This window comes from Populus nigra, chromosome 10 (assembly GCF_951802175.1).
Source record: "Populus nigra chromosome 10, ddPopNigr1.1, whole genome shotgun sequence".
Classification (NCBI taxonomy): domain Eukaryota; kingdom Viridiplantae; phylum Streptophyta; class Magnoliopsida; order Malpighiales; family Salicaceae; genus Populus; species Populus nigra.
Window position 1 is genome coordinate 2,916,415 of NC_084861.1, and position 64,671 is coordinate 2,981,085.

The 64,671-nt window shown below is 33.7% G+C and overlaps 6 protein-coding genes across 9 annotated transcripts; 3 read left to right on the plus strand and 3 right to left on the minus strand.

The window, feature by feature from the left end:
- Positions 1-3,520: 3,520 nt before the first annotated feature.
- On the minus strand, positions 3,521-4,940 carry LOC133704066 (zinc finger protein 5-like). The gene has a single exon (XM_062128803.1). It carries the CDS (start codon positions 4,646-4,648, stop codon positions 3,893-3,895), a length of 756 nt encoding a protein of 251 aa, XP_061984787.1. The 5' UTR covers positions 4,649-4,940; the 3' UTR covers positions 3,521-3,892.
- A 6,267-nt stretch (positions 4,941-11,207) lies between these two features.
- On the minus strand, positions 11,208-16,495 carry LOC133705629 (uncharacterized). Of its 4 annotated transcripts, none has more exons than XM_062130935.1 (8): positions 16,395-16,495; positions 16,114-16,160; positions 15,688-15,827; positions 15,527-15,576; positions 14,855-15,435; positions 13,677-13,757; positions 13,009-13,071; positions 11,208-11,496 (listed from the first exon to the last, which is right to left on the minus strand). In XM_062130935.1, exons 3-8 carry the CDS (start codon positions 15,750-15,752, stop codon positions 11,440-11,442), a joined length of 897 nt encoding a protein of 298 aa, XP_061986919.1. In that variant the 5' UTR covers positions 15,753-15,827; positions 16,114-16,160; positions 16,395-16,495; the 3' UTR covers positions 11,208-11,439. The 4 variants fall into 4 exon arrangements, with proteins under 4 accessions (XP_061986919.1, XP_061986921.1, XP_061986917.1 ...); XM_062130937.1 differs by having other exon boundaries at positions 16,356-16,470; XM_062130933.1 differs by having other exon boundaries at positions 16,114-16,191; positions 16,395-16,452.
- Positions 16,496-19,006: 2,511 nt separating this feature from the next.
- LOC133705721 (mitochondrial-processing peptidase subunit alpha-like) lies at positions 19,007-25,636 on the minus strand. Its single transcript, XM_062131085.1, has 13 exons — positions 25,463-25,636; positions 24,961-25,200; positions 24,564-24,860; positions 24,299-24,466; positions 24,019-24,186; positions 23,840-23,926; positions 23,610-23,676; positions 23,252-23,349; positions 22,247-22,319; positions 22,079-22,149; positions 21,902-21,951; positions 19,480-19,592; positions 19,007-19,393 (listed from the first exon to the last, which is right to left on the minus strand). Exons 1-13 carry the CDS (start codon positions 25,499-25,501, stop codon positions 19,341-19,343), a joined length of 1,524 nt encoding a protein of 507 aa, XP_061987069.1. The 5' UTR covers positions 25,502-25,636; the 3' UTR covers positions 19,007-19,340.
- Positions 25,637-34,950: 9,314 nt separating this feature from the next.
- On the plus strand, positions 34,951-36,335 carry LOC133704800 (non-functional NADPH-dependent codeinone reductase 2-like). The gene is made up of 4 exons (XM_062129793.1): positions 34,951-35,219; positions 35,359-35,602; positions 35,717-35,896; positions 36,041-36,335. Exons 1-4 carry the CDS (start codon positions 34,951-34,953, stop codon positions 36,263-36,265), a joined length of 918 nt encoding a protein of 305 aa, XP_061985777.1. The 3' UTR covers positions 36,266-36,335.
- A 6,023-nt stretch (positions 36,336-42,358) lies between these two features.
- Positions 42,359-43,827, plus strand: LOC133704640 (two-component response regulator ARR5-like). Its single transcript, XM_062129528.1, has 5 exons — positions 42,359-42,651; positions 42,741-42,850; positions 42,929-43,006; positions 43,080-43,150; positions 43,236-43,827. Exons 1-5 carry the CDS (start codon positions 42,474-42,476, stop codon positions 43,537-43,539), a joined length of 741 nt encoding a protein of 246 aa, XP_061985512.1. The 5' UTR covers positions 42,359-42,473; the 3' UTR covers positions 43,540-43,827.
- A 6,036-nt stretch (positions 43,828-49,863) lies between these two features.
- On the plus strand, positions 49,864-52,671 carry LOC133704760 (formin-like protein 4). Its single transcript, XM_062129722.1, has 2 exons — positions 49,864-51,078; positions 51,195-52,671. The coding sequence occupies exons 1-2, from the start codon at positions 50,096-50,098 to the stop codon at positions 52,561-52,563; spliced, it is 2,352 nt and encodes a 783-aa protein (XP_061985706.1). The 5' UTR covers positions 49,864-50,095; the 3' UTR covers positions 52,564-52,671.
- The last annotated feature ends 12,000 nt before the right edge of the window (positions 52,672-64,671 follow it).

Consider the following 64,671-nt stretch of genomic DNA (forward strand, 5'->3'; position numbering starts at 1 on the left):
TTCCTGATTTGATTTAGAAACTGACAATGCCGAGAATCCCGATATGACTGAGAGTATGACGTAAGAACAAATCATCACAATTTGTGATGGAAATAGAGTCTTTAGTGCAAAAATTGGGTCGGGATCCTTCTCGTAGCAGGAATCCCTACTTTCACCCTAGATATTCAAACGGGAATATCTTGAGCTTCTGATATCAAAATCAAGTGATTCAAAAGCCTAAATTTATCTACGCGTCTAGGACTACAACTTTGATGAAGGAGTCAAATTGAGATAAAATTGTTTTAAAGAACAGAATCTAGCAGTAATCTCTTTGGTCAAAAAGGTTCTTAATTTGACAATGCCGAGCATCCAAATCTGACTAAGAGTCTGCCTTAAGATCAGTGATCCCTAGGATCCAATAAAGGTATAGGTCAATTTTTCAACATGTCATGAGTGACAAAATATAGATAAGATGGTCAGATATCATATGAAACCAAGTCAGAATCAAAGCCTAATTTGGAATAAAAAATTGCGATAGCAGCAAAATCAGTTTTTTTAGTGCAAAATTTAAGGGATTTATCCAACCTTAAAAAACAAGATAACGAAGGAATGAATTTAGCATTATGAAGACCCCTAGTCAGTCTAAGAAAACCTGATGATTTTAGCAGCAAAGGGGAAGGATAAAGAGAGCATAAAACAGCTCACACAGGGTTTTGAAAAAAAATATTTCTTTCTCTACTTTTGTCAATCCTCCAGCAAACATGAGTTAAACTCCTACACTCAGTTCAAAAGAGGTATGCACGATCTCCAGCACGTGGAGTCCAAAAATGAGTAACAACAAAGAGCAAGAAATGCTGGAAACAATCATACAACCGATGGTTGAACCTAAGAAAGGAAACACTGCTCAACATAGGCTTGATATGGAAGCATATTAAACCTTAAGTGCAAGGATTGTGTGGCTCGCATTCTAATGTTGAGCAGCATGAGAAATGATATAATGTTATGTTTTGAAAGGCATGGTTCAACCCAATTAGTTTGGGACGTAATAAAAATTTAGTATGAGAGAACCTCCACTACTAAACTTTGTTAGTTAACCCTCAAATTTGACGATTACAATAAGTGCCAAAATCAGACAATGAGGCAACATCTTACAGTTATGTCTAACATGATTAGTGAATTAAAGGGTGCTAGACATGAGATGACTGATGAACAATAAGTCCAAGTTGTTATCCCCTCTTAGGCAAGCAATCGGAAACACATCTGTGTTAACCTTACCCACAACAACAACATCAAGACATTTGATGATGTTGCTCATCATGTCTAGCTTAAAGAAGATCAACTTCACGCTGAGAAGCTTGTAAATGAGGCTTTCGTATCTGAAACTAAGATGTGTGGAGCATATGACTCTAAATATAGAAAGGGTAAGGGTAAGGGTCTCATATATAGCAAGAGAAGAATTGAAGGAAATAGTAATAGATATAAGTGCAAGCGTGGGAAAAGCAGTGGTAAGAAAGGCAAGAATATGAATTGTTTCAATTGTGGTAAACCTGATCACTTTACTCGTGATTGCACTGAGCCAAAGACTCAAAAGCAACCGATCACATAGCAAGGGATTAAACAACCTTTATGGAATTTCATCGAATTTTAAAGGGAAGTAAATACATATACATGGGAATAATACTTCTGTTGATGTGCTTGAGATCGGTACCTGCAAACTAGATTTGCAGGGTGGTTGCACACTTTATCTTCATGACATACTCTATGCTCATGAAGTTCGATGAAATCTTGTGTCTATTCTTGCTTTACTACAATTGGGCTTTAATATTGTGTTTGTTGATTGTTGCGTAAAAATATATCTGAATAATATTTTTTTATGGTTCTATTTTGTATTAAATGGTTTTATGGTGTTAGACACTGTTAATATATCTATTAATGATGATGCTTCTATTTATGTTGTTCAAAATTCCAACGCTATTATTAATAGTGATATTATAACTTAGTATGCTAAATTAGGACATATTAGGCAAATTTGATTACATTTACTGGCAAGATTTGGTCTTTTAGGATCACTTGCCAAAGAGGAATTGTTCATTTATAAGTATTTCCTTGCTGAAAAAGCAACTAGATTACCATTTGACAAAGCTAAAAGAGCTAGTAGTCCATTACAACTTATTCATTCAAACATTTTTGGCCTAATGAATGTAAGGGCAAGACATGGAAAAAATTATTTCATCATATTTATAGATGATTTCACATGATTTGGTTATGTTTATTTGATCTCACATAAGTTTAAAGCATTGTATTGCTTCATTCGATACACCAATCTAGTGGAGAATAAACTGAGCACCAAAATCAAAGCTTTAAGAACTAATCGAGGACATGACTATCTATCTGAATAATTTAATTTTTTTTATGATGAAAAAAGTATAGCTAGACAACTAACTATTCTTTATACTCCACGACAAAATGATGTAGCAGAAAAAAGGAATAGGACCCTATTTGACATGGTCAATGTAGCACAAAATCTTACCATTTATGACTTTTGACTGTATCAAGAGGTGATGTATAAATAATCATTACTTTAGAAGTATATTCTATGGTCATGGAATGATTCGACTTAAAGGAATTCTTTTAAGAAAGCGAGTTAATTCAGATCTGATTGATATGAGTGCGAAAGAAAAGACAATTTTAGTTTTATACTTGTTACTTGTATTCACCGGTCAAGATCATATCACTTGAATAAATTTGATATGATTTAGAATACTTGTAATTGTAAGGATAGATTGATTATGAAATTCTTGAGGAATTAAATTATATTCAGTCATGTGTAATTAAAAATGCTTGGGGTATATTAGTATACTTTAAGAAATAATTAATTATGAGGTTTATGTCTTCTATATGGCTTGTATTAGGTTTATATATTGGAGCTCCTGTCACTGTGTGCTTCAAGTTACATAGTCCATTTGTCAAGTATGAAATTCTTGTTTTGAAATATAATGTATTAGATAGATTTAGTCTTTCATAGGCGAGTGACAGATGTTGGTCATTGGGTTAGGTCTGGTCCGCCCATGAGGAATGGACTTGGTCCAAGTATTTAGAGGAGTTATTAAAGAAAGTAACTGCTTCCTCTACTTATATAAATAGGAACATAACCCATATGAAAAGAGAAGTTTTCATTGTTGAAAGAATATAGTTTTCTCTTTCTGTTCTTTCATCTTAGATTCTCTACATTAACTTCACAAAATTTATAAAAATATTCGTGCTTGAAATATCATTTTGATTCTAGTAATTAAAGTAACACTAAAGTAATTGATCTAAAAATAGAAAAACAAATTCTTACATCACAATTTAGTTTCCTTTCTATTATACATTTATAATTAGATTGAATAAGTGGTTATAAGTGTTTTGGCTAAAATGAATGAAAATAAAAATAAAAATTAGATATAGTTTCCCTCTCATAGAAAAAAAAATGAAAATGAGTATTTTAATGCTATATCAATCATATTTTAAAAACTATAAATTAATTTTAATTAAAAAAAACTATAAAATTTAAACTCACGAGGGACTTGTATTGTGTAAAGATGTCACATTTACATCACCGTGGATATGTATACATGCAAGTGCAGATACTGTTGAACTGAGAATTTCTGATCAGTCAAAACACATGAGTGAAATATTGGCGCCTGGCCGGACCAAATTCTGAGAAGCTTTTACTATCCTCAAAAACCCTTCCAACCTGAAAATGTTTCACTATACAGTTAATCTAGGAGCTATTCTTCACCATTTTCCAGAATACAAATACATCGTGTGATCGAAGGCTATTTCATCGTCTGGTGAAACTGAGTTGTAGATGCATGAGCTATCTTCTAAGTCACACGCCTATGATGGTTTTTTTCTCTCATTGATCGAGAGTTCAAGAAGGCAAAGGGCTATTGCCAGTACTGAGGCCTAACTGAAGATCCAAAGATTTACGACAGGCTTTCTTGGAAGCAAGCAAAGGAGAAGGCTTATCTCTGGATCTCTGATCAGCATGACTGAAAGTGAAGTTGTTACGAGTGTGTTGCTGGAAAGGAACCTGGTCAGCTGGAACGGCATCCCACTTTGAAATCTGAGAATCATTCAGATGGGAATCTTGGTATGGATCGAAACTAATCTGAGACTTCTGATCATGGAGCGTGAACTCGGGAGTAGTAGAGCAGGAGGGATCGAAGAACCATGGAGTACAAGTTGAGCCGTATTGATAATTGTAGCTGAGGTTATCTTGGTAAGGTTGAAGGTAACCGCCGAGGCTCGCCTTCCTAGCTTGAAACTGCAATAATCTCTTCTTCATTCTTTCTTTCTTATGGGCATTTTGGTGGCCCCCCAATGCCTGTGAATTTGCAAACTCCTTGAAACAATACTGGCACCCGAACTTCTTATCACCAGGCCCAGCACTTGAGCTTTTCTCCTTGACAGGTTTTGCCCTTTCAGATGACGCAGTATTTGACGAATTCACACTCTCGTGATCTCCTTCGGTAGACCCTTTCATGCTACTCTCGTTATGCTTATATGGATTCAGCTCGAAACCAAATAATCTGAGCTTCCTCTCGACTGTACAGGACTCGGCAGAATAACCATTTTGATCCCCATCCAGTATGGAAGAAAGGATGTTAGATGCTTCCTTTTCCATCTCCCTTGGATTGTAAAAGAGAAAAGAAAAGGAAACAAAGAGGAATGGATTCTGGGAACCGATGCACCGACCGGTATAGAGTTCTCAGGCTTCTCTTCCTTGCATAGCAGCAAACTCTACCCTACGGTTTCCAACGACGGGTTGCATCTCATGAGTCAGGATTAGTTTTATAATAATAACCACGACTGCCATAAACATGCAATTAAAAAACAGATGCAGAAAGAAAAGTCAGATTAGAGAAGCCTTCTAGCTCTTGCAATATATATTGATTTTGAATAAAGTATATTTTTGCATTTTATAACAGATACACTTCATACTTTCTTTATCAAAGAGGATTCAGTGTGCTTCAACGAGGAATTTCACGGTCTGGAAACAGTTTTAAATAGAGAATAACATATAATTGTAAATACACCACTTGGACATTTAAAACTTATATTCCTTCATTGATTATAAGTTATTATTTATTATATTTACAAAAGTCAAAGATACGAGAATGCAATCACCTGGTAGGAAGCGTCACTAACTTGATTTATTATTATTATTATATCTGTAAAATTTAATTCGAGTATTGACTTAAAAAAAAGTTTGAGTTATTGAATCACTAGATTAATAATATATTAAAAATAATTTATCATGTTAAATTTAAACATATCACAAATTCAACACAACTTCCAACTTTAAATTCAATACATTTTTTAATTAATTAAAAAAATAAATAACATTTTAAATACTTAAGAGTTTGATTTAACAAAACAATTCAAATATTTCAAACAAAAATCAAATTTAAAGTCTCAAATTTTAAATATTAAAATAACAACCAGATGTATAATTTCAAAAACTACACATAAATTTCTTCACTTTTAAATAGTAGAATTCAGTTGAATGAACATGTTAAGCTTTCAGATATTGAAAGAAGAGTTTTGTTTTAGCATATAGTTAACTCCGATGAGTTTGAGCAGACCATTCAATCATTAAAAAACTTGACTAGATCAAACAAATTTTATCGAGTTAAAATCTTGATTGATTCTCAACTATCAATTTAACTTAAATCACGATTTAGATCATAGGTTTTTATGGCCAACCCACCCGATTGAGTTGGGTTTTACATCAATAACTATTACACTTAACATCTAATGAGTCAGTGGATTCATGCATCGTTCTCTACCGAAGCTTAGCTTATATTAATCAACATATATAGCTCGAAGTATTATTAATAGCTGTGGGTGTCGAATCCCATCCACATGGTGTTTAAAAAATGTTTGAGGTCTGTAGAAATGGGATTTCATAGCACCAAACGAAGCTTCTTTCTAACTATTTTTCCACCCACACAAGTTGTTTTTTAGAAAAAACAACGCTTTAATTAATATGTTAATCTTGAGCATGTCTTGCAGATGCTTTTAGAATAGTGACGAGGGAGAGTAGTTGGTTGCAGAACAAATTAAGGAATGTAAGAAGTGGGTAATGATGTAAGCAATATATGCTAATAATATTGGTCTTCCATGAGATCTTAGCAAATCTTCCTAAGAGCAAGCAAACCTTATATTATATGCCCCCAAATTAAGCATATGTTTTCAGGTGAATCAAGTCATTAATTAATGTTGTTTTCTACTTAGTCAAAACATTTGTGTTGGACAGTTGTTCGAACCCACTTTTGTAGCTTTTGGGACATGTTTGAAACTGCTAGATTGTGTTGTTGTGTCCATTGTCTCTGCCCAGATCTTCCAGTGGTGGACTTCTTCCACCACTCGATCTCCCATGCTCACAATCTCCACGCCCTTTTCCAGTCTGTTCAGATTACTTTCCTGCCTCGGGAGAAGAATTCCAAGTCGGCCTGCTGTCATCAAGCATCTCAACATCCTCCATGAAGATAAAATGAGGCCACGAGAAGGAAGATTGGCTAATGGTGGCTAGGTGGGTGGGTGGGTTGGTTGGTTGATTTTAGCTCAGTTTTTTTTCAATATCAGATCCATGGATTGATGCATGATTAGGGGTTTTTTTAAAAAAAATATCGGTAAAAGTTATTTTTTAAAATATTTTTTTGTTTGACAATGTATTATAATAATATTTTTTTAATTTTTAAAAATTTATTTTTAACATTAGTAAGTTAAAATGATCTAAAAGTATTAAAATATTAATTTGAAGCAATTTTTTAAAAGTTTTTGATAAAAAACGAGTTGCACGTAACTCATAAATAAGGTCTAAAACTTCGTTTGTTTTTACGTTTTAAAAGTATTTTAAAAAAAATTAAATTTTTTTTAATTTTTTTTTTACCTCTAATTAATTTTTTTTTATATTTTCAGATCGTTTTAATATACTAATGTTAAAAAAAATTAAATATAAAAATTATATTATTTTAATATAATTTTGAGCATAAAACTTTTTAAAAAATAACTAGAAAGATTTTCCCTGCCACAACTCACCGATATCCAATCTAATTTTACTTCTTCTGGGAATCAAAAGATTTCATCCAAAGTGCGTAATGAAACCACGTAGGATGCCAAGATTGACCAGACACAAAAATGGAGAATAATTCAAGATCTGATCAATCTAAAAGGAAACGCATTACACTTATAATTCCTTTTCGCAGATTTTTTTTTTCTCTCCAAATCTTTACAAGATTCTGTAAAACATTCACGATTAAACGTAGTTGATCATATATTATAATAATTTATTATATATTTATATTTGATTATGTAATTTTAAAAAACATAATGTAATGGATGATTACAATTATACCATTTACATCATAAGCATTAATGGAATTAATCCCACTGAATTGTTATTTCATATATATCTATTCATTGAAGATTGAAGAGACTGTTGCATGTTTTTATTTTTAATACTAACATATTAAAATTATTAAAAAAACTAAAAAAATATTAATTTAATATTTTTTTAAAGACAAATATAATTTCAAAAAAATATAAAAAACAGAAATTACCGTACTATCTGAAACAAATAAGAGCATCTTCGGCCCTCTACTTTTCTAGTTCTTATTGCTTTGCTTTCAAGTAAAGGATAACAAAAATGTGGAAAGAATTAGTTGTTTAATTTTTTAGAGTGCAAGATGATTTTTACAAATGCATGTTAAAAGCATAGTTTTGAAACTTTCGGCCCTACGAGTCGAGCCGGGGGCCGGGTTATAGAAAAAATAGAGAAAAGAAAAACTTGGTGTGTTCTTGCGGGTTGACCCGGTCAAAAACCTGGTTGAAACCATTGACTTTTATTTTTTTTACTAAAACGATGTGATTTTGATTTTAAAAAAATTGATTTGAGCGACCTAGTAACTTAATCAAAACCTGAAACCCGGATCTTAAACCAGACCGGGTCTGAAAACTATGATTAAAAGTATATTAGCTTGCAATTAGAAAAACGATCGGTGTTTTTTTAAATGAAAGATTGCTTATTTTATTTAAAATACAAAAATAACCTTAAACATTTCAAAATTAACCAGCCTCAATCTTTTTGTTATATACATAACTAATATCTACCGAGTTAATAATTATAAATATTTTAAAATTAACTAAACTCAGTTATTTTATCTTAAGTATATTAGCTCTCGGCTTGAATGTATCCTAATTAAATTATTTAGTAGTTCTATTTACCAAAAAAACTATATGATGTTTTGATTATTGTTTTCTTTTTACTTATGTTTTTTTAATGATATTTACGTGTTATTTAGAAAAAGAATTCATTTATTAAGCAATTCATCTAGTTTCTTAAAAAAATATTAAATTTCTTAAAGAAAATATATGATTTAAGTTATATTCTTAATAATAATTTTAATTTAAATCATTTTATTAGTGGCGAGTCATAATAATTCATTACCAAACAATTTCGTCTTTTAATCTCACAACACGACACAAAAAAGCATAGCTAACATAAAAAACACAATAGGAATTAAAGAGACTCCAAATCACACAAAAAAGCACACATATATACATATATATTTTACTTGAAAAATATTAAATTAATTTTTTTAAAAAAAAATTCAATAATTGTAATATATTAATATTAAAAATAAAGAAATATTTTAATATATTTAAAAAAACACTTTTAAAAAATATTCTACGTTAAAAATACCTACCATAGCCTTGTAGTCAACTAGAAGGGTGTTTTTTCCATGAAAAGAAAACTTGACAACGAAATTTAGGGACAAATGCATGTGGGGGCGAGAATAAGTTTATTTGATAATTAGTATTTTATCAAAAAATCGGCGAGCACAATTGCAAAAGCGGCCGGATCATTTCATAATTCCAACCCTTACTCAGGAGTATATTTGTACTGTAGCAGTGGTTTTTTTATAAAATAAATTTTATTTAAAAATATATTGAAATAATATTATTTTTTTTATTTTTTTAAGTGATATATGACATATTTCATTAATTTACATAAATCTCATTAAAAACTATCTTCAAATCATAGTTAGAAAAAAAAAACTATAATTTATATGTTTTTTTTTTTTAATTTATCCTCTCTAATTAACTGCAACACGAAAACTACTAAAATGCTATCTATACACACTCAATCACATAGTGCCCCCAAGCAATCCTTACAACCCGCTGCTGTATGGCCTCTCTCTTTTCGATTAATCAATCGGCCTAAGCTGTCCAAGACATTTATGAAGAGTCGAGCATGAAATCTGTGATTTTTCGCTCTGTAATTTCTCAATCTGACACCAAATCTTCCTCCCTGAAGGACGCGACATGTTAAAGCATTCTTTAAAGAGCTAGATAGATGAAAATCTTGAATCGAAAGAGCACTAAACCAACATGGACGTTCTAATCTTCGAGTCAATATGACCAGGACTTGACAAATAGTTGTTTTGCAAATAAGGAGAAATTATTAGATAGATTTATAGAATGTTCGGTATTGTGATAGCAGTTGCTTTTTAAAGTGTTTTTCGCTTAAAAATACATCCAAATAATATTTTTTTTATTTTTGATATCATTACATAATTTAAAAATACCAAAAAAATATTAATTTCAAGCCAAGAAAATAATAAAAGATTTTTAAAAACACTTTTAGAACTCAAAAACAAACGGGCTCTTGATGTACTCGTAAACTAAACTATTAAACACAAAATACATTCGTGAAATCACATGGAATGCATATATCATTTGGCAGAGATCTCTATATTTTATTTGCATATCTTGTGTGTACTTGCTTAGTCTAAAGAAGATGTGGTATATTAAATCTATCTAAAAACTTCTTAGTAACGAGAAGGGATAAAGATGACAATTAATTAATTCATTTTGGAAACTCTTAAAACTTGGGAGCACCTGCGCCCCTCGTCTCTTGCCTTAATCTAATGAATTTATAAATAATGAACAGGTAAATTATATATAAAAAAATTAGTAACACTAATTAAAGAATTAAACGTAAAGTTAAACAATCCAAACAAGGGAGGATATTAATGAAAAATAAATCTAGAGAAATCAAAATTAAAAAAGTCAAAAAATAATGGACCCGCATGCTTGATCTAAAATAATCCAATCCAGGTATGTTTAGGTTTGAAAGGTCAAGCCCTCTCGTCTAGCTTCATAGCCTAAGTGAAGAAACCTGGTGACTCATCAACTTAGAATGCAGCCTGGCTTAAGCTTCATGTCAAACAGGTAAAAAATAACCCAATTAGTCAACAACACAATCATATCAGGGAAGAAACTCAATTTAATTTTTTCATTTTTATTTAAAAAACATCATTTTAATTTTTTTTAAAATCTTAAAATAATATTATTTTAAATTAATTCGAGTTAATTTAAATTAATTCACCTAACCCGATGAAATCAACTCACCTGACTAGATGGGAAGCCTCTTTTTTTTTTTAGTTTAACGTGGATGTCCAGGTCAGCTTGCGCGCACCTCGACTAATCCCACAAGTCCTAAAGTTAACGGCCATATAAGCCTCCAGTGACCATCATATGAGCAACCACAAGGCTCGAACCTGAAACCATAGAGGGAGCAAACGTCTTGGTTCCAATCTCTTACCACTGGACCACCACCTAGATGGTTTTATAACTGGTTACAGTGACTCCTGCTGTCCTATTTATGGCAAACTTGAGGGTCCTGCTTGAATCCCTAGTCAAGTCATAATCCAGGAAAAATCCATGGCATGAAATATAAAAGGAATCGAATTCGACTACAATCCACTCTTTATACTCTTATCCCTTAAATCTATGGGTTGCTGCCTTGGTTCTCCCATGATCATCTCGGTTTTGAAAATGCATCACACAGATGGGCTAGGAACGGGGTTATTTAATTATTATTTGGAGCATTTGGCAACAAGTAAACAACGGGCGTGGAAAGTTCTCACCGAGTGGCGAGTGGTGCCCACGGGCCTGATTGCTGGCAAACAAAAGTTCGAGTCAAACTCGAAAAACACCGAAGTCTCCTCTCGAGTCTTGACCACGGAAAAGCCGTCCGCTTATAAAGCGCTTGCCTAATTATCTGACACAATCCATATAGCATTCATACGACAATAGCTAACTAAGAGTGTATCTCCATTACATTAAAATAGAACTACATGAAAATTAAGAACCATGTTTATGGGAAATAAAAATTGCATCTCAAAATTCTCCTCTATATATTTAAATAATAATAAATAAAAACTAACCAATGGAGTAATATCTTGGAAGCAAATATTTGACAATCAATTCACGGGTCATTCCTAGCCTAAAATGAGGAGAAACGCGCAGGATAACACTCCACAAAAAGATTGTTCTACAAGAGCTTCTCATTTTAGATTACAACCTAAATAATCCCAGCATAACTAGAATTTTAAGGTGCAACTGTCAAGGTTGCCTTTTAGAACGAGGTAGGAGTGCAAGAAGAATCTTCTTTCTTGGCCCCTGCATTTCAGAAAACGTTAAAAAGAAACCAACATTAGTGTTAATGATCACTGACGTGCAAATTTAAGAATAATTATGAGCATGGACATCCCAAGCATAGTTATAAGACTTGCTGCTGGTCAACCCAGTGACCCGCCAACCCAGAGTCTGGCCTATCTCAAGTTTTACATCGAACAGGTCTTTTTTACAAAACAATGTCTTTTAAGGATTTTTCTTAAAATACATTACTTGTGTTGACCCGCAGGCAGGCAGATCAACCGTGACTTGAGCCTTGGGCCAAGTCAACCCTGGTTAGGCTTTTGTTTTGATAAGCAAAAGGAAGTACATCTGATGTTTTTCTAAACGAATGGAACAATGATCATTCATTATGTGGAACACAACTTGGTACTTCAAGGTACCATGAATCTACAAACCTCATTTTGCTCAATATTTTCCAAATTTTTTTGACATAAATATTATTCACTTTAGACCAACAATATTTATTCAAAAGATGAGAAATCCACCAAGCCCTCTCCCATTAATAGTTTTTGAAGTGCAAAAACTCTCTTCATCTCTGAATGTGATGCAGAGAGCAAAACAAGCAAAATTTATCTCTTTCTGTAGACAAAGGGTATTTTTGTAATTGGAAAATTTGCTGGAAAATTATCCTAGTCTAAGTTATTTTCTATTTAGTATTCTGTTACTTCAAAAGAAAGTAGCTTTGTTAGGTTTTTCCTATTCTAAATAGATTTTTATATAGGAAAATGAGTCCTTGTTGGACTAGGAGCACTAGCATCTCTTTATAAAATTCAATATTTTAATGGAAGTTGATTAATAAAATTCCAACAACTTGCCTTTGATTGTGATTCAATCTACCTTAGATGCGACTTCTAAGAATCCTAGGTATGAAGGCTTAGGTTTTTTCTATCCTTCCTAGAAACCCTATTAGCTTAACTAATATTTTCTACTATTCCAGCGGAAAACTCACATCAATATCCTCTCACATATACCTAATCAACCCTACATCAATTACCCATCAATATTCAGCCTAACATTTCCTAAAATACTGCTCATGACACTGTTCATAGCCCTCAACAGCCTCTAATCCAAAACAGCCCTCTAAGCTGTGCCACATCAGAATGACCAACACGACAAACTTACATTAAATTGAAAAACCATCACTAGTAGTGATAACGACAATGACAACGACGAGTGTACAAGACTGCTAAGATAAGATATCATAAAAAAGGGCTTTCGTTTTCTTTTCTTTTTTATTTACAAAGGAGAGGCTCAAACTTGAAACCTCTTCAGTGGAGGGATATATAGATACCATTGAGTTTGTACAATAAAGCAATTCATCCAAACAAATAATAGATTAATCATGCATGCTTCAAAAAAATTTGCATCAACATTTTAAATATCATAAGAAAGAAAAATTCTTGAGATGCAGAAAACATGAGCATGAAACAGAATTGGAAATCATATGCGTTGCAAACTAACAGCAAAGATAGCAGACAGATAAAGGAAAATTACCATAGGTATCCCCAGCTCTTTAAGGTCCCTTTCCCCCATCTGCTTCAATGCAGTCATATCTATCTGTTTAATAGATTAAACAAATCTTAAATTAGGTGACTAGGAAAAATTCCAGTATGTGATATGTTCTTTTCCTTGTTCCTTCAAACAGACCGTAAAAACTTCAGAAATTGTGAGTAGCAATCACAAAGTTCACAAGGGAAGCACGCAAACAGCCAATCAGTAAACTTTCTGTTTTGCTTGAATACACAAACTAAAGAAGCCCTCACCAGCACATACAGACCCTAAAAAACCCAATTCATAACTGTCACAACAGCAACAATAATCTCTGGCTTCTCAAAACATAGATCTGACCATACAAGAATACAAACATATGTATAATTACATGTCACCCAGAAATTTCTTAGGTATAGACATGTCATGCAGGTGTGAAACAAAATAACATGACATGTGGATGACAATCCTAACAAAAAAAATAATACAATTGCAATGTAGTTCCACTTATTTTTTTGTCCTTGCTCCATGGCATGAAGCCCCATAGCAGTCAAATTGCACACATCTATTAACCTTCATGTTACACATAAAATAAAGTGCATTTATAAGACACATAAGAAGACAGCATCTATATTCTAAGCAATTTTTATTAAAACAAGGAATATTTGACATACTTCCTCAGCCTTGAAAAGAACAACGTATTTCCCTAATCCCAATGAATGCAGTAAGCCTTCAACAGTTTGTTGTTCTTCTGCCTACATAGAAACCAGAAATAGATAAGAAGTTAATAGATGTTTTAAGAGTGAAAGGGGATATATTAAGAAAATTTGGGTTGTCCTTAAAGAGTCAGTTAGCTCCATAAGTTACGAATGACTTGCACTCGGCTCACTTGAACACAAAGGAAACTATCACCCCCTCTGATCCTACAAGAGTGTCCTGTTTAACTTTACACACATTTTAACAGAACTCAATACATGTAGAGCAACTCTATGTTTTCACACACCTTTTTAAGAGTTATTATTGAGCAATTATTATTCAAAATGAGGGTATTGTAGAAAAATAAAGCAACTATTCTCTAACTAGACATATATTTCAGGACAGAAAATCAGAGAAAAATAAAGCAACTATTCTCTAACTAGTCCCACTTTCAGAATCAATAGCAAGCCAGAATTATATCTGGAAATCTGACTGAGAACTAAATTTTCAGCAAAAGTGGAGCCGTGCTATTGGCTTAGGCCACCTGTCCTCCACAATTTCAATTCAACCATTCTTTAGACTCTGAATAGGCCAATCAAATTAGCTATCAAGATTTCCTGGTTCAGCAAAAGTCTCTTGTGCCTGGTCATAAGGATCCAAATAATGTCATGTTATATAGCTGGCCTAGCTCACTGATCCCAACCAGAATTTTCCCTTAATCTTGCCATTTCCTCTTATATTTGCGTTTGCAATTTTACATTGTCTTTTCTTCCTTTTGTCAGGTAGATATGCTGGAAAATTTTTCAACATATAGGTATATGCACAGCTCCCCCTCACATTCATTATTCGCAAGCATAAGAATTAAACTGCCAGACCATATCCAATACAGAAAATTCACCAGCACATGAATTAGTCATAGCAGGGATGAAATGGTTAAAGCTAGCACAGCTAAACTAGCTAAATATTTCAGTGTAAGCATAGGAACAAAAATCTTCCCTTTTCTGTAAGCTAATATTGCACGCAACCACAACTAGTATAACGCAAGTCAAGATAGGTTATACAATATGCAACAAATCAGTCAAAATAGCCAGCTGCATCATGTGCTTTGAGTGTGCAATGCAGGTGTTAGTAAAATCAGAAGACAACAAACTAGTACCACATATGAACTCTTCTGCACAATGCCACTTGGAGGAAGATGGCCCATGAGCGGTACCACAGACTTTGCAGGCACTGTTGGTGATGGCGATAGAGGCAGCATGGCAGACTTTGTAATGAAAGTAGTGGAGCTACTCACTGACCTCGGTGTATCAAGAACATCTTTATTCATATACGGAACTGTTCTAACAGCATCATATGTCCTGTTCAAAGGCCTTCTCTGTAGATTATCCATGTTTCTGGGTGGCGACAAACCCCTGGAAGAACTCATAACTCTATCTGGAGATCTTCGTCTTATATGATCCAAAGTCCAAGGAGAAAAGGAATTTCTAGAGGAATCCATGTGGTGTAAAACATCTGCACTTCTTGTGGGAGGAATTCTCCCTAAGATGCTAGTGTCCTTTGGGTCAGGCAGGCGGTGCCGTGCATCAGGATTACTGAGCAGAGGGCCTGAAGACCGGACTGTCCTAGAAAGCTTTTCACGAAGGTCCATGGTTTTCTGGTCATCGTCACTTTGAGTTCTACTAAATACATTTTTTTGCATGAGTTTGTAACGTAGGTCATCTTTACCAATGCGAGCATCTTTGTTATTCAAAATCACACACAAAGGTCGGTCAGTTATCAGGAAACATGTACAAAAATATTCAATGCAGTAGAATAAGGCTACTAGTACCTTCCACACCATTAGCACCTAAACTTGTCAAACTGTTGTCCCCTCTTTGCCTGCACCAAGGAAAAAAAAATCACAACATCCTCCACCTAAGAATTGCGAAGTATAACACTGTTCCAATAACATCAAACCGCAGAAAAACAAAAGACAAACACCAAACACACCGTTTGTTGCTAAGTTGGTTTCCATGCAATGACAAAATGTCTGAATTACTCCCTAATCTTTCCATAACAGACCGCTTACTCCGAGCACCTTGCTGAGAATTAGAATAATCATCCGATACCGTTGCAGCTCTCTTCACCACCTGTAAGGTTACTCACACCTATGAGTCAAATCAATTATACAATACCCGCAGGTATCTTCTTATCATGGAAGCATTAATACCAGTATTTTTCTTTTTTTATAAAAAAATAATTTCTATTTCTACAATTTTTCTCCAATACTACACAAACAATAAAAATCAAATTCCTCTCCAAGCAACAATAAAGCCTTCCATTAAAACAAATCATGAATTCATTTTTTAATATAAAAAGAAAAGGAAAGGAAAAAACCCTAATTTTCAGATTGAAGAAAAAGAAAAAGAAAAATACCTGACCACCGCGCCCAAGTGTAATAGTGACGCGAGCTTTGGAAGTTTCTGACATGTCAAAATCCCCAAATACAAAACCCTAGCTAGTCAAATTCAAATTATATGAATACTCAACTGGTATGTATGGACGGATGGTATAAATATGATTACAGAACCATTGTTTAACATGACTAACATCAAAACCCTAATCTCGAAGTTGGCAGCAGAAAGATTGGCTTGTCTCAGAAATTTTGGAAGACGTACTTGAGAGGGATAGGAGAGGAAAGAAGCGGAGACGCCTACCTCGCAACCAGTACTAGTGTTTTATCAATTTCATTTTCTTCCTTTATTGAGCAAAAATGCAAGAGGAGGAGGAACCTGTTTGTGTTTTCACTTTTCAGTAATATCTTACTATTAATTATAATATTAGCCCTTCTACTATTAGATATTATTAAATAGTTCCCTTGCTGTTAAATGACTAACAGATCAATGCCCAAACTATTGTTTGATGCATGGATAATTAATTGTTAATGAATGGAGTTGAAAATATAAGGATTTAATTGTAACATTGTGACATTTTAAGAATTTAATTGCAGTACATGCAAAACTATTAAAACTCAATATAACTTTTGCTAAAATCCCATATGCCTTGTCATGATTTGTACGTTGTTTAAGATTGTTGTTGGGATATATTTTAAAATAAATTTTAAAAAATATAAAAAAATTATTAGTTTGATGTATTTTCAAGTAAAAAATATTTTAAAAAACAATTTTAATTACACTCGAAAACATGCATGTTATTTTTCTATAATATCATCACTAACCCGACACCTCAAAACTATAATTATTAATTCCGTCATAACTTATAATAACTTATAACCTAGCCTAGTTGTATTTTCTTTTCAATCGATTTGGAAGCTAACAAAGTTAATTTAAATAATTTAATGAATCAACTCGTAATATAATTTAAATGGACAAGATTGATTGAGATTTAATTCAGTGAACTTCAATTTATTTTTTTAATTTTTATCAAAAACAATATCATTTGTTTTAAAAATTTATCCACATCAATATTGTTTAATTTTTTTAAACAAAATTGAAACAAAGTCATTTTTTAATAGTTTATATTGACTCAAAAATTAACCTATAAACCCACGCAAAGTTATATTTAATAATTATGCTCAAAACCACCTCAAATGATCATGAAACCAATTATTTATATTTTTTGAACAACCTGACAGCATTAAAAAATATTTTAAAATTCAAAATTTAACTTTAATATAGAAAAAATCAAGTTTTAGAAAACCTAAATCAAATAGTGTATTGGTCCAATTTTGGTATCAACTTTTGAAGATGGGGAGTCATATGATTGTTGTTTTGCTACCGATAGGTGGCTGGACAGCGTTTCTCCACATTTTCTCTTTCTTTTATCTTTCAACTTCGATTTTTTTTGTTTTTTTTTTTTGGTAGTGGGTCGTTGCAATGATGGAGCAAAAAGAAAAGGGAAGGTAAGCGACGGTGGAGGGGAGGAGGGGAAAGAAAGAGGCGGAGAAAAAGGTGAAGGTAAAAGAAAGCAGAGAAAAAGGAGTGGAGGAGAGAACGCGTGAAGAAAATTTTGAAAAAAAAACTTTGGAAAACAGACAATTAAATTAAGGACATCTAAATTTAATAATGAATAATTGACAGAGAAACTAATATATTAATGAAATAAAAAAACTATAAAATTATTTCATAATTTTCGTAGTTAAGGGAATAATTAATTTATCTCATAAAATAAAAGAATTAATTCATAATTAACTCCCACATAAATTTGTGAGAGTAGAACCTCATATAACAAGCTTTATACGCACGCAGAACATATTATAATAATAATAATAATAATAATAATAATAATAATTAATTAGATGAAATCATGACACATTCATTAAATCGTCCATGTATTTGTATTAATTAAACAATTAAATATTTGTAAAAGAAATGGTTAACTCATACCTTATTTTTATAAAAATATAGTCAATTAAAATAAATCCAATGAAATTATAAATGGTTTCCAATTGAAAATCTTTCATGATTTATTTTAAATTTTAAAAAATAAAAAATACTTTTTTAAAACCATAAAATTTCAAAAATATTTAAGAAATATATAAAATTGGAAATAGTCAACCTGAAATTTTTTAAAATTTAAGTCTTTCGATAAAGATCTTTTTAATTAGTTAAACATTTTTTTTTAGTTGGAAAAAAATTCTTGTTTCTTAAATATTTTTTAAAAAATTAATTAGTATAATAATTAGGTTGACTAAATTTTGCAAACAAAGGTAAGATTTGACCAAAACTTTTTCACATGGTCTGAATTAAAACGAACACACGAGTGATTTTCAGTTTTTCTTCTTCAAAATATGCTTGCTGTTTTTCTGTTTTTGTTTTTAATTGTATATAGATTGTTTTTTAAGATGTTTTTTATATTAAAATAAATTAAAATAATATTTTTTTATATTTTTAAAATTAATATATTAAAACGATTTAAAATATATAAAAATTAATTTTTAACTTAAAAATAAATTTTTAAAGAACATGATTTACACTCTTTTCAGATGAAATAAATATATTTTTATTTTTAATAAAGATTTTTCACGTCAACAATTATAATTGTTTAGCTTGCACGATTACCGAGTTCAATGTTATCATATGGCTGGTTATTTTAAAGCTTTTTAAAAATATTTTTTATTTAAAAATTTATTAAAATATTTTTTTTAATATCAAAACATTAAAACCAATATAAAAGACACTGAAAACCCATCAATGTAAAACCATTTCAAGTGAAATATATTTTTAAAACGTTTTCTAATATTTGATTCTTCATGTTCATGCCTCTTTATTTACTTATTTTGAAGATAAAATTCAATTCCTGCTCAAGATTGTGATGGAATTATTTGTATAAATCAATATCGTTAGTACAAAATCGAATAAATCAACACCATGAGACATCCCTTCATCAATAAAATGTCACTCAAAAGAATATGATCTTCTTTTTCCACGATGACTGGGAAGATATAGATTACAAAGCCAGTATGGAAAGAAAGCACTGTAGGGCAACGTCAGGAATATCAAATGCTGCTGGCCAAAGATTCACCGATTTATTGATAAAGAAAGGAAAGGGACCATTGAAGATGAACTCCAACTCAAATTGGCTGTAACAAAAAATGTAGGTTTGTCGCAGATCCTCCCCCCGATTTGCTGTGAGGGGAAGAATCATTTTGACTTGAACATGCTGCTTACTGCATCATAGGTTGGGATATTGATAACTGCAGAAAAGGAGTCAAAAGAAAATGTAAATAATCAAAGAACTCACCAACATACAAAGCAGAGAATTCATAGTGATTGCGAATACCTTCTCCATATGATGCCATTGTGAGAGGAGAAGAAACAAGCTTTTGGGAAATTTCGGTAATATCCTGCGATGTAACCTCATCTACAGCCTTCAAGAAATCCTCCAAAGGTTTCCTAAACATGGCAAATGTTGCAGGTAAACAAAAGATCATACAACTTTGAGATGATTAACTAGAACATTATATGCAATCAAGAAATCATTGCGCACTGTTTTGCTAATTTGGCTGACATCATGAATAGGCGAGTTCAACCTCCAAGGAAATTCATGAAGTCAAGTTGGAGTTACCAAAATTATGGAAGATAAATTAACACCTATATTAACTGGCATAAAAATCTGCAAGGCATTCAGGAACTGAACTTCAGAATGTCAGCTTGACATCCAACACTCACATGGAAGTATGGAAGGGCACATCTATAGCAGACCTTTACACTGTCTGGGAGGAGTAAAAATAAACAGAAATAAAGGGGGAGCAAAGAACACGTGAGATGATGAAATTTGCCTCGTTTGGAAGTGAGATAAGAGATGGTGTATAAGGTAGAAATTTCACCTCCAGGCCCAAAATTTCCCAACCTTTCCACTGGCAATCCCACTATCCAGCATGGAAATAACAAGGAAAGTTTTGAATGATAGAACTGATTATTTAAAATATATTCCATCCAAACTGAAGAAAAAATATTGTTAGAAGCACTTCTCACAAAGCATTGAAAACCCTGATTAATTGAAATTAGAACTATAAAAGAAAATAGCAGCTCTCCTTGATGGACCCTCCACCAGTGAAGGGAAACAACCTCAAATTTGTAGTGTTGAAAATTGGAACTCCTTTAATTTTGAATGTCTCTCGCAACGTGTGACAGGGTAAGCTGCTAGTTTCCCATAAATTTTCATTTCAAAGTTTTCATAACCAAAACTTTCAACCTCAAAACGAAAACGGACAGGGTATAATAACCAAAATCAAATAGCTGATATTATGGGTTTTGGTTTAACAATTTTATGATAGATAGCATGCTGAAGTTATTTCATTCTTTTTTCTTTTGTTGGCAAAATCCAATATAAACACAACCAGATTTTTGAAATGAATAGCACCATAAAACTAGAAAGGCATTTAAAAATTAGAAAAGGAGGGAGGCTGGGGATTTCAACTGTGGCATAGGGTGGGAAGAGAAACAATTCAAACAGAAATTACAGCAAAAGAATGGTAGAATGTGAATAACATCGAAGCTGAAATGAGATATCATGATTTCACTTCATCAAGAAAGCTCTTAAATCTTGAATAAATTGATAGAGAGAACAGAAAATGTCTTGTGAAGTACCTCTATTAGCTGATTTATACTCATTAAGAACCTTTAAACCTAATCCTCTTAGGAAAAATAAACGCCAGTATTGATCATCAGAACATACAAAACTTGGCCTCCAATAAACGTTTTAAAGGTTGCATGCTAATCACACGACTCCTAACTAAGTAAATGAACATAATTACAGAAATAAAATAAATTTATTTTGAAGAAATCTCATGTCATTCTCCCTGAGTTGGAAAAAGCTCTTGCATGAAATTGTCTGAAGTACATAAACAGTACAGCCCTTCAAGGACCATAGACAAAGCAATTAGTTTTGTCAATCTGTAATTGGTCGACCATGTCTCACACTGGCTTGGATGTACCTCTAAGCTAATGCATACCAATGCATGAAATATGTCCCAAGCATAAGTTGTGAGTGGCTTTCAGATGAAAAAAAAAAACCCCAAAAGACCTGATGACACCATAAGATCCAGTTACAGAGAAGAACTTCACAGAGCTGGTGCTTTGCTATATTGGTGACAGACTCCAAAATTGTGTGAATCTCCATTGGGTTAAAACAAGGGCAGTGACATGGTCTTCTGGGCAATTAAGGATGGCAGTGGATCAGGATTGGAGCCCATTTTTGCTCCACCCAATTCCGACCTGGAATATCTAAATCCATCACCCAACTTCAAATCCAACCTGGTCAGTTTGGGTCAGGTGGAGGACTTTCTCCACCCGGCAGGTACCTAAGAATTAAATGCTCATCTTTCCTTCTTAACACTAATTTCCTACGCAAACCAAAGACTAAGCAATTGTTTTCAAGTGGTTTTCATTGAAATAGCCAAACATTGATAGATAACATATATTTCCAAGATTAAAACATTTTCCAAGAATTTTTGTTTACAGGAAAATCATTGATTACATGTTATTTTGATTTAAATCCTTATATAGATAATCCAGTATTTTAGGTTATTATGATACTTAGTTTTAATTGTTTTGTTTGTGAATTTATTCTATTCTCTATTTTGGTTATAGCTTTTGTTAGGGTTTTAATACTTGTATCATAAAAAGATCACAAATGTTCTGAAACAATTGATGAAAATGGGTGTCCATAGGGTACTAGATAGTAGGGAACAAGATCATACCTCTTGTTATATGTCAATATTTGTCTACCTATATCTTCTGAAACAACCATCTGCATAATATACCTTAAAGGTAAGCAAATAAATTCAAGAAAACCTGGATACAGTACCAATCCACTGGCAGCACTGCTCTAATATATATATGATTGTTACCAAGAACAGAAAGAAAATGTTACATACTCTAGATTCCAGATTCATCAAAATGGCAGACTTTGTGGACTGTTTAGCACGTTGTAGCTGCACTGGGTCAACTTCAAAAACCGAAAGAGAAACATGTTTGCACAGGATAAAGTCAGATTTTGCACAGCCGAAAGAATAATAGCAAAGGATAAAGACATGATGACAAACCTGCACCAGACGAAGCAACTTCAGTTAGCTCTCTAACTGCTAGCTCAATGGCTGATGATGCAAAATCTGCATCCTGCATCCAGAAACATCAAGAGCAATGACATATACAGTAGTAACGATTATAATCCACAAAGGAAAACACTCAGCTATGCCGCTGGTTCTATAGTTCTAACATATGCCTTAAGTAATAAATCAGCAAAGGTTGGCCACCTAGGCTATATGATGTAAAGATGGTATGGCATAATGAGGGCTTGATCCAAGAACACCAAAGCAGGCATAAATGGTGTTTCCGGAATACAAGTTTGCATATGTCTAGTCAAATCAGTATGATAATGATGTGCTCACCATCGTAGGCATCAAATAAGTGCACGCAAACATACCCACACACACAAGTTTGATAACGATGTGCTCATCATCATAGAGCAAAACTTGCACGAAGAAAAAGAAGAAGTATGGCGTGGAGAAAAGGGAGTTTGATCAGCCATGCCTTCAATTTTAAACCGATAAAGTTTCCACGAAACTTTCATGCTTGATGATTTCATTGGCATTTTTATAGTGATTATGTCCTTGATTTCATATTATTAAATTCACTCTTATCTTTGCCAGTTAAATGAGAGTCATTGAAGACATTCATACATAACAGAGAGTGGAATTAATGATACAATATGATGATCCATGCAAGGAAGCTATTAAATGGAAAAGGAACTGAATAGATTTAGTTTGCTTATAAATGACCAGTGAACTTTCTAAAATGTAGTTAAACTACATTCTTTTAGATATTAATCTAGCATTCTTGGAATAAATTACTTCAGTAAATTTACTTTAATTTTCATAACTGTTTCGTAGTCAAGTTAGTCTATTATCGATATATGATAATACATGTTTATGTGTACATGTGCTTGTGTATGTATGTATTTGTGCAACTATAATCATATTTTCTCATCATTCCTCCTCCTCTTTTTTTTTTTTTTTTGAGAATTTGCATGTTAAAAGATACAAGCTTACCGTGGTAGCTTCGATGCCAAATATGGCAGTGTGATTGTAAATGTTGTTGAATGCTGAAAACAATTGAATTTTGTGATGTCGATTCAAGACACATTGATCTGCTCATCATATCAAACAAATACAATTATGCCAAAATAATAATAAAAAAATCAAATATTATAACATTAGAATAAAGTACATTCCATGATAACAGACCTCGCAACTCAAGAATGTGAATCCAAGAACTACAAGCATAATGACCAATAAATGTGGGTGTTCATAGCACAATGAAGAAATGGTAACACGTTCTTGTATCTATGTATATATTTAGGATCAATTCATAGGTCCATTACAGATCAGGCATAGGCATCGAACTTACATAACCTTGAATACATTCCTTTCCCAGGGCCACCAGCTGAGAATGATCCACCACCTCCCATTAGAACCTAAAGTATGATTAAACATATGACTTAATTGTTTCCATCAAATCATATTTGATAAGGCTTAAAAAGAAACCACATGAAAATTCATGATGCGGGTAGAAATAACCTACCATAATTCAACTACATAGAGTTAATACAAAAAACACATAAATCAAATTTTAAAAACCTGAAGAACTGTCAAGGTAATAGCCTCCTTCACATCATGCCAGCCACCTTTTAGTCCAAATGCAAGAGCAAAATGGGTTTTCTGGTCCTATGATCGAGAGTCAGTGTTGAGAACTCCTATGAGATGCTTAGAAAATAGTACAAAAAACTTTTGTTCTTCAGAAACATCTTAATACATACCCCTGAATCAGCTTGGCAACGAAAATCACCTCCAGTATAAAGAGATTCTGGCTCTCCAGGACTCTTTTTATCAGGCAGGTCAGATAAAAGGGGCTCTGCAATGGCTACCAATTCCTCATGTTCAACACCAGAAGCTGCAAGCACCATTCGAGGAGCAGTATAATTTTCCTGGAAAACTCAAAGAAAACTTCAACTTAGGAATGCAAGACTCATTGAAACAAAGCAATAATCTCACTTAAAAATCATGATGATAGAAAAGAAAATTTTCACTTGTACATACAACTACAAATTCCTCCAAGAGTGAACCATTCAATCTATCTATTGAAGATTCTGGGGCTAAAAGAGGATTAGCCAAACCACCAGAAAAACCAGCAGAGTGAATCGCCTCTAAAAGCACACCTTGAGGATTCTTTGAAGCTTCACTGATCTCAGCTTTCACCTTCTGAAGCTGCATGAGGCAGAATATCGCATGTATAAGCACCACCTATCTGCAATTTCATAAAGAAGAGTGGCAGATGCATAATGGCACCACAATGTTGATTTACCTGTTCATTGACCTCCCAATCAAGGAAGACAGGGTTCCTCACACAATCGATAAGTAGCTCAACCATCTCTGGAAGATAAGTCTTCAGAGCATCATATGTGTATCCCATCTGCTCCCGAGATGCTGAGGATTGCACAGCGCCCCCAATTGCTTCCACTTCTCGTACAACTCGCAAGTGGCTGCGGTTTCTTGTGCTTTTGAATGCCATTCGTTCCAGCAAGTGAGTGGCCCCAAATGTTGCTGGTGACTCATACACTGAGCCACAATCAACATATAACCCTATTGACGCCACAGGGCTCTGGTATACAAGGGAATTAACTGATAAACAATAAGCTAAAAACAACTAAAAAAACAGACCTGCAAGAAAAGAGAAATGAAAAGGATACAAGCATAAATACCGGTGATGTTTCAGATGCAATTCGCAAGCCATTACCAAGTGTTGTAATCTTAGTTACCCCGGGTTCAACATAATCAGGCAAAGTGGAAGGGAGTTCAACTCCTTGAAGTGGAAAGTCTAGAGGTGACAAAGACTTGGACTTTCCCCCAGTAAGCCAGCTGAATAAACCACTGGAAGAGGACGATTGCAAGGCTGCTGCAGCACTCGAACTTGCAAATCTTGTAGGATATCTACGGCCGCCCTAATCACACGAAAGTATCTCTCTTGGTCACATTAGGCCCATCAACCCAAGGGGTGGCATCCCGGTAAAATAACAAGCAGAGAGCTCAGCCACGCCAAATTACGATTGCATGTTAAATGGGTTTTCAGTAAAGACTTAAAAAAATCATATCTTTTAATGAAATTTTCTCAGAAACCAGGCAGAAAAGGTCTGTGAATAGATCTGGGGCATAAAAAAAATCATAGCAGATTTAAGAAACAGAGATTTAGGAGACGAAACTGACCTTGAGAGCACTGAGACGCGAAACTGCAGTTCTGTACATGATGATGCCTTACTACTGATTTGATGATGATAGCTGCTATCAGAGATCAAACCCAGATTGATTATATTTGTTTGCTTTGATTATATATTTATTTAAAAAATAAATAAACAAAAGAAAACTTTAATGTATTTGTATTCGTCACTCTAGAAAAATAATAAAATATTTTTGTGTTTGCTAAAAAAGTTTCGAATTTCCCTATCGGATATTTATTGATGTTTTAAAATTATTTCTATTAAGAAAATTATGAAACTCTTTTACAAAAATAGAAATAAATATCCATCTTTAAGATTTAAAATAATAGATGATAAAAGTAATTAGTTTGACAATACAAAAAAACTCTCCAAATGTGTGATCAAGAATAAAAAAAATACTTGTAAGTGTCATATTTTTTAAAATATGTTTTATATATTAAAATAATTATTTTTATTTTTTAAAATTTAATTTTTAATTTACGAGAACAAATCAAAAATATAAATAATTTTAAACAAGAATTTTTTTTAAAAAAAATACTGTTTGAAATACAATTTCAAATAGCTTCTAATTCTTTTTTTAAAAAATAATTTTTAGAACACATCATTTACATTAACTTTAATATATTTAAAAAATCTAATAAATTATCTTGAACATTAATCAAACTAAATATATTCATTACAAATACATGATTAATATTGTTGGACTTCTATTTTATAGAATACGAGAAATAGAAAACATGGGTTTTAAAAAAATGATAAATAGTAAACGTGTTTTTTTATATAATTATTTATTAATTTCTACAAAAATGAAAAATTCTCCACGATTAAATTGGAGTTATTGACCTTGGAAAATAAATGTCCTCACTTGTATAGATAAAATAAATTCACACTGGTTAATTAACAATGAAATAAAATAACAAATCACAGATTATTTGGAACCTTTATATAAATTAAAACGGAAAAGAAAAGACAATTATGCTCTAACGAAGAAATTAGGTTTCCAAGATTGAATATTTTTGCTTGAGCGAAAAAAGAAGACTAAAAAAGGTTGACTACAAAGTTGGTTCTCGTGGATGAATAGTAACATACTGGAACTGGTTAATGATCGCATAAGCAGAGAAATGTATAATGAACAAAAGAACATGGAAAAAGGATAGTGATGTTGATCGAGCCATGATCGAGAACGCAGAGAGGAACCTTAACCGTCAACTTGTCAAAAGGAAGGCTGTTCACGAAAGTGCTTATAAGCAGCTGGCTAATATTACATACAGAGGCAATGGATGCCGGCAAGAGATTTTGCCGGAGATTACAAAAATTTAAAGGTGTGCCGGCGAATGATCGATAAAACGATCGATTGACAGCATTTTAACATCCAAAAGTGATGATTGATGATCGATCAATTGTAAGTTAGTTGCCCTGTGCAAAGAGAAAACTCTAAGTGATCGATCAACGTGCTGGAGGTTGTTGATAATATAGAACAAATTAAGAATGCATGGACTAGTTTTTTTTTAATCGGATAACGCACAAGGTTAAAGAGAATAAACAATACAAAAGCACAAATGAATCTCCTTATCACCGGTAAGTAAACTGTAGAAACAGGCTAGAGGTAGTCAAAAAAAGGATCGGAGGGCCATAGAGGGGAAGCTATAGATTTAATTTAACACAAGTGCAAGCCAGAGGAGGCAAATGCATGAAATATAAAAAGGCAACAAATTAAATCTCGTACTGATAAAGAAGTGGCAGCGATGAAAAGCAAAGATAAAGAATTTGATCCATGGTTATTAATGAGGGGATGCTAGGAAGAGAGAGTTCAGAATCAAAAGTGACCAAGAGGTCATAGCGTAGGAAGTCACCTGTGGAGGGGAATGCGACGTGATCCGCTAGCTGTCGCTTCGCAGCATGGTTCTGTTAGGTTGTCATCTGCAGGTGAGGTATTTTGCTCTGGGTCATTTTCATCTCCTGCAAATGGTACTTGCATGTGGAAGATGGCTGCAGTTCTGAGAAAAATACATGGTTACTATATAAGTTTGAAGAGGTGCTATAGAAAAAAGCTCAATTAACCAAACGCATGGCAGCTTGAATTTCAGCTGCAACATGCAGCCATGTTTGAGAAGGCAGAGAATTAATAAGCAGAAGAACAACAACAAACAACGACCAGGTGAAAAAATGGCAGAGAATTATCCAAACCAAAAAAGAAAATGATGCAGACCTAAAAGAGAACGTCCAATCCAACTGAGAAAGCAGCAGCTCTCCCAACACTGCTAAAGGGCAAAGGGCCTAAGCAATTGGGTTTTTCATTTAATGCACGATTATGATTACACGCCATTTTCTCTAAGCCAAGACCAGCAACACAACAGAGCCCGGTGCAGCCAGAAACAAACCATCAGCCGCTTGCAGCAGGAAGCCGACATCAGAGAAGCCGAAGCAAGTGAAGAGAAATCTAGAAGCAAAGAAGCCCATTGCAGCTAAAACACATCCACACACAGCCGAGAAGACGAAGAGGTAAGACCAAGCCTGCATACCAGCAGGCAGGCTTGACTCACAGCAGCAAAATGTGTGCTCTCCAATGTTTCTTTTCCTAGCCATGTCTCCAAGAAAGAAGGAAACGAAAACCCGAAACAACCCTACGTAATCTGCTCTCAATCACTCAATGCCCAAGAACAATTTCGCCAGCACTACCTTTGTAAATCCTGGTCAAAATTTTATTGGATAATTGAATTATTAAAATTACTAATCAAACTAGAAATTTTAAAAAATACAAATGAATAAATGAAATTAATTAAAGGGGGTGAAATTGATTAATATCAATTGACGATAAAAAGATTTGAATCAAATAGGAGATAAAAGAGCGGGGTTAAAAAGGGAATTTAGGGAACTTAAGGGACTACTATAGACATAGAATTAACGAGGGGTATAAATACATGAATGGCTTTCTTAGGAAGCAATTCATGGCCGACTGGAAGGTGAAGAAAAAGAGAGGGTTTGTGTGATTTGTTTTTTGTTTTTCCACCTCAAATTACACCAACTTAAACACTAGACATAAGAGAAGAAGAGATTAAAAAGGGGTTTCAAAGGAATTCGGTTTAGAAATCAAGAAAACTCTCGAGGGAAATTAGGGTTGTTGCTGCTGGTTTCGGGAAGAAAGAAAAGGATGAGAAAGTTTGGTTCTGGGTATAAACTCTCGTGTAAATATAAAACTGAAAGCAGTAAGAGTGTTGGAAACAAAAATAAGAAAAAATAAATAAATAATAATAATAACAATAATTGTGATGTATAATAGAAGGGATGACTTTCATAAAATGAATTTTGTTTAGAATTCATAACAACAACAAAATCGGTAGCACGTTTCAATGAATAAAATAATAAGAAAAATGATAAAATATTTCTAAAGAATAAGTAAGGTAATAAAGAATAAATTATAAGAAATGATAGTGTAACAAAAAAATAGGACGTTACATTCAAACAATAATAAGCCTGATAAATAAATAAATGTGAAATTTTTAAAATAAATATATTTCAAAACAATAAAATGACCCTAAGGTTTTATAAGAATAATTGATATGATTTATACGAGGATTGAACAAAAAAAATTGGATTGTTAATGAAAAGTCATGAACTGATCAATTTTACGCTAAAGAACAGAGCTCACAATCCAACCTATAGTTTTGAAACCCGACCCGGTCATCGACCCGGTCAAGTGATCGGGTCACGAGTCAGATAGGTTGACCCGGGTAAACCCAAAAATAATAATTAAACAACGTTTTTTACTACTGTAATTTACTACTGCAAATCTGATTAGGCAAAAAAAATTAACAAACTAGCAACATTTTTTGGCGTGTAATTCAACACAATTGTAACAAACTAACAATCCAATTCCACACAATACAGAGTCACAACAAGTAAAAATATCTTACTCTCTGAACCTATAATATTAAAACATGCACAAAACATACAAAAAGTGACATAAAACAGTCATAATCTTGTTCATAAAACAATCATAAACATTAAACAGTCATAATTTAAACTCTCAATCCCTATTCATAATCTTGCCTGCAATCTTCGCAAACGAACACTTACTATAAAGAAACACTCAAGAGATTCAAAATCTTGAAAACATAAAGAAAGAGGAAAGGATTTACATATATTTCCAAATTGTAAGCTAAACCTTACAATCTTTAGACACCTCCACACAACATTTTTTCACTGTTGAATCATGGTAACACCGTAACAACATCAAAAGAATCAATGAATAATGAATCGGGCTAGAGTTCATCAAAAGAATCATGGTAACATCATTCTAGAGTTCATCATGCAAACAACAGAGTTCTCATTTTTTTAGCAGAAGTTGAAATCGGGCTAGAGAAATTGAGTTGACTAGCAGAAGAAAAGACAGAAATCGAGCTAGAGAAACATACCTGAGGTGACTGGGCTGCGAATGAATCAACGAACAATGAATCGATGGCAGCGATTGAAATTGATGCCAGTGATTGGGCTCGATGGTAGCAGAGTTGAGAGTTCTGAAATTAAATTGATGCCAGAAATGAAAAAACGGCCAAGAATAAAGAAAACAGAGAGTGAAAGAAGGAGATTCAAACCCTTTTCGTAGAGAAACAATAGCGATCAATGGTCAGACGTCCTCTGATCCTCAGCTGGGTTTCAAATATTAACATTAATTAGGTTATTGATTTTGATTCGTTCTTCTTCACTCTTCAGTTTTCAGCGTTTTGGCATTTTAGAAGGTCAAAAATGATGTCGTTTAATGACAGTCAAAATAAAAAAAAATTGACCGAGTGGACCGGGTCCTAGGTCAACCCGCCAGGTCGACCGGGTTTTCTCGGGCCAATTACCGAGCGGGTTTTTGCCTCAACCCGAACCGGTCTCAGGCCCGGGTCGGCCGGGTCCCGGGTCGACCTGCCGGGCCAGCCCGGGTTTTAAAACACCGATTCAACCATTAGATAAGGGTATAATTTTGCATGGAGTCTATTAATATGTTGTCCTACCTTAGTTTAAGATCTCAACTCAATCGGAGTTCAATAAAAACTAATGATTCAAGCAGAAAAACTAGATAGTTTATGTGAAAAATAAAATAAAATACATAAAGGCACAAGTAAGGGATACAATTGTAATTAATGATAAAATTACTTTTAAAACAACAAATAGGCCAACCATTCCATATAAAAAAAGGGTAAAAGGATAAACAAGGAAGAAAATTTGGCTAAAGAGACAAGTGTAGAATTTAAAGGAGTCAATTCATAGGAGACAGTAGGCTCCAAAGGTTATATCTTTAGCATTAACCGTTGGATAGTGCTTCTTTTTGGATATATTGTTCTTCTCACCAACCTGACATCTCTCCGGAGGAATTTGCAAGATCATTTTTCATTTGACAGAAATTGCCATCGGCAATATCTTGGGGAAAAAGCACCCTACAAGGTAGTTTTGGTCATCGACCAATTCCTCTCTTTTCCATCATTGGATCATGTCTATGTTTGAATATGTGATAAGCCTAGATGTTTTATTAATTAGGTCGATGGAGATTGTAAACAAACTCCCTAGATTTTGTTCATGTTGAACAGTAGCTCACCAATTTTCAAAGGAGGCTATGGGGACTAGACAACAATATAGAGTGGGAGTACATGCACATACACCAGGTGGGTGCTCGACATCTTGTCTTTTTCTAAATTTAATATAATTTTTAATTATAAAATTTAGAATTGCTATGTTAAAATGTGATTGTGAGTTGATATTATATTTGATAGGATTATATGCTAATGAGATTGTAAGTTAGATTGAATACAATGAAACTATGTGTTAATATGATTATGAGTTGGATTGGATACAACAAGACAATGTATGTAGATTGTATGTGCATGGTAAATGTTTCGGATATGAAATAAGATTAGGCATGGGAAACGTGATGAAACAGTTAAATTAATTGTGTGATAAATATGGAATGATACTTAGTGGTTGAAGCGTTGGTACTTAACGCTAATAACTCGATGATGGAGTTAGTGTCCAGTAATGAGCTATATTATGGAACTAATAACCCGATAATGAAACTAGTGTCTGGTAATGGGCTAGTGGTATCAGTTTATTTAAAGACCGACTTGTTGGACTATTAATGAAATATTGGGTAAAACCTAATTGTTAAATAAAAGTGGTGAAATGTGGTATTAAGTACTAGATTAATAAGAATATTATAACTGAGTTCATGATATAGATCATTGAATTGATTAATGTCTAACATTTGTGAAGAAATGAAGACAAAGATTGTATCACCCGATGAGAATGCACGAAAGGGCAAATAATTTAGCAAATTTAATTAGTGATAATGAGGATGACCATTGCGAGGAGGAAGATGATGTTGTCACATCAAGGACGACTTTGGAGATAAAAAAAAAGGATTAAGCACAAGATTGTGTTGAAGAGTCAAGTCAAGTATAAAGTAGGGTTGCATTTTATGGATTTTTTTTTATAGAAAACTTTATGATCATTAAGATTGCGTAATAAAGTGAATATAAAAATTTATGGAAATGACTTGTATGACATAACTTAGGGCTATTTAGGGGGACAACCTTGTCTGATCCTGAAGGGAAAAAATTATTATAAGAATATATGACAGAAAAAAGGAAAGATGACAAAATTTGTGAATAACAAAAATAATGTTTGTTCAAAATTGTTAAAACATATGTGTACGATGTGTTTGATAATGTGTATCAGAGTATATGTAACAAACTTTGAAATTTGTTTCCAGGTTGTGTGTGTGTGTATTTTTGTAATATGATATAGATTTACTTGACATTCAATGTGGTATGAAAATAAATTATGGTTGTAGTAGTAGCAGAATGATGTCCTGTTGGAAATTGTGGTAACCATGTGTTGGAAAGTGACGATCAACCATGTTATTCAACATAAAAAGTGTGACGAAAACTATAACTAAAATTATAAATTTATGTGAGAAGAATCCACTCCAAATACAAGTATACAAAGGAGAAATAATGCAATAATATTCCAATCATGTGATTAAATGGACCACTTAGCTGAAAGATGAAATAAACCTTGAGTATGTTTTTACTCGACGGGGGTGAAAATATGTTAACGATAAGGTCATGTGTTAATATAATATGACAAGTTAAAAAAATGGTGATAATACCACTGAAATCAATCGTCATAAGATAAGTCAATGCTAAATTATCAAGGGTACGAAGAATGAGAATTTTGAATTGTTAAGTATAAAAGTCAAATCAATGAAAAATATATGATATTTTTTTTTATATAAAGGAATGAGTCTTTGTGGTGTTTCTTTTTATATTGATAATGTTGCCTAATAACATCAACACGTGGGTAAAAGGAAAAAAATGGATGACATAATGGGGTTATAGAAATATATCTATATAAATTCGGCATGAATGGTTCAAATGATGGATTGGACGTAAACAATGAGGTTGAGAATGGTTAAGTTGATGAGTGACATGTATATGTTGATATAGAGATGATGTGAAAACTAAGTTTCAATTATCAAATTATAATTGATTTTGAATATTATGTATACATTGACTCCTAAGAACTAAAAAGTAAAAATTACTATAAATACTATGTTCGTAGGTTGTTTGATTCCTTGTACTCTTGTTTAATGAAGAGAGATCAAAGTGTAAGGACTAGACCGTAATAGTCTTGTATTTTAAAAAAAAAATTATTACTCTGATTTTCTAAGTTCAAGGCTTAAAAAAACTATTTTACGTGTATAAATTACGGGGTGTTGCACTTGGGCTTTTCATCTTCATTTTTCTTTGTAAATAAGTGATATAATGCTTTGATCTATGCATTTCATGCATCATTAATGATATATTAATGATTTTTTCATAAAAGAGCAATATATTTGGAATTGTATTAAATGTGTGAATGCCTATGTTAGTGTTTTGTGATGGATTAATGTTAATATACATGAAAAAGAAAAAAATAGATTGATGAATAATTGAAGAAATTGTGAATGTAATATATTAAACTATGAAACTTATTGGTGAAATGTTATGATTATTTGAATTTGATTTGAATAATTACGATGGTAAATGTGTTAATTAGAATATAAAGGTAATTGGATAAGGATTTCATGAGAAAACAAGTTCATTAGACGCAATCGGGTGACTACATCACTTCGTGTGATTGAATATCTTGATCTACATTTATCTTTTATTTTTTTTAATTTCTCTTTTAGTTATTGTTAATGACTTATTTATTTATTTATTTAAATAAGTAGTTATCGATTTATTTTATTAGATGCTTGCATAACCTTTTTGATTTACACTTATGTAAAAAAAAAAAAAAGCACGTTGAAGCAACCTATATACCTAATATTTTTTAAAAAAAAAAATTACAACCCACAACAAAATGCAAGTTAGATAGCTAATGTGTGTATCTTGCATATGCATCTTGTAAAAAAAGATGTAGCAAGAATAGATAATAGGAAAAAAAGAGAGGAAGGTATGCTTATCTTATAATGCCCAACTGAAAAAAAAAAGAGATAATAAAAAACATGGGATCAAAGAATTTTGGCATTAAAGCCTCAATTGGCATTGTAATCTAACCGTGTTTTTGAAAAAAAAAATTTATCTTTAAATTAATATTTTTTTTATATATTTTTGGATTGTTTTGTTGTGCTAATATCAAAAATGAATTTTAAAAACTGAAAAACATTATTATGAAAAATATTTTAAAAAACAATCTCTATCACACTTCCATACAGAGCCTAAGTCTTGAGTACCATATCAAGGCTCCAATGGTCTCTCTTTTTTTATATTAAAAATAATGCAATCTATTATGGACTAATATTATTAAATTTAGTTTGACATAATAAGTTGATTTAGAATCTATCCAAGTTAGGTTTTAAAAAACCAGATGAAAATTTAATTTGATTTTTGATTTTTTTTTAAATAATGTCATTTTAATAAATAAAAAAATATATATCACTTTTTTTTATCTAGATTAATTTACCCAACCTCTTATCTTGCCTTAATCAATGTTATGGGTGAAACCAAATTTAAGCCTGTACCCAAAAGAAGTAAGAAGAAGGCTCCTAATTTTGCCAGAATGAATGGCATTACTATCATCTCGGAAACTACCACAAAAATAAAATCGGTGGCATCAGCAGCTTCACACACCAGTCAACCAAACCTAGATTTCATCTTAACCACATGGTTTTATGCTCCTATGCATGATTTTTAGGATCATTGAGTGGTTTATTATGAGATTAATTGTAGAGTATTAGACAAATAAGCTTGCATGCGAAAAAAATTGACAAAAAGATTTCGCAACCAGAGTTTGATATGCCGTTCTTGAAGGCTTAAACAGAAGCTGAAATTAACTTGTGATTGTTAAATTTAACATTTCAGATAACCTAGATCGCGTGTATCTGTTGCAGATATGGATAACGAATCGGTGAGAATTCCAGAAGTCGTTCTAGTTAGTTCCGATGGCCGAAAAATGCCGGTGTTGGGGATGGGCACATCAGCTTCTCCACTAGAGGGATCTGACGAAACAAAAACAGCCATTCTTCAAGCAATCGAGATTGGTCACAGACACTTCGATACAGCCACGTTATACCTAACAGAGGAGCCACTTGGAGAAGCAATTTCTGAAGCCTTATCTCGCGGGCTGATCAAATCACGAGATGAGCTCTTCATCACCTCGAAGCTATGGTGCAGTGATGCTCATGGTGATCTTGTCCTCCCAGCCCTTAAGAAGAGTCTACGGTATAACAATATTCGTTTTTACTAATCAGGCATATTGATTAAAAGCCAGGATTATCAACTTTGTCGTAAGCAAATCTTGATGCTTATCCTATGATGTTCCTCCTGATAATCAATTAATTTACGTCATGCATGCATGCAGGAATCTTCAGCTGGAATACCTTGATCTTTATCTAATTCATTGGCCTGTGAGCTCGAGATCAGGGACCTATGAGTTCCCTATAAACAAAGGAGACCTTTTACCTATGGATTTTAAATCCGTATGGGAAGCTATGCAAGAATGTCAAGATCTAGGTCTCACGAAATCCATTGGTGTCAGCAATTTCTCTTGTAAAAAGCTTTCAGACATCCTTGCCTTTGCAAAGATCCCTCCGGCAGTTAATCAAGTAAGTTTGCAATATGACTTTTGGCTTTATCATTAACCATCACTTCCTTGATTTCAAGAAATGAAATATATATATATATGTATTAAAAGTGAAAATGTGGGAACTAATTGAAAGGTAGAGATCAATCCATTATGGCAACAAAACAAGCTAAGGGAATTCTGCGAGGCCAATGGAATCGTTTTGACAGCTTATGCTCCTTTGGGAACCAGAGGAACCATTTGGGGAAGCAACAGGGTTATGGAGAATGAAGTACTGAGAGAGATTGCAACCGCTAAAGGAAAGAGTGTTGCTCAGGTATGCTCATACTCCTAACTCTAGCATGCATGCATCCTCTTTTCTTGACATTTAACACTTCTACTCGTACAATTACATTTGGATGGATAACACACATGCACGCGCACACAAGAATAGGACTGAATTCATGGGTTTTAAAAACAGGTGTGCCTCAGGTGGGCATTTGAGCAAGGGGTCTGTGTGGTGCTGAAGAGTTTCAACAAAGGAAGGATGAAGGAGAACCTTGAGATACTCAACTGGACATTGAGCGAGGAAGAATCCAGGATGATCGGTGAAATACCCCAAAGCAGAGGATGTCGCGGAGAAGATTACATCTCAGAAAAGGGGCCTATCAAGACAATTGAGGAGCTTTGGGATGGAGAAATTTGATTTAGTTTTTAGATCCTTAGGTACAAACAAAAACTTAACGTCTCCTGTTCATCGTTGTCGCACTCTTCCATTTCTGCCAGTATCATAAAAGAATAAATTACCCTCGTCCAAACTCCAAACTAAACATAACGGTTAAAAGGGAATAAAAAGTGGTGTGATATATACAGAGAGAAAGTTATTGAAACTTACAGGGAGGGAAAGCAATAACACATTACTTCTCCTGCTGGTTTTGCTTCTAATCTACAAATTGTTAGGTTCAAGAAGATTTATTCTCTTACAATCCCTACCGTGACGCATCATTTTATCCCTAACTCGAGCAAACCACGACTCGATTCCGAGGCAATTAAGTGCCGCCATTCAATTGACCATCGGCCGAAGTCAGCCACTGTAAAATTCCATCCCATATGGAAGAGCCTCAGGCCAGGGTCTCCCCTGAAAGCTATAACTGGTCTCGGACCGAATACTACAGTAAATCAATGCCACACGCAAACCCTCAGCCAATGCCTCCTATCCTTTCCGTCCATCACGGGGTCCTTAGTCCGTGCAACTAAACAATGGAAAGAAAATATCAAATTTCCCATGCCAAATCTTCCAACATGTTGCTACGTACAGTACTTGAAAATATTCAAGATATTCTAAGAGGCATTCAAAGGAGACTAAAGAAAAAAAAAACCCTAGGTTGAGAGTTCTTTCTCATCCTATAAATATTAATCCAGCGAGCAGAACGGATCCAAACCAACGAGATTGACATGGGGGAGGAGTCTTTGCTGCAATAAGACAGAGTGTTCAGATGCAATTAAGAGTGAACTGCTATCGACAAAAACAAGGCTATCTTTCTGCAAAACAGAATATGGAGTGGCATACTACTGATGTGTCCGAATTTCTTTTATAGAAGGAGGCGTTAAAAACAATGAATCCAGCGGAAACTCATAATGTCTTTGTTTTACTAGAATAATGCTTACGGAGTAGGAAAGAACAAGCTGCGCTTACATGCTCTACAACTGTTGTTGAAGGCCTGTCTTTGAAGCTTCAAAGATGACGGACAGCAACAAATTTGAAGCACGGCATATATTGAGAGAGAATTTGAGATCACAAGCAAATAAGTTAAACTGAAACTAGAAACGAACGGCTCTATGCTGTTATACACAGGCAACTCCATCCGAGACCAAGAATCTGGCAGAACAGGAGCTGACCGTCCTCATTGCGGCACCAGCTTGGCAGACGTGTTCGGTTGCTTTCAAAAATCTTAAGCATGTATGCATCGCGAACTTTTCAAGAGTAATGATCCACACCATTTAATATAGTGGAAGTTAAATCTTATTATTTCTGCTATCAATAAATTAAAGAACGCCATAAAGATTTTTGGTTGCAGTATCAAAGAATAGGTCCCGAACAAGATGAAGCAACTTCTCAATGAGATTAGTTGTAGAAGTTTTGCAGTAGTGGACAACATATATAAATAAACACAATTAATTGTTTTCCACCCATGAATTAATTCATAACATTAGCCATTTCACCAGATTTGCTGTTGGCTTAAAACATAACTATAGTAATTAAGATGATAGGTTTATCTGGGATTAATCCATCAAATAATTGAAGAAATAAGCACAAGAACAATACCTCATTCCCTAGCTAGCCGTTTATTTAAAGCTTCATTTCACATATTCGCAGCATGTGCTGGCTCCACACGAGTCGACATAGCAATGCTTATGCTGTCCTAAACTAAAGCAATATTATTATGCCTTTAATATTATAGTATATCATTTAGTTGTCCCTCCCTCCTTCCATTATCCTCTAATCTTTGGGTGGGTGAAATATGTGTCTTTACCTGCTCGGTAAAGACAGGAAGGACAGAGGCACCTATGATTTTGCTGAACAGGAAAGATGCCCCATATCATATCCAGGTTTAGGGGGAATAAGAGATTCCAGAATTAAAAACATCATTCACACGGCCATTGATCCTTTTCAAGCTTAAAGTTCTTGAAAGATGAATTTAGCTGGCCAACTTTCATAGTAGTCTTCGATTCTCCATGAACCCTCATCATGATCAAATCCAATCCATACAGTTAATTCAGTTGGTCGGCCATAACTTGTGTGTGTGTCTATATATATATATGCGCTACAAAGAAGCCATGCCCATCTTGGCAGCAGAAAAGGACTTCATCAATGGTAAGAGGAGAGAAATTGGACGGTGACCACCTTGCATATGTTCTGATAACCATTTAAAAGTAAATGGAGACAGATTAATTTGTGGGTCCTGATGCGCCCGTTAGAGATCCGGTTTGACTAAAGTAAATTTGCCACTTTATTTATTTAGATCTCTTTGTACTAAGCTTTTGGTTTCTTTAGATTTGCCTTTCACGATTATCAAGTCAACCACTTCTTGGTACATAGTTGATGGTTGATGGGAGAATATTTTTTATTTGGTATGGTTTTTATTTATAAAAATAATTAAATTGAAGTTTTATAAAATATATATAAAAAAATTAAAATTAATTTCAATTCAATAATTTTAAATTAAAAATCAAAATTCAACCAACTAGTTGGTTATTATTAATATAATATTTTAGTCTTACGAATCCAATTCAGTAATTTGGCTTAGAACCCAAATTCTAAAGTTTGTATATAAAATTATTAATAATTTAAATTATTTTATAAATAGCTTAAAACATTTTAATATTACATCTATCTATCGAATCCATGCACCCTGTTCATCAACTAATGATGGTTCGAAAGAATTAGAAAAAAATATTATCACTACAAACAAAAAAAATCATTTTAGGATATGGGCACATAACATATTCCACATTTAAATATATTTAATTTTTTAAAATATTATATAGTTTTACATGATTCCATAGTTTTATTAGTTAAAGGTTCCATTAAAAAACATTAAGGATATAAATGATATATAATTTAAATATTATACTACCACGAACTTTTAAATAATTTAAGAGGCTTTTAGTAAAGATTGATCTAGAATGGAAACATCTTGTCTTTTCTTCTTTCTAGTTTTACTTATTAACAAAAAACATTAAATGTAAGAAATTATTAAATATCTTATGTTTAATAAATTCGGTTTAAACACTTTAAAACTTCATGAATTATCAAATAGTTAAAGTGATTGTAGCATAAACGTGATAATGTTTTTTTATTTATTACTGTTGGTGTTCGGATCAATTTGTGCACACCTCGACTAATTTCACGAATCCTGAAATTAATAACCATGTAAGCCTCCAATAACCATCATATTAGCAACTATAGGACTCGAATTTGAAATCACATGGAAGCAAACTTTCTCAAGTTCTTACCACTGAACTATCATATTAGTAAATTATTTTTTTTAGTTTAACGTGGATGTCCGGGTTAGTTTGCACGCATCTTGACTAATCCCACGACCCCTGAAGTTAACGATCATGTAAGCCTCCAGTGGCCATTATATGAGCAACACAGGACTCGAACCTGAGACTACAGAGGAAGCAAACCACTTGATTCTAAATTCTTACCATTGAACTACTAGATGATTTTGTATTAGTGAAAATTATGTATATAGATTGTTGCCATGAACGACGTCTACCTCTTGTTGAAAAAAAAAAAAAGGTTATTGCATGCACAGCTCAATTTTTATCGTTTCTGTTTTTTTCTAAAAAAAAGTTAGTGTTTAACATGTCAAGTTAAGTGTGTGATAAATAACGGATGATATTTTTACAAAAATATTTTTTAATAAAAAATATATAAAAGTAATTTTTTTAGAATTTTATACTTTTAATATCAACATATTAACATATATTTAAAAAACAATTTAATATCATTTCAAATAAAAACATTTAAAAAAACAGACTAAAATGCTTTATTAAACAGAACTTGAGGTCATTTAAATAAAAAAACAAGAACTTTTCCAAGTGTGTGATGAAAAGTGTTTTCTAAGAGTTTTTTTTTATTAAAAAATATATTAGAATAATATTTTTAAATTTTTTTAATATCAATACATCAAAATCTTTAAAAAATATATAAAAGAATTATTTAATATTTTTTTAAAAAAATTATTTAAAGATAACACAAGAAATGATAAGCTATGTAATGATACAAATATCAAGGAAAAAAAATATCAAACAATCTTTTTTGAGAAGATAATTCAAGAGATGTTAGAGATTTAAAGTATATTTACAACAGTGGTGCAATTAGAATTTTATAAAATTAGAATTTTTTATTTAACATTAATATTTTAATTTTTATATATATTAACAATAATAATAAATTTTTTAAAATAGTATTTTAATATATTTTTAAATAAAAAAACTTAAAAAAACTCACAAATTTACTTACCACACAAACTTGGATGTAGCGCAGGAAAAGTCCAAGCATGAAAAAGGTATTATGGGCCCACCACTAGATCTCTTTGGGACTCCCGAATCTCCTCGTTCTCACTCTTGTCGCGTCTGCTGCTGGCAAAATAAATTCACTATGTTTTGTCACCATAATTTCACATCACTCCTACACATGCTCCGTTCACCATTGTTCTGTGAAAAGGACAAAATTCAAGTTCCAGATTTTTCTAAATTATTTTTAATAATTTTAGTGTGTTGGTATAAAAATTTAAAATAAATTTTTTTATTTTAATATATTTTTAATTAAAAAATATTTTTATAAAAATGTTTTACGTTATATTACAAAACATCTACTAAAAATCACTTGTGGATCTTGATTATTATTTTTTATTTACTTACATCACGAATTAAGTTTTATATTTAAGAGGATACTTGACAGTGTGGTAGTGTTTGCTTTTCAAATAACTTTTTGTGTCGAAATGCATGCGAATAATTTTTTTTTAATTTTTAAAAAATTATTTTTGATATCAGCACATCAAAACGATCCAAAACGTATAAACTATATTAAATTTTAATAAAAAAAATTAAATTTTTTAAAAACATGGTTTGAACCGCGTTCCCAAATATATTCTAAGATTGTATAAAAATTCAAGATTATTAGGTTACTGAAACAATTTATAAATAATCAAAATTATTTTTTTATTAAAAAATATATTAAAATAATATTTTATTTTTTAGATTAATTTTTAATATATATACATCAAAGCAATTTAAAATTAAAATCAAAATTTAAACTAAAAAACAATTCAAATGCACAGTATACTTGCAAAAACTCATTCAATATGACGCGTCTGTGAGCATGACCAATATCTCGCGATACGAATATATAGGGTTAGATTTCATGTTGATTTGGAGATCTCACCTAAGGGGATTTCAGAATTTGAGCCTTGTCAAGGAGGGAGAGAAATTAAAGATTGAAAGGGACACACACTAAAACGTCAGGTGACAAGATTTGTTAGAGGGAGAAACTAAAGATTTGATTTTGAGAGAAATAGAAAGAGATAAAGAAAAATAAGAATAAAAAAACAAAGAGACAACCCATTGAAAGAGACAGGGAGGCATCGCAGACATAAATAATAATTTATTTATTTCTTAAAATACTGTTAGAAGGAAATACTGACTTTATATAAAAATTAATTGGATAAAGTACACTAATCCGAATATAGATATTATAATTGATTTTTATTTATTTGTACGGTGATAGAGGAAAATAATGAGATTATTTTATTTAAAGCAATGTTTAGTTATTGTTAGGAAAGATAGTGAAGACAGGAAGAATATATCTCTCTTGAATTGAAATTTTTTATAATAATTAGTAATATTTTATTACTTATTTCTTTGAATTTATTTTTAAAAATAGATAAACATATTTATAAGATAAAAAATTAAACTCATTAACAGTTAAAAGTATTGTTTTCAAACAAAATCATTCCAAATTTATTGATTTTTTTAAAATAATATTCTTTAAAATTTTTATAAAATAAAAAAATTATGTTAACTCGAATAAACTAAATAACCCTTGACCCAATATTTATCCCGTTTAAACCCTTGAATGACTTTCCTTCTAATAGTTATGTTTACTTCTTCTTTTCTTTTTTGAAAATAAATACATAACAATAATTAATAAAATATCATTAATTATTTTTCAACACAATTATATCATACTTTAACGATACAACATATATATATATATATATAAGCATTGTTGGGTCCTTTGTCAATTATGCCATTACCACAAGCAGGGCAGAGCATATACAAAAAGCAAAGGGCACGAGACGTATAGAGCCGTGTTTCTGCCTGCTCTCGAAGGAAAATCGGGTATGGGTTCTAACAGTATTGTTTCAAATCGTTGGATGTCAGAGAAGATGAACTGCCTCGATCTCTCACCCAATTCTAACTCAGATAATGAAGAGGAAGAAGTTCATGTACTGGCAGTGGATGATAGTTTTGTTGACCGCAAAGTCATCGAGCGTTTGCTCAAAATTTCATCTTGTAAAGGTAAGCTTCGTCCGTGTCTTTGATTCGATTACGAGTGATTAAGTATTCTTAACTTGAGGTTGAAGTTTTGGTTTGGATTTTGTTCGCAGTGACAGCGGTGGACAGTGGATGGGGAGCTCTAAAACTGCTTGGATTATTAGACGACGACGAAGAAGACAAGAGCAGCTCCTCCTCCTCCTCCTCATCTGCTGGTTTTGAGGTCAGTGAAAGAATAACGTATCATATCAATTATTTTGAGTTTTTATTTATTTATTTCCTGATTAATTTTATTTCTCAGGGGTTGAAGGTGGATCTAATAATTACTGACTACTGTATGCCTGGAATGACAGGATATGAGTTGCTCAAGAAAATCAAGGTGGGTCTTTACTATTTTAATTTTTTGAATTAAATAAAGCAAAAAATGTTGATAAATCTTGTGTATTGAGCAGGAATCATCTAGTTTCAGAGAAATACCGGTTGTGATTATGTCATCGGAGAACGTGATGGCTCGAATCGACCGGTGTGATATTTCATTATTCAATCCATTCTTCAGTGCATGGTTCTTAAAATATTTTTTTCTTTACTAAAATTTGGAATAAAAACAGATGTTTGGAGGAAGGAGCTGAGGAGTTCATAGCGAAACCAGTGAAATTGTCAGACGTTAAACGACTGAGAGATTACTACATGGCAACCAGAGAGATCAGATCAGTTCAAAGCAGCAGCAATGTTAACAAGAGAAAATTACAGGAGAGTTTTGATGTATCTACATCTTCATCGCCACCCTCTATCTCACCGTCTCCTTCGCCCTCCTCTGCGTCTCCACCATCACTGTTCTCATCATCAGCGCCGTGTTCTCCCTCGTCTTTAGATTCTCCGACTAGACGGATCAAAATGACGAGCTTCGATTAGGTCCTCACCGTAATACCCTTATTCTAATTCGATTTACCCTCCGATCAGACAATGCTGGCAATTCCCCATCGATTTTCACGGTTTTTGTTGCTAATACACCTGCCCTTTTTATTCTTTCGGTTCTTTTTACTCCTGTGGTCCCTGTTTTTTTCCATTAATTTATGTGAGAATTGATAACATCGGACGAGCCTCAAGATGTGTTCTTGGATTTCTATGAAATACTACGAAGATATATCATATTATATAATAATAAAGGGGAATGGAATTGAAAAGAGGAGTTTTGTTAAAGCAATTGGCATGGTGGATATTGACATGGTAAATATGTTACATGGAACTTAATATAAGGTTGTGTTTTAATTTAAATTGGGTTTGATGTTGACATGTGATTCGAATCTTGTTTCAAATAAAAATAATAGATGGTTTGGTTGAATTGAGTTGATGACTCCTTGATGGACTTGATGATGATATGCTTGAATTTTAATTTGAATTGGATTTTGATATTGATCCAATTGATGTCAAGTAAGTTTTAAATAAAATATAAAAATAAAAGAATTGGATGGATTAATTTAGATTGATTTCATAGTTCAAAAGCATGAGTTTTGTTTTTCTTAAGCAATATACAAGCTTCTTGAGCTTTATTTTTTGAGTGATTTTATAGGTGTTTATTTTTTGTTTGAAGATTTATTTATTTATTTATTTATTTTTAATAATATCATGTTAAAATCATAAAAAAAAATACTAAAAAAATACTAATTTAATATTTAAAAAAATGAAAACTTTGAAAATATACTGAAACTTCGATGACGACACTTTTAAAAAGATTTTGATGAGATGAATCCAACGACATAAAAAAAAATCATTAAAAGTGATCGAAGCGAGTCACACAAGCAGTTCAAAGACAAGTGAACTCCTAACATCTTTGAATGGATTTGTTCACACTGTTTATTGTTTGTAATCTTTATTGGTGGTGTTGGATGCTCTCATCGAGATTTTTCCAACAGTATTAGTGTAGTCATCAGAGTTTCAGTGTGCCTTCAAAGTCTTTTTTTTTTCTTCTTTTTCTTTATGGATTACAAAGAGGAGAGAAGAGAAAAAAAAACAAACAAAAAAATAAAAATAAAGACACTGAAATTTTGATGATAATATAATCAGTATCGTTATAAAAATCTCGATAAAATAAATTCAATAATACTAAATAAAGTCACAAATAATGATTTGGTTGAATTTTAATTTGAATTGGTTTGGATATTGATTTGTGATGTAAAATAGTTTTTAAATAAAATATAAAAATAATTAATTTGGATGGATTAATTTAAATTAATTTAATTGTTCAATAGCACAAGTTTTTTTTCTTAAATAATACGAGCCTTTTGAGCTTTATTTCGTGAGTGATTTTTTAAGATTGTATTTTTTGTTTGAAAATTTATTAAAATAATTTTTTTAATATTATCATATTAAAATCATCAAAAATTACTAAAAAAATACTAATTTAATATTTATTCAAGATAAATATATATATTTTTAAAATATCCAAATACATGGTATCACACTTCCAATGGGGATCTAAGAGTTTTTTTGGTTTCTAGCATAATAAAAAAAATATATGATAAAACAATACATTGTAAAATATATTTAGAGAAATAACACGGTTTAAAGAATCATAGATGAATACTGGGATTTGCTAGTCGCAAGTATCATATGTGATTTTTTTTTATTGCAAAATTGATAAACACAAGATTTAATAAGAAGAGAGGAGAGGTAAGGAAAAAATAAATTACAGAGACAATGAAAAGTTATCGAAGTTTTTTTTTTTTTTTTCTTTTCTTATTAAATCCCTTAACTATTAATTTTATAATTTAAAAAAGTAGTATATAATACTTGCAACTCATGAATCGCAGTGTTTATGGGAGTGTGGTTACGGTTGCTTTTCAAATAAAATAAAAAAATATCATTTTGATATGTTGATGTTCAAATAACTTTTCGTGCCAAAATATATCAAAATGATATTTTTTATTTTTTAAAAATTATTTTTAACATCAACATATCAAAATAATTTGAAAACATTAAAAATATATTAATTTGAAATAAATAAAAATATAAAAAATTTTCAAATTTTTTCAAATATATTTTTAAAATATAGAAACAAAGAGACCCTAAACACTTTAAACCCTGAATCGCAGTGTTTATGTTTCTAAATATATGTTTAAAAAATTATGTTATTTTATCGATTTTTTTTACTGAGCTGGAGTTAAAAAATACTCCGGGATCTAATGAATGAATTGTCGAACATGTTTCCTGAAGGAGGGCCAGCTGGAGGTGGCCATGGATCATCACTGCAGTTTGTGTCTGATGGTCTCTCTCTGATCTAATAGTGGCGGCAGACCTGCAAATGCTCTGCTGTCAAGGGGGGGAAGACCGGTGGACCCCTACGTTAGAGAGGCAGGCTTTGCTGGTTGCTTAGAGAATGTGGTCACTCCACGTGGAGGCTCCACGAGGTGTTCTTGTCATCCACGCTTTGCAAACATAGCGTTTGATTGGTCGTCTCAAGTCTCTATCTAGAGGCGCACGAGTCTGTTTCTATCATGTAAACAAATCGGACCTCAGTTCATCTCTGCTTGAAAAGGTTGGCAAAGCTCAAGGCTACGTTTATTTCACGCTGTCCGTGTCTTGTGTTTTGTTTTAATTATAAATTATAAATTATAAATTGTTTAATTAATTAATTAATATATATTACAGTTTTGTATTATTTTTTCTTTTAAAATCTCAGTCAATAATTTAAAACCCCGTATGAGCAAGAGATAGAGTTGATGGGTCAATAATTGACCTTAATAACACTGATGCTTTTGTTTTCCACAAGTTTTGTGTTAGTGGTGGAATAACCACAGTAATTTATTTGGTAATAACAAAATTGCGTTATGTTGTGGGATTTATTAAAAATTTAAGTTTGAAATACAGTTTTTGTATAATAGTTTTTACATATTTTTTTAATTAAGTTTTATAAAAATTTGTTAAACCTTGCTTGTTTTTGCATTTGAAAAGTACTTTTAAAAAAATTGATTTTTTTTTATCTTTTTCTTTACTTTAAATTAATATTTTTTTTGGTGTTTTCAGATCATTTTGACGCGTTGATATTAAAAATAATTAAAAAAATAAAAAAATATTATTTTGATGCATTTTCAAGTAAAAAACACTTTGAAAAACAAACCGCAACTACACTTACAAACACAATTAGTACAAAACATTTTATACATGTTTTTTGCTACACATGAACTTCAACCATAATTTTTACTAAATACATATCTAAATTTAATTAACCGTACTTTTTTCAAACTTAATTTTTTTAAACCACAACCATAAAAACCACCTAATAAATAAATGCACTCTTGGTAGATAACATTCACCAACATTGCTGAGGTCTGGTCAATTGTTTAATGATGAAAAGTGATGGGGGCAGCAAGAACAAGCCTAGCATTTCCTCAACAACTACATTACATGCCCATGGAGAAGGTCAAGAAGATCTTGATGAATCATTTGTAGTGAGACACTCCCATTATTTTCAAAATAAATGATTTTGGGCCCATAGAGTTTTTGAGATGACACCAAATTTGACAAGCCCTTTGCAAATTAATTCCACACCCTTTACTTCCCGGAATATAAAGCCAAAACCCACCACTAATGATTAGAAAATTGACATTTGGAAACCACAAAAAGAATCAATAACACCCATTTCAAATTCCCTGCAAAATGCTCAGTGAAGAAAAAACCCGGTCTGGCTTGTCAATCAAACTTTTATTATACAAACATTTAAATGGAGGTGGGTTTACTGTTTTCCAACATTCAAAACAAATTACTGAATTACTGTTTTCTAACAGCCAAAGTTACCGTGGATTACAACGGTAATTTATGGTGTTTTTTTTTTTAATTTTTTCTATTTTATTTTTTAGTTTTTTCAACTTTTCTTTATTTTTTTTTTGCATTTATTTTTTGTTGATTTTACTTTTTAAATATTGAGTTGGTTAAAAATTTCACTTTATAATTTTTTTCCTTTAAAATACTATGTATTGCTGCGGTGTTTTCCCACATAGTTTTTCTATTTTATTTTTTTATTTTTTAAAATTATATTTTTTGAATTTTTTTTTAATACTGAGCTGATTAAGAATTTAGTTTTGTAATTTTTTTTCTTTAAAATACTGTGGATTACTATGGTGTTTTCCCATATAGTTTTTCTATTTTATTTTTTTATTTTTCAAAATTATATTTGTCAATTTTTTTTTAATATTGAGCTGATTACGAATTTAGTTTTGTAATTTTTTTCTTTAAAACATTGTTGATTGCTACACTGTTTCTTCGCACGGTTTTTTTAATGATTTTCTCCAAAATTATCCTTTTTTATTTTATTTTTTAATATTGAGCTGGTTAAAAATTACAGTTACAATATGTGAGGAAATCACTTTAACTTTCTTTGCAAATTACTGTGGATTGCTACAATGTTTTTTCCCACATGGTTTTTTTCCAATTTCTTTTGTGTTTTCTTTTTTTATAATATTTTTTTCCAAAATTATTTTTGTCGATTTTTTTTCATATTGAGTTTGTTAGAATTTAACTTTGTAATAAAGTTTAATCATATGGGGAAAACATTATAGCTTTCCTTACAAAACATTGTGGATTGCTACAGTGTCTCTCCACATGGTTTTTCTTTTCTTATAATTTTTTTCAAATTATCTTTGTCAATTTTATTTTTTTAATATTGAATTGTTTGAGAATTACAATTACAAGTCATTACAAATAAGGCTAAATCATGTGGGGAAGCACTGTAGCTTTCATCACAAAATATTGTGAATTGCTACAGTGTTTTTAACATGATTTTTTTCTCATTTTTTTGGTGTTTTTTTTTGTTGTTTTTTTTTCTAAAATTGTCTTCGTCGATTTTTTTTTAATATTGAGCTAATTAAAAATTTAGCTTTATAATTTTTTTTCTTTAAAACACTGGGAATTGTTGCAGTGTTTTCTCATATGATTTTTTTCCAAAATTATCTTTGTCGAATTTTTTTTTGAATATTGAGTTGGTTAAGAATTATAATTACAATAAAGCTAAATCATATGAGAAAAACATGGTAGTTTTTCTCACAAAATACTGTGGATTGCTACAATATTTCTCTAAATGGTTTTTATTTTATTTTATTGGGAAAAACACTGTAGTTTTTCTCACAAAACATTGTCAATTGCTACAATGTTTTTCCTCATGGGTTTTTTTCCTTCCAAAATTATCTTTGTTGGTTTTTTTTTAATATTAAGTTGGTAGAGAATTTAGCTTTGTAATTTTTTTTGCTTTTTATTAACAGAAAAGCTAAATCATGTGGTGAAAGCACTGTATCTTTCCTCACAAAATACTGTAGATTGCTACAAATCATTTTGTTCAGTTTTTAAGTTTTTGATCACCAACATAATTTTTTTTCTCATCATGAAATATTTGCTCCATCATACTTTTAGTTTCTATTACTTATCTAGCACTGGTTCACAATTATAACATTATCAAGTGTATTTGTTTTATAATGTTGCCGCAGGTATGTCATCTCGCATAGGTTATTTGGTATGAAATTTGAATTTTTTTAATATATTTTTTTAAATAAATTTAAAAAATATAAAATTAATTTTGAATACTTAGTCTCGCATATAATTTTTTTAAAGCTTCCATGCACAAAAATATTTTTTATATTTCCTATGTGGTGTGTGTGTATATATATAAAACTTATATTCATATTAAATATTTCTTAATTTTTCATGTGGAATAACTATATATAGTATAGATTCACGTGGATTGTTTCTTAATTTTTCCATGTGAAATATTAAAATTTCAAATATTTTTTTTATTTTTCCTGAGTCAACTCATGTGATCCAAAACCTGTTTTCTCGGTCGGGTCAATCTCCATGCCGAGTTTAATAACTATGACAAAATGCACTTCACCAGCAATTGCCAAGTTAATTATATCCCCTCCTTAGTTTACTAAATTTAATTATTTAGTCCTCATGATTATAAAAGTTATTATTTAATCCTTATGTTTTTAAAATCTGTTAAGAATTTAGTTCTTCCATCAATTCCATATTTTTTTGCAATTTTTTTTGTTTAAAAAATAGTGATAAGAAAAGAGAAGTAGGCGAGATAGAAACGTTTGATCAGAATGTGGATCCTTGATCGCAAGGGTTTTTAATTATTTTTAACACTATAAGGATTAATTAATTAATTAATTATGATAAAAAAAAATAAAAAGACTAAGTTATATAAATAAATCGCAAATAAGAGAATGGTGACAACTTACCAAAACGAAATGGAAACAACCGAACCACCAGGCAACATCTACTCTTTTGAGACTGTCTAGGTGAACAAAACCAAAAGCAAAACTCAAGGTGATATCATTATTTTTAAGCTTGGATTGGAATGGCGGGTCGATTAGGGCCTTAACTGATCTGGATTGAACAAAAAAATTAAAAAAAAAACAGTTAAAATCCTAGATCTGGAGATCTCAATCTGCAAAATTCTTCGAGGATTTCCATTTTCATGGCTGTCATTAAACAGCCATGGCATGTTCTCCAGCTAATGTTTTTCCTTTCAGTTATTCCTTTCTCTTCTTCCCAGTCAAATTCTCCTCAAAATATTGAAACCTTCTATCCATTTCCAGGACCAAAACCGACTGCTTCTCCGAACTCTACTCCATTGGGGTCGTCAGTGCCAGCACTTTTGCCTCCGTCATCATCCAACAGAAACGTTATTAAGGCATTAGCTGCAACAGCTGCAAGCACTTTTGTTGTTGCCATTTTGCTCTTCTTCTTAATCCAGAGGTTCATAATTGCTCCTCGAAGAAGAAAGGAAGGAGATGATGCTGATTCTGGAGGAGGCCAGACAGTGGCGCCTCTGCCCTCTCATGGTCAGTTTTCTCGAGTCGAAGGGAATGTGCAAGGAGTGGTTGTTGATGAGAATGGACTGGATGTTCTGTCCTGGAGAAAACATCAAGTGGAAGACAAGAAAAACAGTTCTCACAAACAGGAGCTCAGGAGGAAGTCTGAACCCAAACAAGAAATTCCATTGATTCGAGGAAAATTCTCCACTTCTGAAAAGAAAGTTGTACCAGAAGCAACAGTTCCCACTGTCAGTTATCAATCTATCGACGCTGGGACGGCTGTCAATGCCATTGAAAAACCAAAAACAAGCCAACCATCAAATCCTCCACTTACTCGGTCTCCAACACCACCGCCACAATCTTCGATGGCAATTCCAAACAAGCAAGTTCCTGCACTGCCTCCACCTCCAACAAACCCAGCAAAGCAAAAACATCAACCACCCAAGGCGGCTGGTTTGGCGGCATCTTCAAATCTACCTCCATTTAATAAAGGTGAATCAGGGGAATCTTCAACCGGACAAGGCAGCACCAGTGCAGGAACAAGGAATGGTCAGGTAAAAGTGAAGCCCTTGCACCGGGATAAGGTGAACAAGAATACTGGCCATTCCATGGCGTGGGACAAAATTGATGGTGGCTCTTTTAGGTAATTGTAATTCATCTTTTTTTGTTTTAATAAGAATATAATTAAGTAGTAGTTCAACTTCAATATATATATCCTGTTCTTTGGATTCTCAAGTTTTTCTGTGTATATATTTTCAGGGTTGATGATGATCTTATGGAAGCCCTCTTCGGATTCGTTGCCACCAACAGAAAATCCCCCAAAGGAGACAACTCGAGCAATTCAAAGAATCTTAGTTCCATTCCACCAGCACAAATTTCTATCCTTGATGCCAGAAAATCCCAGAACATGGCGATTGTTCTCAAATCTCTGTCAATCTCTCGCAATGAACTCCTGGATGCATTAACTAATGGTCATGGTCTAAATGCAGATACTCTTGAGAAGCTCTTGAGAATTGCCCCAACCAAAGAAGAAGAATCCCAAATCCTTGAATTCAGTGGGAATCCCACTAGACTGGCTGATGCTGAATCCTTCCTCTTCTATCTTCTGAAAGCTGTGCCATCGGCATTTGGTCGTCTTAGTGCCATGCTTTTCAGATCAAATTATGATGCAGAGATTCTTCACTTCAAGGAATCTTTACAAATAGTTGATTCAGGGTGCACGGAGCTTCGAAATCGAGGGCTCTTTATCAAACTTCTGGAAGCAATTCTCAAGGCTGGTAATCGCATGAACTCGGGAATTTCTAGAGGAAACGCCCAAGCTTTCAAACCAACTTCATTTCGAAAGCTATCCGATGTTAAAAGCATCGATGGAAAAACTACTTTACTTCACTTTGTCGTGGAAGAAGTAGTCCGATCTGAAGGAAAACGCTATGTTCTTAACCGAAATCGTAGCTTGAGTCGAAATAGCAGCCAACGAAGCAACAGCGGTAGTGTGATTTCAGAGAATTCAACGTCAAAAGAAAAAAGAGAGAAGGAATATATGATGCTGGGATTACCTGCGGTAGGAGGGCTCAGTGCCGAATTCTCTAATGTAAAGAAAGCCGCCCTAATAGATTATGATGCCTTTGCTTCTACTTGCTCTGTTCTCGCAGCTCGTGCAAGAGAAGTTAGGGCATTTGTGTTGCAATGTGCTGCTGCTAATGGCGAAGGGGGATTTGTAAAGGAAATGAAAGGTTTTCTTGAAGCAGCAGAGGAAGAACTGCAGAGTCTGACAAAAGAGCAGACTAGGGTGATGGAACTTGTTAAAAAAACAACAGAATATTACCATGCAGGAGCTTCCAAGGATCAAGAAGCACATGCACTTCAACTATTTGCCATCATTAAAGACTTTCTATATATGGTTGACCAGGCATGTGTTGTGATTGCTCGAAATCTGCGGAGGAAAACGCCATCATCAAGTATTGAACACTCGCCCAAGTCACCAGCATCAAGAGTGCCAGTAAGGTTCCCAAACTTGCCTGAACGCTTTATGCTCGAAAAATCTATGAGCAGCTCTAGTGAATCGGATTCAGATTTTTTAATAGATATTTATCAATTATCATGGAAGGGAGTGGACCAATGTATATAGTTGTTGCACAAAATATTTCAGAACATAAGCATTTCCCATGTATATATGGGCATAAATTGTTTGCAAGTTCTTATTATATATTCAAATAAACATTTTTTTTTTTCATCATTGTTTGGATTTGTTGAAAATGCAAATGGATTTTAATTGATGCTATAAAAAAAGTGATCAAGATGATTAAGAGATAAATCTCAAGTCCCAAAAAAAGTGAAAAAATCTTATGATATTCAAGGAATAACTAGTGATATTTTAATAGTTATTTTCTGTTAGGATTTGCCATTAATGGGTAATGACTTGTGCAGCCTATTCTAAGAAGAGAGAGTTGCCATTGTCAATGGTAGTTGCACCTACCATTGACAAATATATCAACCCATGTGCAGCTGCTATTGTTGAAGAAAAGGAGCCACCATACTTGCCTATAAATAGGCATACGTGAGAGAGCAAAATGCAAGAGAGAGTGCAGAATGTGAGAGACCAAGAGAGAAAGTGAGGGGCTGTCATGGGCAGCAGCCCTGCTGCCATGTGCAGCAGTGTGAGAGAGCTGGGAGTAGAGTTTGAGTGAAGTGATCCTTCTCCTCCATGTGTGTTGTAATCCTTTCTCTATTTGTCTCTAATAATATTGACTCTTTTCCGTGGATGTAGGCGGTTTTGCCGAACCACGTAAAATATTGTGTCAGTGTGCTTTAGCCTCATTTGAGCAAATATCAGTACACCATTGGTTCGCGCATGGGGGAGCCGAAATTCCCAACAATTGGTATCAGAGCACATGATTTAAAGGGGTGTTTGTTTTTTGCTCAAAAATAAAAGTTCTCAAAATGGTGTTTTGATCATACCACTATGTAGAGGAGGAAGAGACGAAGCCACTGGTGAAAACGCCGTCAAAATCGGACGTCGGACATGGTCGCACGCGCCATCACGCTCCGGCAAGGCGTCTGCCCAAGCGCACTGACGCGCCCCACGCGTGCCAGCGTCTTCTTCGCCTGGATGGGTTGACCCGACCCAGATACCAGTTGACCCGACCCATTTGGCTGACCCGGATAAGGATGACGTCAGTTTGCACAGTAGGCATGCCCCATGATGACATCAGCATGATGTAACGATGACATCAGCATGCACAGTTAGCATGCAAGGTCAGCGACCTGTCAGCAGCCACGTTAGCATTGTAGGACCCACCTGCCACGTCACCAGCCTCGAGCCGAGCCGAGTTGAGTCGAGCCGCGAGCCGAGGGATAAGATTCTGTGCAACAGAGTCTACGTGAAACCGGATCTGAGATTGAATCTGGGCCGTTCATCAGGCCAGAATTGTTTTGATCAAATCTTAGCCGTCTGAAATGCGATTTGGACGATTTCAGACTTGTTTCCAGGTAATTTGATCGTTCTGGATGCAAGGTACGGTCCGATCATTGAGATTTGAGACCGAAAGTGGTGGTGGTGAATTAACAAAAGAGATTGCCCGATCAGGAGGCATCCGATGGTCTTCATGGTGGTCGATGAAGATGAAGAAGAAGGTGCACATGTTTACCCAATTGCATGTGCTGAACTGCGAAGTGGGGAGAATTTTAATTGCCTTGAGGGAAGGCAAAATTGGGACACTCTAGACACTCGATCAAGTGGACAATTAGAGGTGTAGAGTGAAAACTGATGAAGACCAATCTTGACGAATCTAAGCACTGGTAGTCTCGCTAGATGTTGAGAACTGATGTATTACACTAGTATATTCCAGATCACTTGTAAAGGAAAGCCGCAACAAAGCTAGCAAATGGTTGTGTATATGGAAAGACAGTACGATAGATAGATATGGCCTAAGAAGTTCTGTCTAGGAGGTTGGGTTTTAAGCGGGACCAGTGTGACCCCTCTAATCTTTCCTGGGAACTTGCTTAGTGGAAGGATTATCCATACGGTACTATTTTCGTGTATATAGCAGTTTGTAATGAAACGGTTGAAGACTAGCAAGACGACGGCACAAGGGAATAGTTGGGTTCCATATGTTCAAGGATCTGATGAAGTGGTGATTTCTCCAATGAAGTTAGATTCGGTGACTGTGATTTCTCGAGGGAGAATTGATGAAGACCCTGATAATGGAAGAGAAATACAGCAAGGGGATAAAGATTGGCACCCTATTTTGACTTGGACAGGTGTTATGACAGGATGAGCTGCTGTCAAACATAAGCAAGGAATATGGAGAAAATCTGGAGAACAGAAATTGCACGAGGGCACACGGAGATTGTGCAGGAGTACTCGTAGGATCCAACGAGGTACTGTAATGAGACAACAGGTGCAAGGAGAAGAAGTGTTCCCAGATGAAGCTCAGAGCAGAGACTGTTAAAGTTTGTACAACAAGAAGTCTCTTATGCTCTTAATGAAGACAACAGGCGAAGACCTTTCCAATGCATGCAAGGATGGAAAGAGAGCTGTTGTAGAGAATACCCCCACACTTACCTCTTGCTCGTCCTCGAGAAAGGATAGGTAAAACCAAATTGAAGTTAAATTAAATGAAATCACTATGACTAATCTTCTAATCTCCCATCAATATCCAAGAATATATGCATTATAAACAAGAACACAATTAAGAAGGATAAAGAGTATAAATTTTCATGAATTTATTTACATGCAAACTTCAAAACTTAATTAATCGTCGGGATTTAAATGAAATCTATGCCATGCCAAAGTGATAGGTCCTCTCATTGATATACACTCCAACACTCACGTGTTTAGGGCTTATGTGTTTAAATCTCTCAAATTCAATCAATGAATATGTTCTACTATAAGCTTGCTCTTCAATCTCATCTCCATTAATAACATATTACAAACAATGCATGAATCAAAAGGTCTTATTTTCTGGTTGTAATGGGGCTAAGGTAAAGGTGAGGTAAAAGAGAGTAAAAGAAAAAGGTTCAAACCAAAGAAAGTAGAGCATTCTGAAAAATGATATTTCAAACAAGATATTCCATCGAAGCACATAAATTTTCCATCTTTAATCACCAATGCTTAACTTCTTTTGATTTCAAGCTTTTTCAATATAAAATCTTAAGAACATAAAGGAACACTTTTTTCTTTTTTCTTTTTCTTTTTTCTGTTTTTTTTTTTTTTTTACCTTTGGCAACTTTGCCCATCTTTTCATCAAACATCACTTCTTCTTTCTTTTCACATAATTTCCAACCATAATTCCATGAAATATCACTAGTATATGCTCTACTAATCCTTGGCCAAGGGAAAAGGAAAACATATATAAAGTTAAGGCTTATACATGGATAAAGCAAAGAAAAGATAAACAAGCTCAAAAGGGGTTTACTAAGGATAATATGCTTTAGGTTGGCTTTTTGGCTCAAATGGTTAAAATTCCTAATGCCTTTATCATCTTCATGTATGTATGTAATATGAATGTAATCTCAACAAGATATGAAGCAAGTTCTAAAGATACATATCATTGAAAGAAAGCACAATCAAAGAATATAATGTTGAAGGCTCAAAAGCTTGCATTGGTATAACACTATAAAGTCAACATGGCATATTCTCAAAGTCAATCCCTAAACCAATTAAACCTTAAAACTTGCATGCACACTCCTTCATTCGATTTATATCTTCATCTATCTCAACTAATTCTCATACATAATACTCATATTCTCAAAAACCAATGGGAGTTCAAAAGATCAAACATAATTTTTTTTTTTATTTTGAAAAATAACAAAGAAAACCAAAATTAGAAAACCAACATTCTCCCAATACCCCCACACTTAAAACATAACATTGTCCTCAATGTTAAAATAAAAGAAAAGGAATATTGGAGAATGACAAAAATAAAGTAAAATGCGAAAAATAAAAGACAAGGGAAAAAGAAAGCAAATCTGTTTTTTTTTTTTTTTGTGCTGGGTTGCCTCCCAGTAAGCGCTTTTGTTTTATGTCATTGGCTCGACATGTTGCATGCTTATTCTTCATAGATTGGTTCAGCTAACTCCGCAGAAGCGGTGAGTTCTGTCGTCCAACCTTCATAGAAAGGTTTCAAGCGATGCCCATTGACCTTGAGTACTTTGTTGGTTTCTAAACTTGTAATTTCAACTGCACCATAAGAAAAAACATTAGAAACAACAAATGGTCCAATCCAACGAGAGTGTAACTTTCCAGGAAAAAGTTTCAAACGCGAATGATAAAGAAGGACTTTGTCTCCAACATTAAACTCTTTTCTTGTAATCATTCGGTCATGGAGACTCTTAGTCTTTTCTTTATAAATCCTTGCATTCTCGTAAGCATCATTTTGTATTTCTTCCAATGTAATTCCAATCTTTTTGGGCACCAAAAGGATAGGCGCCACCCATTCATTGTCTATGATGGGGTGAATGACTCTTGCATCATGGGGAACAGTTTGCAAAGCTTGCAAAGCCAATGCTGATTCATGCATGTTTTGGGGAACACATATATACCTGTCCATCTCTTCTATCTTGGTAAAATCATAGCCATAGCTCAAAGCTACGCTTAATCCATCCTCATAATCAAAATCAAAAACTTGCTGCACACACTTATCAATTTGGTCATAACATGTGATAGAATAAACATTGCTATAAGGATATGTCATTGCATCATGAAAATTGAATTCAATTTTTTCATCTCCTACCTCCATAGACAAGGTATCCTTACCACAATCAATCTTTGTGTTGGCAGTTTTCAAGAATGGTCTCCCAAACAATATAGGAGTGTTGGTTGATGAATCACAAGAATCATGTTCCATATCAAGAATATAAAAATCACATGGAATAACCAAACTATCAATCTTGACTAGGACATCTTCTATCACACCAAGTGGGTAAACAAAACTATGATCCGCAAGTTGTATTACAATGCTAGTTTTATTCAAAGGCTCAAGACTAAGAGAATCATAAACATGTTTGGGCATAACACTAATGGATGCACCTAAATCGCATAAAGCTCTTTTAAAACTAGCATTACCAATAACACATGGGATAGTAAACGCACCTGGGTCTTTTTGTTTCAAAGGCAGATTCTTTTGAACAACGGCAGATACAACTTCACCCATACTTACCGTTTCATGACCTTTCAGTTTGAAAGCTCTCTTAGTAGTACACAACTCCTTCAAGAATTTTGCATACTTGGGAATTTGCTTGATAGCATCAAGCAAAGGAATGTTGAGTTCTACTTTCTTGAAAACCTCTAAAATCTCTTTTTCTTTGTCCTCTTTCTTTGACCTAGAAGAACTCACAGGAAAGGGTGGAATTGTTTTAAAACTGGAAGTCATTGATTGAGGACTTACCTTTAGAGTGTTGGTCGTGGTTTCAATTTGTGAAGGAGAAGGATGTTTCTTTTTTGTACTCAATTCAGTTTCTATCTCTTCTTCTTCCTCCATCTCAATTTGTTTCGACCTTTTCTCTTCAAGTTCTTTCCCACTTCGCAGCATGATCGCACTAACATTCTCTTTTGGATTCAATGCTTGGGAGGGCAATTTTCCATTCATTTGTGCTTCCAATTTCCCCACACTTGAAGCTACTTGCCCCATTTGCTTCTCCAAGTTGTGAATACTTGACCTTGTTTCCTGTTGAAAAGACATGACATTTTGTTGCAAGGTCACAGTGTTAGAAGCCAAAGTTTTCATCATCTCACGAAGATCATCACTGGATGACGACCCCATAACATTGGAGTTTGTGAATGAAGGGGGTTGTCTTGCTTGATAATTCTGTTGGGGCTGAAATCCATGGGGATGGAATTGTCGGCCTTGATTGCCTTGTTGAGGCTGGTTCCCATACCGTAGGTTGGGATGATCTCTCCATCCAGGATTGTACGTGTGGGAAAAAGGATCATACTTACGCTGAGGTTGTCCATTGAATGCTCCATCAACTGCATTAGCTTGTTCAATGTAATCTTCTTGCATTGTTGGGCACATATCTGAAGCATGTCCTTGTAAGGAGCATATGCTACAAACTTTCACCTGCTGTACATTGCCACAAGCCAAAGAACGCACAAGAGAAGTAAGATCATTAACTTTATTCTCAAGGTTAGAAATACTTATCTCATTTACTCGTTTATTTGCAAAGTCTCCACGAGTGCCAAACTGTTTCGAGTTGGCTGCCATGTTTGAGATCAATTGGCGTGCAGCCTCGGGTGTCTTATCTACCAATGCCCCTCCACTTGCAGCATCAATGATACTACGGTCAGTAGGCATCAATCCTTCATAGAAATATTGAATGAGCAGCTGATCGGGTATTTGATGATGAGGGCATTGAATGCACAGTTGCTCAAATCTTTCCCAATACTCGGAAAGTGTCTCTCCATGAGATTGTCGAATCCCACATATTTCTTTCCTTATGTTGGCAACTCGAGATGCTGGGAAATACTTCTCAAGGAAGATCTTCTTCATGCCATTCCACGTTCCAATTGAACCTGGGAGAATGGAGAAAAGCCATACCTTTGCTGCCCCTTTTAAAGAGAAAGGGAAAGCTTTCAACTTAACCTGTTCTTCATCAACTCCATTCGGTTTCATGCCAACGCAAACCATATGGAATTCCTTGAGATGAGTATGAGGATCTTCTCCTGCAAGACCATTGAAAGTTGGTAGCAAATGTATAAAACCAGATTTGAGCTCAAAGTTTACATTATTGTCGATGTTTATGCACAATGGCTGATTTTCCACGTTAGGAGCAGCAAGCTCCTTGAGTGTTTGTTGTCGTGCAACAGCCATGGTGTTAAGGCGAGCTTCCTTTCGTAACCTGCGTAAAGTTTTTTCTATTTCGAGATCCAAATGCACTTGAATTTGATTAGTAGAACGGGTTACTGGCATAAATCATCAAGAAAATTCAAAATAAACCAACCACACAAGAGATCGAAAACAATGCAAATTGTACGAAAATCCTACGGTAGAAAACAAAAACTGCCTAAAAACCCTAGAAAACAGCGGAATTTGGCCTCGATAGGGTGGGGCTAGTGGTTCACCACTAGTCCTGTTTAGAACGTCGTTTCCCTTCAGGAAACAAATGGCCGATACCTAATTCCATAAAAAAATCTGTTTTGAACAGTACCGCTGCCGTAATGAACAGTACCGCAGCAAACAAAAATTCTGTTTTTTTTTTTTTCAGAAAAAGAAATAACAATCACAGCAAATAAAAATAATAGCACAAGAATCAACTAAAATTACTTCCCCGGCAACGGCGCCAAAATTTGTTGCGATGTCGCGGTCGCACAAATTAATTACCCTAGCTTCAAACACAACACACAAGATAGTATAGAGCAAGCAAGGGGTCGATCCCACGAGGAAGATTCAAGTCAGATTTTTATGCTAGATGATATGCAATTTGGGGGGGGGGTTGGACGTTATCTAGGCTAAAGCAAAAGAAAACAGAAAACTATCAAACTAAATTTAATAAAATCAGAAAATTATCAAGAGAACAAACCTTGGTCACAAGCACACATCCACCTACAGAAATCAGAACTGATCATGGAAACGAAACATCAATTTATATTCTGAATATTTATCTCTTCTTAACATTGGTTAGTTAACGGATCCGCCGTATAACTAGCCCTAACCATCAAACAACCACAGTGTCCGCACTAGTAATTTAATTCAATGGCAGCCTTAAGAACTAGATAAGTTGATTAATCAAGAAAACATAACTGTCCGCAGTCTATGTTTGATTTGATTGAATGTTCTCCCTAAGATTAATAACATAGATCCGCCACAATTATTAAACTCAGTTGCTTCACAAGTTCATATACCACAACTCCGGTTTTGATATCAAACTTAACAATAGATTGTCTACAATAATAACTTAGAGTCCGCTCTAGCAATTAAAATAAACAATCATAGGAAAAATAAGCATAGGAGAACAAACATATTCATCATATAAACTGAAAAGAAAAGGTAAAATAAATCTCACAGTTCTTGAAATCCGAAGGTTTCCGTGTCCTTGCAACCAAGAAAAAGTGTTTAGCCTTGCATGTTTGTTGAACAACTAATCAAAAAGAAGAAAGAATGCATAATTTAGGGTTTCTTAGAGGAAGGGGGCGTTTTTCTCTCCTTGGCTGGCTGCTCCCCTTCTCTTCTCTCATTCTTTTTATATCCTAGGAAACCCTAGGTCTCTATTTTACAAAATAGTCCTCCATTAAGTAGACTGTTTACATTTAAGTACTTCAATAACTATTTTCCTAAAAAGGAGAAATAGCCTTGCATGAAATCTTCAAGCTTTGATTTAGAGGAGCTAAATTGCTGAAATAAAAACTTGGATATCGGTTTAAATGCTTCGGAATGTCATTTGGACTCGTTTCTTCACGAAACCTGTTTGCTGGCAGAATTCAGATGTCATCTTTGAAAAATCATATCTCCCTCATATGACATCGTTTTTGGCTTCAATTTTGAGCGTTTATATAACTTTGAGTCATGAATCCAACAAAATTGAGTTTGCATCAATTGGACTTCTGTAGCTCCAGATATTCAAGTTGGAATGGCCAAAGGTCAACACTGGCAGATTGCGAGATTTGACTTTGAAGGCTGCGATTTCCATGCTCTTCCTTATTTTATTTTCTTGCCTTAGATGTCCAGAAAGGTATGGATGTTACCTTTTTAATTCCACTGGAATCACTTCATTTCAACCTCTAGAGCTCACGCTCTGCACAAAACATCGACTGAAGGTCAAATCTGCCAATTATCTCCAATTTACTCCTTTTTGCATCTTTCATCCAAAAGTGCCTTCAAAACATAAAACAAAGAATATCAAGGCATTTTATATATAAAACATAGGCAAAACACTAGTTAAATGTGGGTGAAACTATTGAATAATATGGTTGCATCAAGGTACCTAATTGAGGGGGTGCAAACGCCTATGATAAAAAGCGACCGCCTATGATGAAAGGCGAAGACACCAAAGAGAGTTGGTGTAGGTAGAGCTATCAAGCAGAAAGGCATAGAAGCTCCAAACATAGAAGTCGAGGTGGAGGATTGCGAGGAGTATACCACAACTTTCTCTTTCTATATAGTTAGTGGCAGTAATCTCTCCCATAGTGCACATGGTGGTAGAGAATTTTGGAGCCACTTTGAAGCATCTCAGTTGAAAGAGGATGCGATCGTCCCATGACAACGGGCGAAGACACCTTAGAGAAAGTGTGAGGGCCGTGATAGGAGCCCCAGTTCAGACCGCCTCATGACAACAGGCGAAGACACCTTAGAGAAGGTGTGAGGGCCATGATAGGAGCCCCAATTCAGACCGCCGCATGACGACGAGCGGAGACACCTAAGGAGAAGGTGCGTGGGCCACGATGTAAGCCCAGTTCAGAACGCCCCAGAGCCAATGTGATGGCTAGATATGAGTGGACATGTGTATGGCCAATGAAGTGACTATGATGAGTATGGAGACAAATGCAGGATTGACTTTCATGGATATTGCCCCCATGCTAAAGATCAATGAGCTAGAAGACATTTGCCTTGGACAATAAGTGTGTGACTTGTGGAGCATCAAGACGCAGCTGCTATGAAGGAGCAGAGGGCATGCGCAGGTTCCGGGAACGAGTTGACTCTTGTCAAGGTGGTGAGCTCGGTAATGGCATTGTAATACTCAGAGTATGAAGACAGATATGGATCAACCTTTAATGGGCTGCCCCCATGGTTAAAGGTGGAGAGCTACCTGGACTCTTACGACTAAGAGCGAGAGACTCACAGAGAAGTAAGGCGTGGTTCCTAGGGTGGAACAGAGGGCAGGCGCAACTCCTGGATGAGTAGACTCTTGGAAGAGTGGTGAGCTCGTGATCATATTGAGATACTCAGATAATGACTGTCGCACTTGGAAATAGAAATTTCTGTTTGAGGGGGTGTTGTAAGCCTTGATGTAAGGCTTGATGAATCATTCCGGACCGAGCATGGTTGATACGCTCGAAGGGGAATGCAGTGTGTCCCAGAGACAAGCGTTAACACTCTTCAGATGTGAAGTGGCAGACCATCTGGTTGTAGTGATCCTTTTGTGTGAGAAAAGGTGTGCTTTGGTAACTCTGGTGATTGAAAGGTTTAACGAGCACCTGTAAGCTCGGCCACAGATGCTCTCAGAATGGTAAGCTTGGAAGAGCTGCAAGATGCAAGCCTGTGTTGAAGAAGCAAGAGGACAGTTGCCCCACATGAATGGCAAAGGGGGTGATTGTTGGGATTTGTCATTAATAGGCAATGACTTGTGCAGCCTACCCTAAGAAGAGAGAGTTGCTATTGTCAATGGTAGTTGCACCTACCATTGACAAATGTATCAACCCATGTGCAGCTGCTATTGTTGAAGAAAAGGAGCCACCATACTTGCCTATAAATAGGCATATGTGAGAGAGCAAAATGCAAGAGAGAGTGCAGAATGTGAGAGACCAAGAGAGAAAGTGAGGGGTTGCCATGGGCAGCAGCCCTGCTGCCATGTGCAGCAGTGTGAGAGAGCTGGGAGTAGAGTTTGAGTGAAGTGATCCTCCTTCTCTATGTGTGTTGTAATCCTTTCTCTATCTGTCTCTAATAATATTGACTCTTTTCCGTGGATGTAGGCGGTTTTGCCGAACCACGTAAAATATTGTGTCAGTGTGCTTTAGCCTCCTTTGAGCAAATATCAGTACACCATCGGTCCGCGCATGGGGGAGCCGAAATCCCCAACATTTTCTAGATTCACTTTTAAAAAATAAAAGATATAAAGAGAAAAGAAACATACACAAAGAAAAAAAAGAAAATGAAACCATGACAACAAAAAGTACTAAGAATATATAATAGCTATATTTTTTTTCTTTAAAGGGAGTCTAGAGAGTAACTAATAAGATGTTACTAATTACTCCATGAACATTGTAAAAATTTTCTTGTAATAGGAGGGATATATAGAAGAAATAAAAATAAAATAAAAAATGTATAGAAATAACGCATTTCTTATACAGAATATATCATAGCTTGAATATGGTTTTCCAAAATCTTTATTCGATAGGCAAGATTAAGATTAAGATTAAGCTATGATTATTGGTATTATATTTGAATATAATTATGATTATACTAGCACTTGGATACCCATTATCATAATAAGACGAGGAAAACACTTGATTTCTCTCATGGAAATGGAATCATGAGCACACAACAGCGCAGTTCTTTTCGGTTACAGATGAGAATTCCATGCTGCAATTGAGAGGAACAAAGCACACTACTGGGTATGTTTACCAGTTTGAATAGAATATTGGACAACGGAAATACGGGATTGAATCAGTTATCGCCTTCCTTTCTCGTTGCCCTTGACTGGAGGAAATTTTCCTTCCTTGACTTGATGAATCACAGAAATGCAAAGCTTAGAAATAGGCAAAGTTGCTTGCAATGCAAGAATTGAAGAGTAGTTGGAGCTTGAATTTCGCTCCTGCAGGCTTGGTTGATTTGGCTAAAATTTACTTCTTGCCCATATGGTAGAATATTTTTGTTAACTCCCATTAAATAATGCTGCAGGCGGACACTAACATTGCAGATTAAAGCTGTCATGTCCTAATTACCGAGACATCAATTTCCTTCACGCTTATTGAAGTTCATGCCCAACACAAGTAATATTGAACCTCGTGGTGAGTAAATTTGCGGACAAGACGCCTGAAATAATACATCTTTACAAAAGCAGAGCATGGTACCATCACAAATACAAGTAAATATATACAAACAATTACAGGGCCTCCATGCATTTCTAACGATTTGATACTTTTGATCTCACACAACAAATTTTTTTTTTTTTACTTCTACGTCCTACATCCATGCCTCGAGACTTGATGAGTGAAAAACAGAGCAGTGCTCACTTCTTACCGTTTTCTGTCACACAACTAATCTCCCATCTATCTAGACAGCATTGTTGAAAGCTAAGGTGATTACTTGTTTTTGAAGTCTTAGAAGAAGACTCTGCAGGCTGCAGCGAGAAGAATGAAGAAATGAAAGAAATTCTGTTAAAACAGTTAAAAAAGCAGTTAAAACCGTTATGGCAGTTATAGTCAGTTTTTTCTGTTAAATTCTGTTACAACCGTTTCTTACATGTAGAAGAATCATAGCCCTCCATTAATGGATGGATGAGATGATTTTGATTTCTAAAATGGTAGAATCAGTTACATGCAATGTGTATAAAAGCAGAGGTTGCTGCATTAATGAAAAAT

Bases quoted from the DNA above. Each gene is read 5' to 3' on its own strand.
- LOC133704066 (XM_062128803.1), bottom strand. From the start codon at position 4,648: ATGGAAAAGGAAGCATCTAACATCCTTTCTTCCATACTGGATGGGGAT.
- LOC133705629 (XM_062130933.1), bottom strand. From the start codon at position 16,167: ATGTCAGAAACTTCCAAAGCTCGCGTCACTATTACACTTGGGCGCGGT. The intron at 15,436-15,526 runs GTACTAGTAGCC...TGAATAACAAAG, and splicing joins AGGTGCTAATGGTGTGGAAG to ATGCTCGCATTGGTAAAGAT. The intron at 11,497-13,008 runs GTAATTTTCCTT...TCTGAAATGCAG, and splicing joins AAGAGCTGGGGATACCTATG to GGGCCAAGAAAGAAGATTCT.
- LOC133705721 (XM_062131085.1), bottom strand. From the start codon at position 25,501: ATGTACAGAACTGCAGTTTCGCGTCTCAGTGCTCTCAAG. The intron at 24,861-24,960 runs GTATTTATGCTT...CTTGTATACCAG, and splicing joins TTGCATCTGAAACATCACCG to AGCCCTGTGGCGTCAATAGG. The intron at 22,320-23,251 runs GTAAGCTTGTAT...TTCTGGATGCAG, and splicing joins TTGGCATCGAAGCTACCACG to GATGCAGATTTTGCATCATC.
- LOC133704800 (XM_062129793.1), top strand. From the start codon at position 34,951: ATGCCGGTGTTGGGGATGGGCACATCAGCTTCTCCACTAGAGGGATCT. The intron at 35,603-35,716 runs GTAAGTTTGCAA...ACTAATTGAAAG, and splicing joins TCCCTCCGGCAGTTAATCAA to GTAGAGATCAATCCATTATG. The intron at 35,897-36,040 runs GTATGCTCATAC...TTTTAAAAACAG, and splicing joins AAGGAAAGAGTGTTGCTCAG to GTGTGCCTCAGGTGGGCATT.
- LOC133704640 (XM_062129528.1), top strand. From the start codon at position 42,474: ATGGGTTCTAACAGTATTGTTTCAAATCGTTGGATGTCAGAGAAGATG. The intron at 42,652-42,740 runs GTAAGCTTCGTC...TTTTGTTCGCAG, and splicing joins CAAAATTTCATCTTGTAAAG to TGACAGCGGTGGACAGTGGA. The intron at 43,007-43,079 runs GTGGGTCTTTAC...TGTATTGAGCAG, and splicing joins AGTTGCTCAAGAAAATCAAG to GAATCATCTAGTTTCAGAGA.
- LOC133704760 (XM_062129722.1), top strand. From the start codon at position 50,096: ATGGCTGTCATTAAACAGCCATGGCATGTTCTCCAGCTAATGTTTTTC. The intron at 51,079-51,194 runs GTAATTGTAATT...ATATATTTTCAG, and splicing joins ATTGATGGTGGCTCTTTTAG to GGTTGATGATGATCTTATGG.